The 72,089-nt window shown below is 39.2% G+C and overlaps 3 protein-coding genes across 4 annotated transcripts; 1 reads left to right on the top strand and 2 right to left on the bottom strand.

Annotated features, from left to right (window-relative positions):
* The first annotated feature begins 36,961 nt into the window (after window positions 1–36,961).
* RabGGTb (geranylgeranyl transferase type-2 subunit beta) lies at window positions 36,962–46,005 on the top strand. The gene is made up of 7 exons (XM_045738143.2): window positions 36,962–37,080; window positions 37,661–37,768; window positions 38,491–38,691; window positions 40,265–40,423; window positions 41,730–41,874; window positions 42,565–42,764; window positions 43,116–46,005. Exons 1-7 carry the CDS (start codon window positions 37,033–37,035, stop codon window positions 43,299–43,301), a joined length of 1,047 nt encoding a protein of 348 aa, XP_045594099.2. The 5' UTR covers window positions 36,962–37,032; the 3' UTR covers window positions 43,302–46,005.
* A 1,550-nt stretch (window positions 46,006–47,555) lies between these two features.
* On the bottom strand, window positions 47,556–50,585 carry mRpS16 (mitochondrial ribosomal protein S16). Its single transcript, XM_045738144.2, has 4 exons — window positions 50,431–50,585; window positions 49,392–49,514; window positions 47,962–48,121; window positions 47,556–47,717 (listed from the first exon to the last, which is right to left on the bottom strand). The coding sequence occupies exons 2-4, from the start codon at window positions 49,503–49,505 to the stop codon at window positions 47,623–47,625; spliced, it is 369 nt and encodes a 122-aa protein (XP_045594100.2). The 5' UTR covers window positions 49,506–49,514; window positions 50,431–50,585; the 3' UTR covers window positions 47,556–47,622.
* Window positions 50,586–56,209: 5,624 nt separating this feature from the next.
* LOC123755452 (carnosine N-methyltransferase) lies at window positions 56,210–71,421 on the bottom strand. Of its 2 annotated transcripts, none has more exons than XM_045738145.2 (9): window positions 71,264–71,421; window positions 68,902–68,972; window positions 67,907–68,102; window positions 66,771–66,940; window positions 64,532–64,672; window positions 62,475–62,637; window positions 60,512–60,620; window positions 58,058–58,182; window positions 56,210–56,790 (listed from the first exon to the last, which is right to left on the bottom strand). In XM_045738145.2, the coding sequence occupies exons 2-9, from the start codon at window positions 68,967–68,969 to the stop codon at window positions 56,689–56,691; spliced, it is 1,074 nt and encodes a 357-aa protein (XP_045594101.2). In that variant the 5' UTR covers window positions 68,970–68,972; window positions 71,264–71,421; the 3' UTR covers window positions 56,210–56,688. The 2 variants fall into 2 exon arrangements, with proteins under 2 accessions (XP_045594101.2, XP_045594102.2); XM_045738146.2 differs by lacking the exon at window positions 71,264–71,421 and adding an exon at window positions 71,085–71,231.
* Window positions 71,422–72,089: the final 668 nt, after the last annotated feature.

Here is a 72,089-nt window from a genome sequence, read left to right as displayed (position 1 = left end):
AATATCTCTGTGGCTCATTTGGGCACTCAGTTTCCACCTGTGTCCCCTTGTGCGTGTTCCCCTTGTGTTAAATAGACTGTCTTTATCTACCCTATCAATCCCCTTCAGAATCTTGAATGTGGTGATCATGTCCCCCCTAACTCTTCTGTCTTCCAGCGAAGTGAGGTTTAATTCCCGTAGTCTCTCCTCGTAGCTCATACCTCTCAGCTCGGGTACTAGTCTGGTGGCAAACCTTTGAACCTTTTCCAGTTTAGTCTTATCCTTGACTAGATATGGACTCCATGCTGGGGCTGCATACTCCAGGATTGGCCTGACATATGTGGTATACAAAGTTCTGAATGATTCTTTACACAAGTTTCTGAATGCCGTTCGTATGTTGGCCAGCCTGGCATATGCCGCTGATGTTATCCGCTTGATATGTGCTGCAGGAGACAGGTCTGGCGTGATATCAACCCCCAAGTCTTTTTCCTTCTCTGACTCCTGAAGAATTTCCTCTCCCAGATGATACCTTGTATCTGGCCTCCTGCTCCCTACAGGAGGCCAGATACAAGGTATCTGGTGTGTGTGTGTGTGTGTGTGTGTGTGTGTGTGTGTGTGTGTGTGTGTGTGTGTGTGTGTGTGTGTGTGTGTGTGTGTGTGTATGCGCGCATGCGAGTGAGAGAGGTATCTAATAATACATAGAAATGCCAAAAAGTCGTGTAGGTATTGTGGGTGGCATGTTGGGGGAGGGGAGGGGGGTGATGGTGAGGGGTAGAAAAGTTTTGTCACATATACTTGACAGCGGGTTTATGACCACCCCCTACCCTCCCCTCCACCCCTCCCCATGGTAGCGTGTGTGACGAGGACACTGTCTAGGATACTGTCTGGGACACTGTCTGGGACACTGTCTGAGGGCCCATAACACAATTATCGTTTGTTCAGTGTTCAAGCACAGCCAAGACACACATGGAATAATTATGCCGCTTTTCACTGATATTTGTTTTCTACCACAGACGTGGCCACACATTTACAATGCTAACCAGCATATTATATATATATATATATATATATATATATATATATATATATATATATATATATATATATATATATATATATATATATATATATACATTTTCTTCTGTCCTCCAAGGACAGGGTGAGAGATCTGTTAAATATATAGTTCAGTGATTTATTGAATAAGCAACCACAGAAGGTGATTGTAGTGCTTTTAAAATGCAAATCTAACCTACGAACATAAATACAAAAATTTACGTCTGTCCTACATAAACAGTGTTGGAGGTGTCTTTTACATAGTGTCATTAATGTGCGTTAACAAAGGTGAAAAAATTCTGACCAGCCTCCACATACCCCTATATACAAATACACACACATATACATATACATATACATATATATACACATACCCACACATATCCACATATACATACATACACCTATGTCTCTCCTACTTTGATAGGGTAAGATAGCTTCTATAGAAACTAGTGTGATATTAAACACTTAACCACTGAAGGTGATTAAGATGTTTTCACAAGCTAGCACAGAGTTGTTGGGTTGGGAGCCGTGCTAATCACGACACACAATGTTCAGTTGAGAGCTCTGGTCACAAGTGGACGTCTGAAGTCATTGCTTAGGCTCTATTAACAACAATGGCTGATTCAGTAACCCTTGAAAAACCCTGCCATGAGTCTAAGGCAGATTTAGAGTACGTACATAGCCAAATACAGCTTCTCAAGGAGCAGAATATCAAGAGCCAAGTACAGCTTCTCAAGGAGGTCGAGAATGTCAAGAGTCAAGTACAGCTTCTCAAAACACAACTATCAAAAGAGCCAGTCAACCATAGTTAATTGTAACATAGCAACCTGCCAGGCAAGACAGCCTAGCCTAAGGATTCAGGCGCAGACAGCTCTCAAAGCCTCGCCCAATAATATGGTTCAGAACGGAATAAATTAGCTCCAGATAATGGTATGTTACACTGAATTATTATTATTATTCGCAGTACTATTTTTGGTAAAAATTATGTTTTAATGGTATAATGTATAATGGAGCTTGTCAGATACAGCCGTGACCTTTCACTGAGTGACAAGGTCTGCAGGCTCTAATATATTTTATATCACACAATATATATGTAAGCCTGACTTGAATTCCATCAATTATTTCGCTTGATAAAGCCTAAAAAACATATATACATCATGTATATATACCTGAAGTCTATATATGTATACACTCTGTAACAGTACAAATATATATATATATATATATATATATATATATATATATATATATATATATATATATATATATTTTTTTTTTTCAGTGTCAAGAAACTGATGAAATGAAATGCTCTAAAGGGTTGAGAGGCGGGACCCAAGAGCAGTGGCTCATCTCCGCAGATACAAGTAGGTGAGTACTGTGATGTCTTAATCGAGTATTATCTTATTTATAAAATTAAAATCCGGTAGAGTTGAGCGTCGTGATAGGCTATTACAGATCTTCTAGATTCCCCAACCAAATGTCTTAAACCAAACACAATGCTTAACGAAACATTTAATGTAAGTAACTATTTGATGTTCGGTAATATGTTTATTGTTTGTGATGTGTCTATATGTATGTATTAACACGATGTACTGATCGGGGTGAGAATAGCTTGAGCTACCTCATCCCTTTCTGTACATTTTACCTCAATAAACTTATTTCAATTTCAATGTTGACACCTGGTGCAAATAGCAACCATCAAGTTATTAACACGTCAGTGTGTTGTATGGGCGTGAGAGCTGTGGCAGCTGCGACATGCTAACCTTGTAAAGATAAACATGCGACATGTCCACAGTCTGGTGGCTCCATAACCCTTACACTTGAAGATAAAATTGATAGCTAAATGATCTGTCATGAGTGAATCACCCAAGCCTATATACCACTATCTGCCCAACCGCTTGCACTGGTCGGTCAAGCAGCCTTAAACAGGATATCGGCGTCCGATCCCCGATTTTCAAAGTGGTTGTTTTCCTTCACTTCCTTCACTTCCTTCATTTTTTCTTCACTCTGTCATACTCCAACTACTTATCCTCAAATACCTTTCAAGTGCTTCATAGTCCCACTGGCTTAGCGCTCTCCGCTGATAACAACCTTAAACACTATCTCCTTTGCGCAATGAAATCATTAACGTCATATATCAATGAGAAAATCAGTACCGGATGTGCGGGTTCGAATCCTAGTCACGGCCTCTATTAATTGTCTCACTATCTCCTTTCTAAGTTATCCAAGAGAGTATGGGAGGATTGTATCAGACGCTGGGATGAGTACTGGGCTGTTAACTCGCCTAGAACCTTCAAGGTGGCCAATTGGACCTCTTAATTACCCCTCGACGGGTCTAAATACAAACGAGGATAATATAACAGAAATTCACGATGATGACTGCGAGCTCAAGAGACTCCTAGGAGCTAGGCACCGCCATAAACCAGACTGAAGGCACCTAGGAGCTAGGCACCGCCATAAACCAGACTGGAGGCACCTAGGAGCCAGACTGGTGGCACCTAGGAGCTAGGCACCACCATAAACCAGACTGGAGGCACCTAGGAGCTAGGCACCGCCATAAACCAGACTGGAGGCACCTAGGAGCCAGACTGGTGGCACCTAGGAGCTAGGCACCGCCATAAACCAGACTAGAGGCACCTAGGAGCCAGACTGGTGGCACCTAGGAGCTAGGCACCGCCATAAACCAGACTGGAGGCACCTAGGAGCTAGGCCATAAACCACTCATAATAACTGTAAGCACTGTGAGCGCTCTGTCATCAGCGCTAATAAACAGTCACCAGTCCGTGAAATTACTTATTTAACTCTGATGAAGAGCGGCTAGTTTATATAGAGTGTGTTGGGCAGCGCTGGGCTACCTTGGCCGGGCCACTCCAGGCTATCTCAATGACCTACTAGCCGCTATGCCTTCCTAGCCACTACGCCTTCCTAGCCGCTACGCCTTCCTAGCCACTACGCCTTCCTAGCCGCTACGCCTTCCTAGCCGCTATGCCTTCCTAGCCGCTATGCCTTCCTAGCCGCTACGCCGTCCTGACCGCTACGCCGTAAACTGACCAAAATATTCAGTATCCCGGCCTCACTTTCATTCACACGTAGCCTCAAAAACCGGTTCCCCATGCGCAAATATCCATGCAATATACTAAGAAACCCCAAAACTGGTCGGCCATTATTCGGTTACGATCAGGCTACCCACCACCGCTACCTGGTCACTACGAAACAAGGAGGAGGAGGAGGCACTTACCAGAGGAGCTACAGACAGTCAGCGGAGAGGTCATGCCCACTGCAACATTCACCTGATATCCTTTTGACTTCTGACGCAACATGCAACACAGCGGCCAATGTCACTGTTTTACCCATGACGCCGAGAGACAAACACTAACATGGTTCAGGACACAAGAGACGTCATCCTCTCACATCTTAGTTTTTTTGGCAAATAATAATATTATAATTGGTCACTTTCCCGCCCTCCAGTAACTCTAGGCCAGATGAGGCCATCTTGGACAGGCCAAGGGTCAGATTCACGAAAGCACTTACGCAAGCAGTTACGAACCTGTACATCTTTTCTCAATATTTGGCGGCTTTGTTTCCAATTATTAAACAGTTAAAGAGCTCCGAAGCACCAGGAGGCTGTTTATAACAATAACAACAGTTGAATGGGAAGTTTTCATGCTTGTAAACTGTTTAATAAATGTAAACAAAGCCGCCAAAGATTGAGGAAAGATGTACACGTTCGTAAGTGCTTGCGCAAGTGCTTGCGTAAGTGCTTTCGTGAATCTGGCCCCTGGACAGCCATCTTGGACAGCTGAGGCCAGCTTGGAGAGCCGTGGCCATAACACTGGTTGTAGCACTAAAGTGTCGAGTTTAGTAACTGGTTCGTCTTATAACTACAATATTCACAATACTGACTTCACATTTGATCGATATTATTGACCATACATTTCGTCTATTCATAAATAATTCATTTAATCTATAATTCAATATAGATTAAACACAGTTAAAATGAGACAGCCTCATCCTCCTCATAAGGTATTGCCTAGCTCTTAAATGTTTATTCACGCGTATATCTACAATATTATATATATATATATATATATATATATATATATATATATATATATATATATATATATATATATATATATATATACACTAATGGAGATATAGTGATGCTGTATAGCCCTTGTGTACACCATTACAAGTCTCTCTCAAAAGACTAAAATAAAATATAAATAACAATCCCCCTTTTAATCAAATTCGACGCAGGGACTAGCTGTTAGTCAATAACCAAACCAATTTTAATTGTAGTTTTTAAAGGATTTATCAAAGCTGAATATCAAGAGATGCCAGCCAGTTGTATAACTGGGAACACATTCTACTAATAGAAAATAGATGAAGAGCATCGCATGACTCTCGGGGAGCTCAATGTGTTATAAACAAGGAACAGCCTGTTTTATTTTGCATAGTAAGTAGGTCAAAGTGACTGGGTCTTGCCCGGGCTGGGATGGGGATTTTAATGACAATCTGAGGCAGACTCCATACACGAACTCACTGTAGAATCACACACCCCCAGAAACAGGTGGGCAAGTACACAGGTACAGGTGGGCAAGTACACAGGTACAGGTGGGCAAGTACACAGGTACAGGTGGGCAAGTACACAGGCACAGGTGGGCAAGTACACAGGTACAGGTGGGCAAGTACACAGGTACAGGTGGACAAGTACATAGGTACAGGTGGGCAAGTACACAGGTACAGGTGGGCAAGTACACAGGCACAGGTGGGGAAGTACACAGGTACAGGTAGGCAAGTACACAAGTACAGGTGGGCAAGTACATAGGTACAGGTAGGCAAGTACACAGGCACAGGTAGGCAAGTACACAGGTACAGGAAGGCAAGTACACAGGCACAGGTGGGCAAGTACACAGGTACAGGTAGGCAAGTACACAGGCACAGGTAGGCAAGTACACAGGCACAGGAAGGCAAGTACACAGGCACAGGTGGGCAAGTACACAGGTACAGGTAGGCAAGTACACAGGCACAGGTAGGCAAGTACACAGGCACAGGTGGGCAAGTACACAGGTACAGGTAGGCAAGTACACAGGTACAGGTAGGCAAGTACACAGGTACAGGTAGGCAAGTACACAGGCACAGGTAGGCAAGTACACAGGCACAGGTGGGCAAGTACACAGGTACAGGTAGGCAAGTACACAGGCACAGGTAGGCAAGTACACAGGCACAGATGGGCAAGTTCACAGGTACAGGTAGACAAGTACACAGGTACAGGTAGACAAGTACACAGGTACAGGTAGGCAAGTACACAGGTACAGGTAGGCAAGTACACAGGCACAGACGGCAGCAACACTCCAATGGGATGAATCTGAATTCCAATTACCTCTTGACATTTCCTTGCCGGTGTGTTGATAGAGAGCAGCGCTACCCCACAGGATTTACATCAGAGTTTCGTCTGCCCTGGAAAATTGATCTGGAGAGCCGGTATGAGGTCCCCCAGGAGCTTTACAATTACTTTATCCACTTTCCTGGTCTTGAGGCTATCCTCATAGCCTAGTTGGCTAGTATAGGCTACTATCCATGCGGCTCTCTACGACTACCCACAACCTGCCAGATGGCCACTTTCATCACAATGTTTGTGTTATATTAAACCTAAAGAAATATCATCACTTTTCAGTAAAGTAAGAATCATTTGTAACAAGAGAAGTGTTGTTTGTGGTGAACATAAATTTTACACGAGCGATGGAATGTCGTTTACACATTAATGAAGCCAACCTCTGTATTGTATTTTATTAAATAAAGGTAATTTTTTTTTTATAAATGCTTCACACACGTACTTCAAATACAAATAATCGCCAACAGATTCTAAACACCTAAACTAACCTAAGCTTTTTATACATATAATTTATAATGTATAATAATATTAATTTTTATATGAGAACAAATCAATTTTTAACACACAGTACAGCCTAGTGTGAGGACGGGTTGAAATGCTTCACTCTCGATCGTACTTCAAACACAAATAATCGACAAAAGAACCTAAACAGCTAACCTAACCTAATTTACGTTGAGCCATACACTGAGTTTTAACATAGTATTTAATAGAATCAAAATATCAATGAAAACAAACCTATATTTAATACACAACACGTTAAACTTGATGAATATATCTTATGGGACGGCCGCCGCTTGAACGAGCCTAGCTTGAAGGCGGGTTGAAATACAAATAATCGCCAATAGAACTAGGCCATGTGGAGGAGGCGACTGGCAGTGTCGGGTTGGATCATGTTACATATGACGCGAATATGTTTGGTTTACAAACGTGCATGCAAAGAGCGAAATTAACAGTTTAATGGGAGGGAAGGTATTGGCAGCTGCTGGTACTGGGCATAGCATGGGGGTTACTGTGGTCTCATCTGTTGTTAAATAGTGGGTAACTTTCTTGTAGGCTATCTATTTTATTAGGCTATCTAGGGTTTCCTTAAGAAAGTATGGTGGAGGACCACACACAATTGCGGTACAGAAAGTGATGCTGGGATAAGCCTCCTTGCCTCACTTTTTATATTTTTTATATAATACATATAAAATACCATTTTATATTATATAATATTTTATATGTTTTATATTATTTTATATAAAACATAAGAACATTGGAGTTGAACATTACCAAATTTTTGTAGAACTCAGGGCACAATGTGGATGGTTTTACCTGTAAAATGGTCTAATGACAATTACAGTTCAGTTGCTGGTCGAGAAATACATCTCCCTCCCACATATTTCCCTCCCAAAGCATCTCCCTCCCACATATTTCCTTCCCACGAATCTCCCTCTCACGCATTCCTCTCCCACTCCAACTCTCATCCTCAGAGCGTGGGAGTAAAGCCTCTCTTCCTTCATAATACACTTCAATGTGTATGTTTTTAACAATATTGTTTCTAAATATGTGACACAAAACCCACGACAGCAGTCCGTGTACAGGTAACCAGCGGAGGATCGTTCCTTCGTTACATCTGTATCTACCATAAGACACAAGTTAGGCCAATTTATACCAAATGATCTTTATTTGTGAAGAGTGTTTACGTCAGTCCAGAGAGCAAACACTGCCAGACGCACAATAATACTTGGAGTGTCTGCCACAGTTTTGGTCACGAGCTCTGGGCTCTGGTGTCCTCATTGCTGAAACCACAATATTGTATTTAACTTAGCCTAACTATTGTATTTAACTTGACCTAACTATTGTATTTAACCTATCTATTGTACTTTACCTATTGTATTTTACCTAACCAACCATTTGCCTTTAACCTAACCTAACAATTGTATTTAACCTAACAACCTATTCTATTTAACCTAACAATTGTATTTAACCAACTCGAAACTATTTTATTTTACCAAACATAACAATTGTATTTTACCTAAACTAACTTTTGAATTGAACCTAAATTAACTTTTGAATTTAACCTAACCTAGATTTTACCTAATGTTTGCATTTAACCTATCTATTGTATTTACGACCGAGTGTGTATTATATTTACACAAGTGTGTATGACCTGTGGTTGTGTATGGTCTACGGGTGTGAGTGTGTATGACAAAGGCGAGTGAATGCATGCTCTCTGAGAGTGTGCGTGTGTATGATCTAGGAGTGTGAGTGCAGTACTCAGAAGGAACAGATACACATTCACCGTTGTGCAGCCTCCACCCTGAACCCCACCGCCAGGAACACCTCCCACCTGCACCAGGAAGACTATAACCCCACCACTAGGAGCCTTACCATCTGGGGATGAGTCTCCAGAGTGGGGGATCTACCCCTGAGAACCTCGTACCTGCACCTGGCCGGATATCACCCCACAGCAGGAAGTGAGTGTGTGCTCTGAATCACAAACCTCCAAGCTTTACATCCCCTACAAAGAACGACGTGTCTTGTGTTGCATTGGAGAGGAAGAGGAAGCTGCCTCCATCAAGAATCCATCAGTGTGTGTGAATGACGGGCAGAGCGAGGCATCTGGCATACAGGGAAGCTGATGGCGTGAATTTCATCACAGGATTGGTCGTTCAAGTGGGGGGATGACGCCCTTTAGGTGCTGCCCCCTCCGAGTCATGAATGGTCAGTGGTTTGGGCGGGAAAGTGGCTGACATTATTGAACTTTACGGCATCCTTGAGACCTGGCTGAGTTTACAGGCGGAGCCTTGAGACCTAGGCTCCTTTATATGCACAGTGTAAATCCCAACTGTTTTGACACTGAAGTCTACTAGAAAGTTAATTAAGAGAGAAGCAAATCACAGGAAGCGCTTAGGCGAGCAGACTTTATGAGGTCAGGACCAGTAATGTAATCTAAGGCAGACACAGAGCGGGTATCTTATATATTCCGAGGCGGATGGTGTGGTAAGAGGCAGTGAATGAGTGTCAACACCGCTTATGGCTGCTGCAGCCTAGCCAAGCCTAATACCAGTGCTGGTGTCAACACTACTCATGGCTGCTGCAGCCTAGCCAAGGCTAACACCAGTGCTGGTGTCAACACTACTCATGGCTGCTGCAGCCTAGCCAAGCCTAACACCAGTGCTGGTGTCAACACTACTCATGGCTGCTGTAGCCTAGCCAAGCCTAACACCAGTGCTGGTGTCAACACTACTCATGGCTGCTGTAGCCTAGCCAAGACTAACACCAGTGCTGGTGTCAACACCGCTCATGGCTGCTGCAGCCTAGCCAAGGCTAACACCAGTGCTGGTGTCAACACCGCTCATGGCTGCTGCAGCCTAGCCAAGCCTAACACCAGTGCTGGTGTCATTATCAACCCTCGTCCACGCCACTCTCGTGTCATCATGGTCCAGCTGCACTACGGTGATGCCTTCATGGCCTCCACGCTCCGTCTTGATACTTTCATGGCCTCCACCCTGACGGGTCTTGGCCAAGATGGTTGTTGGGGCTGAAATATCTGGATAAACCTTTTCATCTGATGCCCCTGTTTACCTAACAGTAAAATTGTGCCCGGGAGTTAGGCAAAAATATTGTGGCTTTCACCCTATTGAAGGTCGAAAGCTTGACCTTAGGGGTAATTGAGATAAGTCAAAGCGCAGGTATTCTGTCCCCCTTATAACGAGAACTGTATCACCCTGTCCCAAGCTGGTGCTTGTTTAGAGGCGTTTACCTTTCCGTCAGGTGTGCTGAAGCACCTGATGTACACAGCGGGGCTGAAGCACCTGGTGTACACAGCCACGCCCGTGCTGACGAAGCTCTTCTGCTTCCCGCCTTCAGGAGCGAGGCGGGTCGCTTCATGTGCCCCCCCCCCCACACTCCCTTCCCTTTCCTGTCACCGCTATTATGACATACATTATTCATGAGCTCTCGAGAACACGGCGGGACGGAAGGGAAGGGAAGGGGAGAGAGAGAGAGAGAGAGAGAGAGAGAGAGAGAGAGAGAGAGAGAGAGAGAGAGAGAGAGAGAGAGAGAGAGAGAGAGAGAGAGAGAGAGAGAGAGATGGAGGGGGGGGGGGAGAAGCCAGGTACAGGGTAGCAATATCGCATCTAATGAGACGTCCGTCGTGATTACCTTGCTTTCTGGTTCACTAATTCTCAGGCACTTAAATCGTAACCTAATTTGGGGAGATGCAACACACACGCACGCGCGCGTGCGCACACACACATACACACACAGAGTGGGTGTGTGTGTGTTGCTTGAAAAGCTTAAAGCTTTAAAAAGCTTTTTGGAAGCTTGAAAAAGTTCAAAGATATGCCACTAGGCTAGTCCCCAGAACTAAGAGGTACGAATTACGAAGAAAGGCTGCGAGAAATGCACCTCACGACACTAGAAGACCCGACACGGCGAAGGTATAACAGGTACTGTATAGGTACTATTTACACAGGTATTGTATAGGGAGTACTTACTGGACGGTGGGCGGCAGTACTGGGCGGTGGGCGGCAGTACTGGGCGATGGGCGGGAGTACTGGGCGGTTAAGCATCAGTCTGCTCCGTAATTTGGACTACCTTGTGCTGTGTTGTGAGTACCTGTTCCTTACTGGGATACCACCCACATCTTTTATTCGTTACCTTTCCTAGTACAGTTAGAATAGGAAGTCATAATCTGATTATCAAATTCGTGCGAGTGAGCCACATTGTTTGATTTTTCAAGACTGGCCAGTTCACTAAAGTGAGTTGGCTAGTCCGTCAGTGCTATACCTTCCCCCCCGTTGCTTCACTCATTGATTTAAGTGTCAAATCTTCCACCCAGAGTCCACGGTGCAAGGATCATTTAGTTGGTAAATACATGCTTAGTGTCTCCAAGGACTAATAGAGTGGTGGAGTCCTAATATCCCTTTGGATGCCTGATAGTCAGAAACCTTTGCTACTTCCTGAGCCCATTATGAGACACTAACCTCTCTGCCGTAGCCCACATGATGGGTATGGAAGCCATAATAAACTAATTAAACTAAACTAAATGGTAAATGTAGTCACCGGAGACAGGGTGAGTTCATCTCCGCTATTGTGGGGTGCTGGATGACGCGCGGCTGGTCACACCCTGTATAAACACCAGCAGCAGCAGGAGTAGCAGTAGCAGCAGCGGAAGGAGCAGCAGCAATATAAATAGCAATTGCATGACCAGTAGCAGCAGCACAAAAAGAAACAGCAGGACCAGCAGTAGGACAAACAGCAACAATTAGCAGCAACAGCTGGACCAGCAGTTGCAGCAACAACTACAGCAGAGGCAGCAGCAACAGCTGGAGGAGCTACAACAGCAGCAGGACCGCCTGGCAGCAGCAGCAGCAGCAACAGGACCGCCTGGCAGCAGCAGCAGCAGCAGCAACAGGACCGCCTGGCAGCAGCAGCAGCAGGAGCAGTAACAACAACAGCAGCAGCAGCAACATGGAGGTGGTGGGGGTCACATTACCACTCTTGCAGGCTGGGTCCTATTTCAGGACCATGGTGGCCATGTAACAAGCAATTAGTCTCGCGTGATCACTGGCAGTCAGAGACAGGTAATTTCAGCCCACCACTGAACATATCACCTTTGTGTTCACAAAGACACACAATTTACCTAAACTGCTAAATTTGATAATCCTCCTATCTTACTTTAACAAAGTCAAACTTAGTTATTTCTGCTGACTACCAGTGCTATACATTAATCATTAACATTCTTCCTATTGGGGAGTGTTGTACATGCTGCTATGGCGGTGTGTCCACTCACAACATGAGTGGCGCTGCCCAATAAACTCGCCCCTCGGGGCAAAATTTAAAAAAAAATTAGAAACATTTCATTTTCTCACAGAAATCCTAACATGTGAAAGGAGAATTTTGATGGTGGGTACCAGACCCACGAGCGTAGACAATCCTGAAGTAGAACAGTAAGTCATGCAGTGAGAGGAGAAATCTTAATTCTAGGAGACTTCAACCCCCGAGAGGAAGATTGTAAACAGAGAGACCCCCCCAAGCCCCCCCTTCCCTCCCAGAAGGAAAAACGAATCTAATGGAAACTTGAGACAGAAACTTCCTTGGGGAGCCGGTCGGCCGAGCGGACAGCACACTGGACTTGTGATCCTGTGGTCCCGGGTTCAATCCCGGGCGCCGGCGAGAAACAATGGGCAGAATTTCTTTCACCCTATGCCCCTGTTACCTAGCAGTAAAATAGGTACTTGGGTGTTAGTCAGCTGTCACGGGCTGCTTCCTGGGGGTGGAGGCCTGGTCGAGGACCGGGCCGCGGGGACACTAAAGCCCCGAAATCATCTTAAGATAACCGCATGTTAGTGAATCAAACACCACCACCGACGCGAATACACCTGCGGCAAGTATATTGAAAATAAAGGACTTCCTGGAGGAAATATAATGTGGGGATGATCTGAGGAACAACATAGTGAAAGACAAGATTAATTTTGGAATCCTAAGATGCATAGAAACCAAGAGAATAGCAGGAGGAAAATCCCAAAAACCCAGAATGACAGGCAGTATGCAGGCGATGAGTCACAATAACGTGGCTAAAGTATGATGACCAGACCACACACTAGAAGGTGAAGGGACGACGACGTTTCGGTCCGTCCTGGACCATTCTCCATGGTCACCAATCGACTTGAGAATGGTCCAGGACGGACCGAAACGTCGTCGTCGTCCCTTCACCTTCTAGTGTGTGGTCTGGTCATTATGACAGGCCAGGTTCTTGTTTGGAACAAGAAACATCTGCAGGACGGATTAAGAAGTGGTAAGGTAAAATAATTATACCAGGAGAAAGCACCAAGCCATTACGACTAAATAACAATTGCATGACCTTTTCAAGAAATTTTCAAGAAATATGAGGATTTTCAGGAAATATGAGGATAACTTTTTTTCAAGAAATATGAGGATAACTTTTTTTTTTAGGATAACGATTTATAATAGGACGATGGAAATGAATGATGAATCCCAGTCGTTCAAAAGTGGAACTGAACGACTTTTGGTAGAACGAAGCGAGGCTGTCGTTCAAACCGTTCTTACAGAAAGAAAACAGCAGAAATGAATACATTAGAGTCAGAGGAGAAGCCGAGAGACAGCACAAAATTATGTCACATGGAGAGAGATATACATGATAATGACCAGGTTGTCGGCTCATTACAAATTGAAGTGCTCGTATTATATTGGACGGAATTAGGTTTAAGCCTGATTATAGAAATATCGGTATTTTACCTCATCAATTTAAAAAAAAAAATAATATTAGTTGTCCGAGGACTAAATATTTTATTCAACAGGTACTATTTTTGCACAGTAGCATAAATATGTATATAATTCATTTATATTATATGTTCTATATTATTCTATGACTATATTATTATGTTCCATGTTATTCTGATTATATTAGTATACAGTATTCTATAATATTAAATTACTACATTATTATATTCTGTATTACTCTATTCTTCTAAATTATTCTATAATCTAAGATCTTGATTGTGAAATTTGAACATATGCTTCTTCATAATAGGCTGTGCTCTGAGCACTCTACCCCCCCCCCCCCCCGCACACACACACACACCACTCTGAGGACAGTCTAGGCTGTGCTCTGAGCACTCCCTAGAGCCTTTACGTCATCATAATGTTGGTGTTTGTCACTCAATCCACTCTCCCCTCAACTGCCCCACCATCAATTTCCATCACAGCCTGCCACCCCACGACACACCAGCCTCGGGGGTGTGGAGGGCGATTGTCAAGACGACAGCTTCAGGTCGTTGCTGTCTTGACATTTATACGACAACAAGGTCGCCTGAGGGATCTCTCATTCTCTCTCTCTCTCTCTCTCTCTCTGCTTCCTGTCCCTCTACGTCTCTACCTCTGTTACTCTGTTCCTCTGCCTCTCTATCTCACACTTGTTATTTTAACTTATTTCGACACACTGTTATACTGACATATTTAATTTTTTTGTTGATGTTAATAAAGAAATTCTAAAAAGGAACACTGTCATGCATTATGTTTGAGATGATGTGATAAACTTTCTCCTGACTGTAGCAGTGAGGCAATGTTTTTGCTGTCAAGGAGATCCTCGCCCATTATTCAGGTAAACCGTAGTACTTGCCAGTCACCATCATCATTCTAGCTACACCTACACCCACTTAAACCCACAACAGACGCCCAACATCTACCCACGGCAACATCACCAGCCTCATCACATGTGAACCCACATCACGGTCACATCACATGATCACCACATACAAGATTCTCATATGAATTGATAGGGTAGATAAAAATAATTTAACACAAGGGGTATACGCACTAAGGGACACAGGTGGAAATAAATACCCAAATGAGCCATAGAGACATTAAAAAGAATTTGTTAGTGTCAGGGGTAGTTAACAAATGAAATTCATTAAGACGTGATGTGGTACTAACCCAAACTAGTAATTATTGGAGATATTAATCATCGGCAAAGTGACTGGGAATCAATGGACCCGAGGAGGGGGAGAAGAAACAGGAAGAGCAAAACTAGAAGAAGTTGAAAAATAAACTTCCTATAACTCATGGTAAGGAGGAAACACAGAAGAGTGGGAGACCCACTAGCTGAATAGCCTTCACACTAACCGAAATGAACATTGAGCTCACTGAGCATGAAACAGCAATGGCGGCAGGTGACCATTATGCATTGGTCTTTGACTGTGTAGATATTAAGAAGACTGTAACAAGAGAAAGAGAAGAATGGAAAGGAAGACTTATCTTTCCACAAAGGCGAGTGTCAAAAGATCAGAGAATTCTTAGACGGAACACCATTGTAAACAGAACCAAGAGAAAAACAACACAAGGTATGATGAACTTTCTGACTAACCAATGTAAAGTAGCTGACAGAAGATTTCTACCGTCCTTAAGGGATAAAGGAGCCACGAACAAAATTTGTCCCAAGTTAAGAGACATTGCTTCGAGGCAAAAAGTAGAAATATAAGAGCTTGGAAGAATGCAAGGAGCACAAAACAAGAGAGAACCACAACATGTATACGAGAGGAACGAATACACAGGAAGCAGCAGGGAAGCAATATCAGAACGATATAGCATACAAAGCCAAGGCTCAGCCTAAAGCACTATTATAGCAATATGAGAATGAAGATATCAGTAAACGAACAAGTGATCAGGCTACACCAAAGAGGAGGAGGCCACACAAAGAACAAGGTGTGTGATGAACTGAATAAAAGCTTCCAGGAAGTTTTAAAAAAGCTAGAGCTGCCTCAAAATCAACCACTTCTAAAGGAAAAGCAAAAAAATTGATAGAAATAGAAATGACACCAGAGGAAGAAAAGAAACAATTAGAGGAGCTGGATGTAATTAAAAGACACAGGCCCCTGACAAGATCACCCTGGATCCTAAAAGAGGCAGTTGCAGCATTGTGTGTTCCCCTTGCTGTAGTCTTCAACTCCTCGCTAGAAATGGTGGCACCTATATACTAGAAAGGAGGAAGCCAGGAGCCACTGAACTACAGACCGGTATGGTCAAGAAGTATTCCGTGTAAGATATTAGAGAGACATTAAAAGAAGGTTCGTAGAACATTTACACTGGGAAATTAATACCCAGTCCCTCTCCCTTCAGGAGGAGGGTAGAACCAGTCCCTCTCCCTTCAGGAGGAGGGTAGAACCCAGTCCCTCTCCCTTCAAGAGAAGGGTAGAACCCAGTCCCTTCCCTTTCAGGAGGATGTAAGACCCAGTTCCTCCCACTTTCAGGCGACAGACGGCAGCGCCCTCGGAACCCGGAGCTCTGAGGCTACCAGTGACATCACGCACAAACACACACACACACTCCGCTAATACCACTTGCGTTCCTATTGACATTAAGTGAAAATGCATATAATTCTTGTACCCCTTTCATACTCTGAATGAGTCTTGATAAGTCTGACAGCGTGACTGGGCGAGCAATTTGTGGCTAACAGCAAGGAACAGCTGGTGTTGATACACCACCACCACCACCACCACGCACTTGTTCCGAGGTGTCAAACACAAATTGTTAACCCTACTAGGAACGTTGAAATGTATATGTTTATCTCTCAGAATGTTCGGTAATACGTTTATTGCTTGTGATGTGTCTATGTATGTATTAACACGATGTACTGAAACAGGGTGAGAATAGCTTGAGCTACCTCATCCCTTTGTGTGTATTTTACCTCAATAAACTTATTTCAATTTCAATTACTAGGAACGCTCTACTAGGCCAAGTAATGCGTTCTGGCTATTAGGTACTACATATTATATAATATAAACTCCGTTTCCGTTTTTCAACATATCAAGGAATACAGACACAGAAAGCATGGGTTTGGGATTAAATGGAGATAAACTACTCCTTAATTCTTTGAATGTACGACACATACAATTATTCTTTACATATTTTTATACCTATCACAATTATAAAGCTCCCTAATTTTTATAATCCTGGATTTACATTAATATTTTTTAATTCAGTACTTTCTAAGCAATACAACAATTCTGCTACTTTCTGATTACATTAGTGGGATTGAGTGGTTATAAAAAGGAGCTGCCTCGTATGGGCCAATAGGTCTTCTGCAATTACCTTTGTTCTTATGTTCATTTTGTGTGTGGATATGCAGACAGGAGGGTTACTCAGTGCTTGTGGGGCAAGAGCAAGTATAACATTTGGGGTTTAAGGCTCATGCCCTGTGATATGAAACATTGGTTAACTGAGAATTATATAAACTATATGTAATGTACTATTTCCCTTGTAAATTGGTGTATATCTAATATATACATATATTATATATTATATATATATATATATATATATATATATATATATATATATATATGAGACCTTTATATATGCAGTCCTCAGTTTCCAGTTGATGAAACTAGTGGCATATATAGTCTTGGTTTCAATTTAAAATACCTCAAGTGTTTTATTGATAAAGCCAGCTAAAATGCTCGTAATACTTTCTTTAATTTGAAAAAGAAAGAATGCAATAATTCTTCCCTTTCATGATAATTTTAATGAACTTCCTAAATTACTACAACAATTTAACATCAATGAAACATTTAGGAAGCTTGATATCATAAAAAGTACTCATTAAAAATTCCCCAAGTACAGTAGTTGTAATGATTGTGTATATATAAAATTCCATGTAAAGATTGCAATAAGTTCTATGTTGGCCAAAGAGGTAAAACATCTTGACCAGATGTATTTGCCTTCCAAAAGAAGGCAAGTACAGTATAAGAATAGGTCAAGAAGCCATTGCGTTGTTTGTTCAGTCAAGATATTGATATTTTAATAATTCGAATGACTGGACTAATTCATGCAAAATTGAAGTGTAAGTCAGTGAAATATTATTGAATCTTCATTTATAAAAAGTAGTGAATAATATTAATGTAAGTCCGGCATTATATAAATTAGATAGCTTTATAATTCATATGATTTGTAATAGGTATTCAATTATGTAAAGAATATTTGTATGTGTAGAACATTCCAAGAATTAGGGAGTAGCCTATTCCCATTTAATCATGTCAATACTCAATATTTTGTTAATGGATCTTGATCTCCTCAGGTGTATTGAGGTATATAATCCCAAACCTGTGTCTTTAACTATATTCCTACACACACACACACACACATATATATAACTGAAAACTCACACCCCAGAAGTGACTCGAACCCATACTGCCAGGAGTTCCTCGGCTACCATCAGCTTTTGTCGGGTCGTGATGGTCGAGTGGATAAGTTGTCCTGTACACACTAGATGCATTGCTCCTGGCAGTATGGGTTCGAGTCACTTCTGGGGTGTGAGTTTTCAGTTACATATAGTCCTGGGGACCATTCAGGCTAGTTCGCATATTATATTATATATATATATATATATATATATATATATATATATGACAATGTCAGACCACGGAGGAAAATGAAACAGGAATTTCCTTAAGTACTTTCGTATATTAAATACATCTTCAGAAGGAATTCCTTCTGAAGATGTATTTAATATACGAAAGTACTTAAGGAAATTCCTGTTTCATTTTCCTCCGTGGTCTGACATTGTCACATTCTTAATCACGTGTTTATTTTCGTGATATACACACACACATATTATATATATATATATTATATATATATATATATATATATATATATATATATATATATATATATATATATATATATATATATATATATATATATTACTCATCCCAAGCACGAGTAATCTCTCCCCTGCACACACCCTCTTGATAAACATGCTAAACAGTCCACTTTAAACTGAAATGAATGGTATTGGCAGTAAATATACCAATGAAAGTACATGAGCGTTATCAGACAGTCGTTACCAAACATGGTGTTACCATTAAAGAGGTTTACCTTCGCATAAACTTAAATAAACGGTCTTCCCTTATCAGAGGGGAATATGGGAGCTCTCTTCTGATGCTCTGTGACCATTCCTACTGGATGGGGTATTCTTTTAGCTGTTCTGAGCCCCTGCAGCTGTTTTGAGCACTTTCAGGTGGATGAGGGAGGGGTCTTTCAGCTGGACCTTTTCACTCTTTGAGACATCCACCGTGACACTGGAAGAGGTCATCCACCAGCCAACGTGGCGACTGACACTGGAAAGGGTCACCCAAGTCACCCACCAGACGGCGTCCACGACAGTTCCAGACACACTGGGCACACGTCGGACGAAGCAGGTGACGCCGGGCCCCAATTCATTTGGAATTAGGACCAGCGTTCACATATATAACTCGTCTTGATAATGGCCCAGGATGGACCGAAACGTCGTGGTTTCTTCACTTTGTGATGTGTGGTTTAGTCATCAGCAATTGCCCTTCAGATTCTTGTACCAAGACTTTTTTCCTGTTGTCTCTTTGCTTCTTGTTGAGAGCGAATTAGTAATCTTCATTATAACTAGTCATTTTCATGTCATACCACATGATGCAAATTCTTAGTTGTAAGAATATTCTTCCTTATGTTTATTGCATGAGGTTGTATTTATTTATTTATATACAAGTACATTGGGTTGTGAGAGTACATAACATTGGTGTTCTTACATTCTTGCAAAGCCTAGTACACGCATAGATTTTCGCAAAGGTCCTTAACTACTGTTGTGGTTGTTTCAGATTTAGCTACTCAGAACGAAGTGTCCATGTAGCACGGGCTATGGTGAGCCCGTAGCCTTAACTACTGAGTACAAGTCCTTAACTACTCAGATTATGTGGGGATATGTGGTCCAGTATGTTATAGGTTATGTGTTCGTACGTACGTGTTGATGGTTACAGCTGGGTGAAGAAGTATTAGAGGCTAGTTGTGCTTACGGGGGGCTGAGCTTCGGCTCTTCGGCCAGAGGGAGCTGGCCATCTTTTCACCTCAGCCACTTGTAGACCCGCATATAGTTGCTCCAAGTGTACATTATTGCTTTTTGAGTTAAATCTGGTAAATTGTCTGACGGTGCCCGATAAACTTTCCCTTCGGGACAAAATTAAAACAAAAATAGACGTCAGTAACGGGCGCGGCTCTGTAGCATCATGATGCCGCCGCCTCGCTCAACGGCAAACACCATATCCTTTCAACATTATATGAACCTCCATCGCCAGTATTTACGTGGTAAATATCACCATGATGAACATTGGTAGCAGCACCTGACATCCAACGCGTCCAGCTATTTGCATATCCGGGCTCTTCACACAAGGCGCTACAATGGAAGTAGTTAGCATAAACCGATTGACTTAACAACCTCTTCAAATTAGTTGGGTTCTACCTTGAGACATTTTCATGCTGCTCCTAATTGAAAATGTCACATCGTACCCAAGACGGATCGGTAAAGGATTTTGATACCTACCCAACCTTGCCCAGTCTAACCAACCCCAAACAAACCTAACCAAACCTAGCCTAATCTAAGCTATATCCTAACTGAACGATACATACTGTTTTAAGAATCGGAAAATGATATATGTCGAACCGCCTTGTGTATGATTTAACCACACCCCTCCTGACCCCTATTTCGTTCAGTTTCCCCTATATATAATTATGTATATATGATTTATATTGTATTTTATTAAATAAAGATAAAAAAAATATGGAACAGGTGCTAATGGAAAAGAAATAAAGAGTAAATTATGGAAAAAAAAGTTTCCCCTATCTCTCTCTCAAAAAATCCATACGATATAAAACACAGAGAATGAAATGCTGATACACTGAAAACACTAAATACAAAGTATGATACCTAAGTACAATAGAAAAAGCACACTAGCGATTTGGTTTGAGTTCGAACCCTGGTCGGGGAGGATTGATTAGATGTCAATCCTTAAACTGTTCGCCCCTGTTTACCCAGCAGTAACTGGGTACCTGGTTGTTAACCGCTTAGCGGGTCGTGTTCCTGACAAAACTAGTAGGTAAGGCTCACCATGAGTTATTGTAAGGCAAAGCTCTCAGTCTGCTAACAGGTATCATTAGTCTATTCGTGTACTCACTTGTGTAAATTAAATAAGAAACAAATGTGATCAAAATATACAAATATGAAGCAAACAGATATTTTAAAAATCAGTACACTGAACTGCTGAAGATCGGGGCGGGGCTCAAGAGTGGAGGTTCGACCAAAGGAGTAGGTGAGCACAGGCGGGACCAAAGAGCCGAAGCTCAACCCCCTTCAAGCACCACTATATGAGCCCCCTGCCCCCCCCCCTCCCTGTACAAGGATAAGCCAGTGTACAAACATAACTGCATTAACGGATAAAAGCACGACTCGATTTTTCATTTAGCGCAAACATACAAATATAGAAATGAACAAAATATATATAACCGTTAAAATTGGCTTACAAAACTCTGTTTCACATTTTTGTAATATTGTGAATAATTATACGAACAGAAATACAGGATACTAGTAATAACCGAATAACGCTGCAAAATAATTCAAATATTACAGAGAAATATTTAAAATTATTATTATATATATATATATATATTATATATATATATATATATATATATATATATATATATACATATATATAATCTTGAATTAAACATACTTCTTTTAAACTAAAAAAAAATCTATGAATTAATATTTTCATAAAAGTTATATATTCTGAGAAGTCTATCAAAAATTTTTTATATTTGAATGTGAACATTTGAAGCATTATATAATTGTATATACATTCTGAGAGTATTCAAGTCATTAACAGTCAAAATATGGCACTCATTTTAGTGTATAGATATGATAAGTATATAAGTTATTAACATTCCAGACATCACTAATTAAAATTTATGACCACTCTAGGATAAAAGATGCAAAAGACGTCACTATATCAACGACCACTATTAGCAGTGTATTAAATGTCGTTAGCTAAGGCGTCCACTGTCGTTAGCTAAGGCGTCTAAGTCGTTGGTTACTATGTCCAATGTCGTTAGCTAAGGCGTCCAATGTCGTTAGCTAAGGCGTCCACTGTCGTTAGCTAAGGTGTCTAAGTCGTTGGTTACTATGTCCAATGTCGTTAGCTAAGGCGTCCAATGTCGTTAGCTAAGGCGTCCACTGTCGTTAGCTAAGGTGTCTAAGTCGTTGGTTACTATGTCCAATGTCGTTAGCTAAGGCGTCCAATGTCGTTAGCTAAGGCGTCCACAGTCGTTAGCTAAGGTGTCTTAAGTCGTTGGTTACTATGTCCAATGTCGTTAGCTAAAGCGTCCAAGTCGTTAGCTAAAACGTCCAATGTCGTTACGACATCACTGGACTTCACAATGCGTCCATTACTTCATACTTGTGTTAATCACTAGAGATCAAGGGCCTTGTTACAAATGTACTCCTCACGCCTCGCTTGGGTAAATTTCTATTTTTGACGACGCTTAATTGGCAGGACATTTACTATAGTCTGTAGTATACAGGACGCCGAAGTTGAATTCTTATTTGTATACATCAATTTATTCTGCAACTATAATATAACCGTCACTTTGTGTTTACACGATGAAATAGGATTTACATTTGTTACAAATAAAAGAACTTGGCCTTATCGATAACTCCATTTAACGTATAGGGGGGGGGGAGTTGTTGTTATTGTTTCAGCTACTCGGAACAAGTTCCAAGTAGCACGGGCTATGGTGAGCCCGTAACTTACCTGGCACAGGAGTGGTGCTGTGGGGTGGGGAGTGTTTGGCCCTGGTGCTGTGCAGAAATACAGCACGTGTGGTAGTCACTGTACTCCACGCCCCTCCTCACTTCCCTCATCTCTCCTCACAACAATTCGAGACACGCTCCAGCAGCAGCAGCAGCCTCTACTTACTGCTTAGATTATTAACCATTTTATCTTTTTTCCAGTGATGTAACTGACAATAATATATGTTAAGTACACATTGCAGGGGAGGGTTACATGTTAGTTCCTATCGCTGGTTTTTCTGTAATCTGAAATAGCAAAATTATATATAAATAAAATACACAAAGGATTTGGCCACAGCTTGAATCATTAACATGAACCCTGAATGCAGCAACATCGACCATGAAGTGGGTATATTATTTCCCCCAGTCAGGGGCCAGGGACAGTTCCCTGAGGCTACAGGCTATTTGGCTGTGCAAAATAAATACAGCTGTTCTGCTGTATTTCAATTCCGCACTGCGTGGAACACTGCTCCTCCTGCTTCCAATGCTGCTGGTGTCTACTTTATTTCTTGTTCGTCTTGTCCTCTCCATTACTTTGGTAAAACTAACACAAAAGAGGTGTTAAGTCTGCAGACACAAACGATACTCTCTCTTCTGATATGTTAGGGACTCTAATCATCCTATAGATTGGTCTTTTTCTAAAATAATCTTTCCTGCCTCTATTCTTCACAGACGCCGTCTTGTTGAATCGACTCTGATACACAACCTACCCAACATGATCCTGAGTCCTGGCTTTGTTGCTGTTGACTCTTCCCTTTCACGGTACATACTCATATGCTCCAACCTTCTTAACAAACGTGATCAGAATTAAGCCTACTACTCATTTTCTTGTTCTGACCTCATCCTATTCTTACCTATCATCTTATTCTTACATTTCATCTACCTCTTACCTGCTCCTCACCTCTCACATCACCCTCCTTCCGTATTCATATGCCTATACCTCCTAATCTTCCACCTCTCGCACTTACGGGATATTCATGCCCATACCACCTCTTGGGTGCCTTAATCTTTGCCAATCAATCCTCTTTGGATCTGGACGGAGCGAGACGTCACGCTTTCCCATTGTGTGATGTGTGATTTGGTCATCATATTTTAATTATTTATTACTGTACATACAAAAATAACAAAAAATTTATTTGATATTATATCTTGAACCTTAAATTACATTTATAGATGCTAAACTATACTCTCCTATGTTTAAGTTTGCCCTAACTGATCCGATTTCCAATAATGACAGCTAATTCCAAGTATAAACACTATTCAATATTTTATGCAAAGATATTAGTGACCAAACCAATTGCGAGTCCAACAGAAAATAAAATGAACGGTGATTTATGTTAATGCCTGTATAATTCTGAGGATTTAATATCAACCATCGTGAATAAAAGTTTGATTATTACAGCTTTGATGATGAGTTACAAAATTCAGCTATAAAAATAATGATGAAGAGATTAGAGATCACTACTGGAAGTTCTTTCGTATACTAGTCTCTAGGTTTTGAGATGCACTTGGAGGAGCGTTTTTCACCCATTTTCGCCAGCAGTTCTTGTGTGTTGGCAATCATTATATATTTCTTGACTTGGCCCATGAGCACCTCTCGCCGTCATGACGACATTCTGTGTGTAACGAGTCCACATTCGTCAAAATTAGATAAATCTACGAAAAAATCCTTCCCTCGACCCTACAATGTTGAAGTTGTGTAGCCTTGCGAGACCAGGAGGCACGGTAGAATGTTCACAGTAGCCTTGCGAGACCAGGAGGTATGGTAGAATGTTCATAGTATGTTCATTGTAGTCTTAGTAGACCAGGAAACATGGTAAAATGTTCACAGTAGCCTCACTGTAGTCTTACGATAGCCGCACAAATACAGATATACCTAAATGTATTAATAAAAAAAAATGGAAGTTGGTTTAAGAAGATACTTCAGCATCCTGCCCGAAACGCTTTGCGTAATAGTGGCTTTAGGCATTGTATGTACCAGCTCTATCTATAAACCTAGCAATTTTTTTTTAAATCTCTTGTATGTATATACCTTACCTGAATAAACATTTATTTTATTTATTTATTTATTTCATTACACCCAGCAGTTGGATCCTACTTTCTACCTGTGTTGTTGACAATGCTCACCATCTCATTACAGACCTTACCAACAGATACAAATTAACACAACCTGACACAGGTCTGAAGCCTATTCTTATGTCCTCTTAGGCTGGTCATCTTAAATGTTTTACCAGTACTGTAGTTCCTCCTTAGATAGAGAGGAGAAATTGAGAAAAATATCGAAAGTGGAGAGAGAGAAAGCAAGAGAAAAGATTGAATGAGAGAGAGAAGCAGGAAAGAGAAGATAAGAGCTGCAGGCAGCCAGAGGACAGGTAGGGAAGGGAGGTTCAGGGAACATGTGTACCCAAAGAGAGATTAATCTCAGCTTGACTCCAGGGATTTACTCGGGATTAAAATTTCTCACAGCAAGTTCTCAGTTTAGGTTCGAGATGGCTGACAGCTGGGGTGTGTAAACATGGCTAGTTTACTGTTCAGCCCCATTAGAGCAGCTAATTTATTCGACACTACAACCTCTCCCACCACGATTGCACTAGTTAATTTGTTTAACACTCCCCCACATAATTTAGTAAATACACCCCCACATGATTCATTACTCACCCACATATGATTAACTGGACATCCCCAAACAAAATTTATTAAACACATACAATACATTTATTGGACATTCCCCCACATGATTTATAGGACCCCCCTCTTCCCCAACATGATTCATTAGACACTTACACATGATTTATTACATCCCCCCCCACCACCGCCTCCCCCAAGCATAAACCCCCCTCAGCTCCCATTCCCACAAAGCCCTACTCACGTCAATCGACCACCCCTGTCCACTAATATAATGGAATCCTCTGCTTCAGGAGACAGGTGCACCAAGTACCTCAAGAGACGCGAGAGAGGCTTAGACAGTGCAGGAGGAACGCACAAGTGGCTTGGGGCAAGGCTTTCGGCTTGGGGGCGAAGCTTAGGGCGAGGCTTTCGGTTTGGGGCGAAGCTTGGGGCGAGGCTTTCGGTTTGGGGCGAAGCTTGCGGCTTGGGGCAAGGCTTGGGGCGAGGCTTGCGGTGAAGCTTGCGGTTTGGGGCGAGGCTTGCGGTTTGGGGCGGTGTCCTCCGCGCCCAATAAAAGCGTAAAACAGAAGTTGTAATAAAGTTGTTGGCTCTTGAAGAAGTTTTAATGCCAAGAGTATATGAGGCAGTATAACATTATCCGGACAAGAGGAACATAACCCAAGCCATTCAGTTTGGTTATCATAATGTATGTTATCTCCAAATACAGTTATGTTTATGCATACATCGTAGATAACCATGAACATACAGCGATAAAATACATTGCCGTCTTCGTACAGATAAAGCTGTCGTCTACTGTTTAGCCTTGAGCGTGTCAGACTTTCTAGCTAAGACTTTCTCACGCCCGGCTGGCTACCTTGAGGCTATCAATAGTGGTATGTATCCTATTGACGGGGACAGGAAGCCTGTACAATCTTAACGAGGTCCACATAGGCCAACGGCTGAACTTTCTAAAGATGCAACCCCACAACCGGATACCTATTTATTGCTATATGACCCTAGGCAGCCAACGTCTCGCTCTGCATGGGAATAGAACCCACATTAATTGCTTCTGAGTCGACTGTGCAAACCACTCTCCTTATTGTCTAATCAGGTGCAATTATTAATATTATTATTAAATTAGTATTATTATTTTTATTTTGATAGGAAAGTATTATGGCGGTAAAAAACGTTCAAATCAGTGTGACTGCTGACCTGAGTGAAGACTGACACTTCCACACTTGGCTTGGAGCGCTAAGAGATATGTAGCTAGCTAGCCAAGTGGGTGAAGACTCAGTGTGAGAGCTCTTGTGTTTGCATGCAAGAACTTACCTTTTAGTTACCCAGGTATCGACGCTCAGGGACTTGCGAACATATATGTGAGGCTTCAGCTGTTCAAGGCCACGCGCCCAGATATCAGATGTGAGGCTTCAGCTGTTCAAGATCTCGCGCCTAGATATCAGATGTGAGGCTTGCTCCCAGATATCAGGAGATGCAAGGCTTCAATTGGCTAACGTTTTGCGCCCAGATATCTGGAGATATGAGGCCTCAATATATGGTTACATTTTATCATAGTTAATATTATATTAAGACCATTTATTTTTAATAAATCTTAAGAACTGGGATTTCCCCACAACGTTCAACACAAACATGCTTAGGGAAGCTGTTTCTCCTCAGCCGTATGTGGAGAGATTTTGTCAGCATCTTCCAGGTGTTTGTAATCCTACATGAAAGACGATCAGTGTTAAGAGTCATCAGCAGTCGGAATATGTTTATCATCAATGATTTCTTCGTATACACATTATTTTAAATGTAAATATGATATCGTGGGAACCAAGTCATTGCAAGAATCTAAGAAGTGTGTACACACACACACAACAGATACGGGTGGTCAATAAGTGAACTTATTGAATAAGTTCAATAAGTGAACAATATTGAACTGAAAGAAGAAGTTGTAGAAGCCGTCTCCATTCACAATTTTAAGCCCAGATTTGACGAAGAATTCGAGCATCAGAACAGTCAAACTGTAACGCAACTGTTACAACAAGGCTAGTAGTAGTAGGCTGGGCATGAGGAGCTAGACCTCACTCCCCCGTACATGTTGACTGTTAGGTGAGTACAGCGCCGGGTTACTCAAGGTTAACAGACTGTCCCAGTTAGGTGGAGGTTGTATCTTGGTGCACTTATATGAGCGAGCAGCGAGAGCATGCTAATCCACACACACACTCCCAAGCACACCACCGTGGTAATCAAGGTTTACTCTCCAGCGTAAAACTGTGTCCATGAGGTACACGGTTATTAAGTTCCCTGGATCTCAACTGCTGGTGGAATGGAGATGACACCGGCATGTTATGGTGCATGCCATGTTGGATGCATGTGTTGGGTGGGTGCCATGTTGTGGTGGGCACCATGTTGTGGTGGGTGCCATGTTGTGGTGGGCACCATGTTGTGGTGAGCACCATGTTGTGGTGGGCACCATGTTGTGGTACTAACCAGACGTGTTGTACCCAATGCGTTAACATTTAATTACTCTAAAAGTTTGAATTCTGTGGACAGCCTCAGCGTCGCCGGGCTGCCCACCGTATACTAGTGATGGTCACAGTGCCGGTAACACAGTTAGTATGCACGGTTGGCTACTGTGGAGACCCAGGGGATGCACTACGATGATAAATGATGAAATTATCATCAGTAACCAGAGGCGAGGCTGCAGATGCGGATGGGTGGGAGATGTATATCTTTCTCTTGAGGTTCGTAGATGTTTATCTTTACAACCTATGGAAACGGTTATATGTCATGCTGATGATAGTTGTATTAGTAAAACCAGACTGCAAGAATTACTTGGTGCATTACCCAAGAAAATAGTACAATGTGGTCTCATCTCTGTTGATGAAACAAGGCTTCGTCTTCTCCACCATGATAATTATACTATTAACGGAGTGCCCGTGGAGACGCGTGAGTCTTATAAATATCTTGGAATCGAGGTCAGTGATACAAATCTCATTAGCAACCTTCGCGAAAATCTTGAGCGTCTTAAACCTGTGTATGAAGCAAATTAAATGATCCTGTTTAGTATGCAGACATTGAACGACTGGGCAGCACAACACAGACTGAGCTATTCGGTATTTATCTAGCCACTAAGTGCCTTAAACCCAGTGGTTGTGGAGTATTTTGTGACTCTAAAAGTGCTCTGCAGTCTTCAAATAACTCATCATAATTAATGTATGAAGTAGCTTGTAATATTAAACGGAAGATGATTTTTGCCAAAGATAATAACTATTGCATTAAATTTGTGTGGATTCCATCCCATGTCAGATCCCGTCTTCAGAGCAAATGCACTACCATGTGAAATCACCCCACGCCCTTCTAACCTGGATATCTGTGATGGTCTAAATTCTAAAAGAACATTACGGTTCCAGTAAAAGTTTACATGTAAATTGGCAAATAAACCTTTGTCGTAAACAAAGATTATTCTCAAGTTATAACTATTGTATTATAAATCGTTGGTTTAAAATATAAAAAGTGTATGCTGAAAACGTTTTGTTTCGTTGGCTGATTCTGCATCTGATTACATGTTTATTGTTTTACATCTGGGGTTTTGCTCACCCTCTTAACCCCCCCCCCCTTGTAGATACGGTCATTGAAACAATTGACAGTATTTCCCCAGTGAAACGACGGTGCAGACACAGGCTAAGCGCAGAACGCAAAAAAAAAGAGTCCATCCTCCTAAAATGAAAGTACATATAGTAATTATTTCGTGGAAAGTACCAATATGTAGAGATTCAACCCGTCTTCCTAATAACACGTCGCATTTTGACGTACGCTTTACCTAAGCAAAAACTGTTGTACAAGAAAATGGAAGTGACTCGCGAAATCGACATACTGTCCCGTTTTCTGTTTTGGGTCCTCTGGTGATGTAGTACCTACTACAGTAACTTGTAAGTTACTGCAGTAGGCACTACAACAAGTTACTGCAGTAGGCACTACAACAAGGCTCCTAATAACATGGATCGTCGGCTACTAGCGACGCTGTCAAAGATGTTATCCAAAATAGGGCGCGAGGCTACACCTGATACCAGCAGCAAAACCTCTACAATGAGCACAAGAACCGTAGCACCTCCCCCCCTCTAATTAGTTACAGCGACTCATTATCCCCCTATAATTATATGGCACCTAATGGGTGGGTGGGGGTGTAGTTTGGTATTTACGTTACGGTGAGGTAAAGTAGTGATGACTGGAATACATTCATCATGATCTTATCTTACCTCGTGACGAATAAATCAGCATACAACAGCTGTGAGGTCCCTTAATTGAGCAATTAGGCAAATGTGAATGTAGCTGAATGTGATTCTCATGTCGTTTTGTGTTCAATTAGAGTTTGCATACATTAGCCACAGACGCGGGAAGTCCGCACCGGGATCCTGTCGATACAATATTGAGGTGTGAAAAGTGGACGTGTTCCCTTCACGGGTGGATGCTCACAAACTTAATTATGCCCTCCAAGTATTGTTTTGTATGTCAAGTTCTATTAAGTGGATATAGATTAAATTTTGTTAATATTTTACCTAAGAATGTTTTAATATTCTTCAAGGCCTTATAATTTTTTTTAATATACGTTAACATTTGTCAAATGTTTTAGTATACCCGAAGGTCTCTTAAATGTTTTAATTATATAACAATTACAGCACAAAGACCCACAACCATTACAAAACACGCTCACACACCCCCGCCCCCCATGTGGGAACCGACCTGTGAGATTTATATTTATTTAATTTATATGAATTTATATTTACGTTAATTTATATACTTCGATAGCAATTTGTATAATGATAAGTGGACTGTATTTCTGCAATAATCTCATAATCTCACAAATCGATCCTCTACACATTAGGGGGGTTTATATTTATATATATGCAGCCAATCAAACTACAGTAACTACATACATTGAAAAGGTTCCTTATCTTATAGTACAGCAGGTTAGTCCACCAGGTATAACTAGGGTGTAGACACCAAATTATCCTCTTTGAGGTAGCTTCCATCACCCAGTAACTGGTGCACAAAATCTTGCATCCTCGTCTTGACCTGTCAAAAGTGCGCTAGCTGTGAAGCCAGATACCTATATATGACAAGCTATATCAGAGAAAACTGTACAGTACATGGAACAATAAAGACCTGGCTTAATTACCTTTAGTATGAGGCGATTTCGCGTTCTAACCGGCTAACCCTACCCAATGACATTAATGGCCACTAATGATAGATAATGGGTTTCGGAAAGAACACTTAACTTGATATGTAGACAGCGTGTTGAAAAATGGTACACCTTTGGTTTCCATAACACTACGTCCAAGTAAATTTAACAGGAGCCGAATTTGCTCCCGTGTGAGCCTCTGGTCTCAATATAAACAATCGCTGCCCTCCTTCCTCACTCGACGCCTGGCTTACATTGTCCACATGTCAGAAAGTGATAGAAGGGTCACATTTACTCTACTTTAATATTGATAATTAAGTTAATTTATATAAGATGTTTTATGATGGTAAAGTCCAAAGACTAATGTATTTAAGAATAATTCCCAGCAGAATAGCTGGTCAATTTATAATGGTATGTGGTGATGATATCCCGTTTTCTTTAGACGGTAATTCCACTACAAGTTACGTTTTCTATGGGTAACTTGTTTATACAATACAGCTATTATCTGTATGATTATTAAATGGTGTCGGATTTTCCGACACCCCACCACCACCACCACAGGCAGCAATACACAAAAATACACCCAACAAAACACAGGACACAGGATTTGCGACACATGAACAATACAGGTACACACGCCACTCCTGCCTTACGCCACATCATGACGCTCTCTCACTTAATACTCCAGTGATTGAAAGCTGAAACAATTTACCGACGAGAATGTTTTAATTAAATGTCTAGAAAAAAGAGGATGTCTGTTGAAGGTTAGACCTTGCAGTATGACTGTTGGGTGTATGAGGACGACTCTAGGGGGGTTGTCAGCCCCCGTAACCCCCCCCCCCACACTCGTGGTACTAGCTACTAGTTTCGCTAAATACAAGACTCTGTGTTCATTAGGAAACATTCAGTTTATTATTTTCTTCGTGATTCAGTGTTGGGAGCCCTTGGAGTTATAAGACTTGCTTAAGCCTACTCCTTAATGCGTATCAGTATGAGCCCGAAATATTCTGCCCGAAACGCTGCGCGTACTAGTGGCTTTACAAAAATGTAATTACTATGCTATGTATCCTCACAATCCCAATGTACCTTCTTGCATATATGTAAATAAAATAAAAATAAATAAATAAATGAGCCACCTCAACAGCGGGGCCAGGGCCACCATAACACACCATGGCGTCTCCCATATATAACCTGAGGTTAGAAATAGACTGAGTTATTCAGGACGGAAGGCGCCCGGTGTCACCATAGCCTACTGCACGCAGTGATTGATAGCCTAATATCATGGGGGTCCTGTAGTACACTAGTCTACAGTCTCGACTTGCAATCGAGGGACTCGAGTTCAATTCCCGGCAGGTCAGAAGTAGTTGGGCAACTTTCCTTTCACTTGATGCCTCGGTTCACCCAGCAGTAAATAGGGAGTTAGGCAACTGTTGTTGGGTGCATCCTGGGGAAGGTCAGTTGTTGAATTGGGGGAACCTCGGTAACTATATAATAGGTTTCATGGTCCCCGGCAACCACAATTATATGCAACTGGTTCACTGAGAACGTCAAATGTTTAGCTTAAGGATCATTTTGCTACACTTCTTAAACCCATTAGTGACACAGAAACCCACAGAATGCGTATATAAGGTTTACTATACCACTAACAGGTTGGGTAAGAGGCCTCTTGTGGAATCCGTGAGTTGGTATCGTGAGTAGCGTATCTGTGTGTTATGACTGACTAACATTTGGCCAGTAATTTGAGAGATAAATTATGTCTGCAGACGAGGATTATTTAGGGATTACGACCGAAGACGCCGCCGGCAGGAGGTCCTGGGATAGACCCCAGGGGTGTTGGGAAGCCTGTAATTCTGAATATACCTGAAATATATCTGTAAATATACGAAACTATATTCACCATATATGTAGGTCCTGGGATAGACCCCAGGGGTGTTGGGAAGCCTGTAATTCTGAATATACCTGAAATATATCTGTAAATATACGAAACTATATTCACCATATATGTACAAATGTATTTCCGGTACACATATACAGTTATTAGAGATTGCGGGTGTGCAGGTGCCTGCCAGACTACCGCCCATGAGAGGAGTGTGTGTAGCACTCTACTGCCCCTAACGTGCTACCAAAGGCTATGGGTGCACCTTAAGAGTAACAAAGCAAGTCGATTACGGAAACTTTCAAATGAAAACATTTGCAATTATTTTTCTACAGGGATGGCTTTAATACTTTTGGATGGCAGAAATAAATTTAGATTACATATGAAGTGGGATTTTACACTAGGCTTCTTCCAGCTTGTGTTCATAAAATACTTTCCTACAGCTTCCCAACCCCCCCAACCCCTCCCTCCTCCGTTTCCCATAACTTTGCATTTGCTAGAGTTAAATTCTTGAAGAGATTTGTGTGACCATCTTGCTGCTTGTTTGAATCATCGTTCAGCACCTTAGTGTCCACCGTTGTTCTTTTCATCCACGAGCATTGACATGCACGAATTTACTCTCTCAGGCACCTTATTTACCTGGATTAGGAAATGTTCCAAAATTGCTCCCTGCGAGGCTTCACCTGCTGGTGAACCAGAGAGTGGAGTCACGCTAATCTTGTACCAAAAGTGTACATAAATAGGATGACAGACAACATCTTACAGCGTTAAAAGTAGCAGTAGGTATGAGAGGTTCAAGGAAATTGAAAGTCGTGTACACAAAATATAGACCAATAATACCCTCCATCACTCTGACTCGATTTATTTCTCTCTCGCCCATAATTCTTTCCTCTCAGCTCCCCATCTTCACATTTTGTGGCAGCTATCCCTTCCCAACTCACAGTCAACCCGACCCCCTCCCGCTAACCATAACTCCTGGCTTAACCCATCTTGCTAGCCCCCTGCCACCTCCCTCTCTTCCCTTCACACCTTAAGACCCGTCTCCGCAGCACTCAGCATCACCGTCGCCTCATGCATGCTCCAGCCACACGACACATCCAGTGGCTATAAAGAAGTGTTTGCGTTTTGGCCCAATCAAGGGCCAAAACGCAAACACAAAATATAGCAAGTTATTATTCCGTGTACACCAAACCACAATCAAGGAGAAAGCAAGTGTATAGGGCACTGGTGGCTGAGTGGACAGTACGCTGGATACGTAGTCATGTGGTCCGGGGTTCGATTCCCAGCGCCGGCGAAAACAAAATTGGCCAGTTTCTTTCACCCTGATGCTCCTGTTACCTAGCAGTAAATAGGTACCTGGGAGTTAGGCAGCTGTTACGGGACTAAACTAAAACGAAGGCAGGAGGTCGTACACACGTAGGGAACAAGTCGTGTCTCAAGATAACATCAGTGAAGACAAAAAGAGAATGCTAAAGACTAAATACTGTCTCAAAGAATTGAATGAAAAAAATAAAAACACTGAAAAGACGCTCCAGGTGATTCTGTGCCAACTTATAGGAAATGTTTTAGAAAAAAAGTTTCACGGTGATCACGGTAGATGGTGGAACCTCACCACTACTGTGTTGTGTCTCAAACCATCAGCAATAATAGTGTAGGAAGTGACAGTCTCAGACCACGGAGGAAGAATTGAAACAGGCATTTCCTTAAGTTTAAGTACTTTCGTATATTAATACATCTTCAGAAGGAATGAAGTGTGTTTGTACGAACGAATAGTGTAGTGTAGGACAAATAGAACGAACAGTGTAGGAAGTGTGTTTGTCCCTCATGCACCCGGCTGGGTGTTGCACTCAACTCAGTGTGCAACAACTTATTGAAACTCTAAATCAAGCTCTCCACTAGGCTTCTGCCTCAAACTTTAGTTTCACGAAATCAATTCTATAAATGATTCATTGCCACAGAAATGATCCAAAAAATTATTTCCAAGTACCACCTAAGCACATACGTAGACATAAATATAATATATATTCCTACCTGTTCCTTTGAGGAGCCTCATTACCCGGGGGCGAGGGAGAGACATTGACCTGCCTGGTGTTAACACTGAGGCTCCGGCCGGCGTCGCTGACCCCGGCCACCGCTGTTTACACTTTCGCATTGCAAGGAATTCCTCTTGACCACTTCGTCTGCTGATTTGATTGGATGATCCATAGATGTGTGGCACCTCTTGCACGATAGCATGATGATAGATGGAATTACTGGTGTCTATTTCACTTTGCCTCAGATCTACTATTACTCTCAAGACTGCTTATTGATAATTTCAGCCATATCATGGACACCTGACTAGTTATAGATGACTTCAGTGCTCACCACTCGTAAATTTCAGCCATATCACGGACACCTGACTAGTTATAGATGACTTCACTGGTCACCACTCGTAAATTTCAGCCATATCACGGACAGCTGACTAGTCATAGCTAGCTTCAGTGGTCACCACTCGTGGAGGCGACCTACACTTCTTGGTTCCAACCTCAACACTGCTGGTTGGTCCCTGTCCCACTTTCTCATTGACTTCCCTGTTTGCTCGTGTTCGCTGCTATTCTCGTCGTCTTAAATAATAAAATTACCAAAAACGAGGCAATAGAAGTTTATAAAGTTAAGAATATGAATAAATGAATGGCACATTATCATATAATTAGCGCATGTCTTCATATAATATGCGAGTTCCCGTGGTGAAGGGGTTAAGCCGCTCGCCTGGCGTTTCGCAAGCGGGTTCGGATTTACTGGGCGTCAATCCTTAACTGTTGCCTCTGTTTACCCACCTGCTCGTTCTTACCCAACCGGTCATCTGGTTGTTAAACGATTTGGCGGGTCGTATTCCGGGGAACATAGGATTAATGACTTGTCTGAAACCCTACGCGTACTAGTGGCTGTACAAAAATTTTATAAAAATAAATAAAACAGGTTCTTTTAATTATCTCTACAATTTAATGGATAAAAAGTTTTCCTGCCTTAATATGTTTATATTATGATAATCACATTACAACATATCTGCACTGCAGATATAAACATATCTGCATTAAAATCAGTGTGCAATTCCAGTTTTGGCCTCCACTACCCCCTCACTTGTTCCCACCATCCACCACTCTGCATGAGTGGACTTTAATGTTTTTTCCGGCAGCTTTATTTCCTTAGTTTCCGAACAGTTTATTTTAGCTTGTATGTTGTAATAAATTATTCCAACATTTACAGTTGTTTCTCATTGTAAAGATTATTAAAAAATGTGGTTTTAAGGGCGCGGGACGCCAACAGCCTCGGACCGGCGCACCATAGCCTAGTCTCATAGTTCCACCTTGGAGGGGCTGGGTATAAGTCTAACATGTACACTGGCTGCCTGTCCCGCCATAGCCTAGTCTCATAGTTCCACCTTGGAGGGGCTGGGTATAAGTCTAACATGTACACTGGCTGCCTGTCCCGCCATAGCCTAGTCTCATAGTTCCACCTTGGAGGGGCTGGGTATAAGTCTAACATGTACACTGGCTGCCTGTCCCCCTACACAATTATTTATTATTAACTATTATTTTTAATAATTAACTATTTATTTAAATATTAAATACAATAATTTATTAAAATATTAAATAAAATAATTTATTTAAATATTAAATAAAGTATTTTTTTAAATATTAAATAAAATAATTTGTTTATAATTAAATTAAAACTTATTGAATAATTATAGTAAGTACTTAACAATTTAATAATAAGTAGTAAATACTTAAAAATTATTAACAAGTACAGTTCCTAGATTGGAATTCACAACCAAATTTTAATATATCCAAGTATTTTTAGTGTGAAATGCTGTTATTATATGCATAATTTGTTGTTTTAATAATATTACACCCAACCACTTGGGCTGGACGGTAGAGCGACGGTCTCACTTCGTGCAGGTCGGAGTTCAATCCCCGACCGTCCAAGTAGTTGGGCACCCTTCCTTCCCTCCCCCCCCCCCCGTCCCATCCCAAATCCTTATCCTGGCCCCTTCCAAGTGCAATATAGTCTAATGGCTTGGCGCTTTTCCCTGATATTTCCTCCCCTTACTAATATTACGGACTGATGCTTAATTTATTTTTGGAAATACATCACATTTCAACAAAGAGCAGTACATCCTAACCAGATGATAACGATAATATCCTCAACAGTAGATAACAAAAAGTAATTGCAGAAGTCAATTTACCTAATACCAGCATGGAATAAAACCTTATCATAAGTTTCGGGATTTGTAAATCAGTGTTTAAGGGAATTCGGAAGTAATAATAATACAGCTGATGCCATCTCCTTATTAGTCTCCGTGGTGCAGTAGTAAGACACTCGCCTGGCGTTCCGCGAGCGCTATGCAATGATTGTAACTAAATGAATTATGGGGTTCAGTCCCTGAGCCCATTATGTGCCTCTGTAACCCTTTCCACTACCGCCCACAAGATGGGTATGGGGTGCATAATAAATGAACTAAACTAACTAACTTCGACAAAACGAATTTAAGACTTTTTCAAAGTACTAAATAATGGTAATTTTTGCCGAAACGCTGTGCGTATTAGTGACTTTAGGTATTGTATGTACTAGCTCAATGTATAAATCCAACATTATGTTTGTAACTCCTCTTCAATGTATGTACTTTTACCTGAATAAAATTTGAATTTGAATAATAATGAACCGAAGACCGATCCGGAGCAGTCGTGGAGGCGGATCTGAGGCTCAGGAACGCTGGCCGCCTCAGCTGATTCATGGTAAACAACACGCGTCTCGGGCGTCTTGTCGCAGTGTTTATAATGGTAATTATTATTTCGTTTAATTGTTACCTTGTAGCTTGGCAACAAAGACCTAAGATGATGCAGCACTGACAGTTGGAGTAAGATCTGTGTGTAGCTTGGTATTGAACACCCGCCGCCCCTTTTTCAACTTCATACAATTTTGTTTTTTGACTCATAATTCCTCTGTAATAGAGCATACCACAGAGCATTATAGTTCTAGGATACGAACTGTCTAATAAACTAAAAAATCAAATCCATGAGCAGTGTCTCCACCCACAGTTATTGTGTTCTCTTGTACACTGCTAAATCCTTATCTGTAGATTGTATATTTTGTATTTATAAATTATATATTTTGTATTTGAAAGTGTTTTTTTGCACACCTTCAGTACATAATATACTTTCCAAATACCTATAAATCTCATGAACTAGTGCAGCAGGGAAGCTTGCAGCTAGCAAGCTTCCCTGCAGCTGGCCTTACTGCTTGGGTTCTTGAGCATTTAAGGAAAATTGCTTATAGTAAAAAATACACGGGAAGGTTTGTGTGTTATATTTAGTGCATTATAAAAGGCACAACAGAGTATCAACTCTCCTTTATTTTCAGGCGGGTCACCCTAAAGATGTGGTGATAACTGATGAGCACCCCAAGACACTCCTGCTCCAGAAACACGCCGATTATATTGTTGGATACAGCAAAAAAAAGGAGGATTATGTAGGTTTTAAAATGTATCTGTTGCAATTTTTATGATATTTTGCCCGAGATATCACACACAAACACACAGGTTTGTGCTTGGCGGCCGCAGCTGTTGGGAGTCCCTCCACCAGGACTGTAGTTGTGTTAGGGAGGGGGATGGAGAGCGAACACGGCTTCCAAGTGTGACCATTGACACCAAAAATATAATACATGCTTTGAACTTTTGAAAGGAATTTTCAGAGGAAAAAAAATTGGATGCTGCTAGTTGTCCTTTCCTTATCTGTGCCTTTCAGAGATATTTTGGGTCAGGGTGTATGTGAGTATCCTGGGCCGGAAGAATTTCATCAGGAAAGTCACAGACATGGTCAAATTGTTTGAAGAACAGTACATTACATGAGTACTGTACCTTGAAATGTTTTCTTGCAGATCTGTACATAATAAACACGTGAACATTCGAGGGTGTTTTTACACTAAATTAATGAAGGTGATGAACAAATAAGTAATGATATTTGATCATTACAATTTAGTCAAATATAATAATGAAGTAACCAGAACTTTTAAAGAAAATTGTCAAATCTCTAATGAGGTGCAAAGTATATTTATTTCCTTGAATATGAGAATTTTTAAAAATTTATATATGTTTTTTTAAATACTGTACTGTATGCATTATTATCAGTGTAAAAATAATTATCGTAATTATCATAATTATTTTTACAATTCATGACTTTTTCTGTGCCCAGGAATTTACGATGACTGAGCACTTCCGGATGTCTGGCATGTACTGGGGCATCACGGCAGTGGATCTGTTGTCACAATTAGAGAGGATGGATCGTTCTGCAATAATTGAATTTGTCCGTCAGTGTCAAGATGAGACGACTGGTGGATTTTCCCCAAGTCTTGGCCATGATGCTCATTTACTGTATACACTCAGTGCTGTCCAGGTAAATGGCACATTTTTTTGTTTTTTTAATGTTGAAATTGTTGAAGTAATGTATTAATTTACTTAATTTTATGGTTTACTAAAGACAATATTTTCTTGTTAAATACTATTTTCATGTTTACTAAATGAGGGAAAGGCTAGTAGATAAGAATGTGGGAATACTAATAGTATTGGTTTAATTTAGAGTAAGAGAAATACTGTAATAAGGGAGAATAGGTTGGCTCAGAGAAAGAAAGGTTGTACAAATCAGAATTTTACCATGAAAATGGTTGTTTAAAATTTTCTAGCAAAAGAAATTTGTAATCTGCCTTTATGGATTCATTGTGAAGTATCATTGGAGGTTTAAAGATCTATGGGGTTTCAGGGGTTTATTTAACAGAAGCAAAATCCTCACATGTGAGAGAAGAGGTCAACATAGAAAATGACTATGTTGAGGGATCCTTGAGGGCAAAGATCATCAATTTAAAAATGTTAATGTTTGTATGCAGATGCAGTATTTTTTGCAGAGAGTGAGAGGGGATTGAAAATGATTGGAGTTAAGAAGTAATTATCAAAGAAAGGTACCAAGGCCTGGAGACTATCTAGCACCATATATATATATATCTCCTGTGACCTCTATATATCTCCTGTGACATATGTATAATGTGTGTGTGTTGCAGAATAATCAAAAGGTCCTAATATCATTCAGGATGTGCGAGTTAAGAAAGCCCTTACATAGGAAAACTGTTACTTGTATATGGAAAGGGCAGATATGTGGCAAACAGTAATTACCTAAGTGTAATTACCTAAGTGTAGTTACAGGATGAGAGCTACGCTCGTGGTGTCCCGTCTTCCCAGCACTCTTTGTCATATAACGCTTTGAAACTACTGACGGTCTTGGCCTCCACCACCTTCTCACTTAACTTGTTCCAACCGTCTACCACTCTATTTATTTATTTATTTATCAGTCCAAGGGTTACAGTGAATCTGGGCTAAGTAAAATAATGGTGATTGAGAAAGAAACTCATTGTTTGAAATGAGAGGTAGGGCTGTAGAAATAGACAACCCAAGATGTTTGTATGGTGGTAGAGAGTAGATGGGATAAGAAATGAAAGTGTCACTGAAAGATTTGAAGTCACTTGTAGGAGATTTAATGTGTCCAATAATATTAAAAATAATGTGTGGGCAGTTTAAGAGTTAAAGTGGCAGGGTGGCACTGTAGATGTATCATGAAAGATAGTGTATGGATGGGGGTGTCTATTTTTGTATACAGTACCTTTGTTAACGTGTTCGCCTATTTTTCGGGGCTGATGCCAACCCACTTCATGAAAGTGGGAAACAAGGTGGTGATGAATATGGATATGCAATGCTGTATTATCATTTGTGAGGTTGAAAATATGAATACAGTATAGTATATGGATATAATATACTGTACTGTATATGTACTGAATATCAAGTAAAATATTTTTATTTATGTGAGGTCACAGGAGATTGTTTTTGTATACAAATTAAATAAATTTTGCCTTATTTTTTGAGGTTTTACTGGCAATTCATTCTAGGTAAGCATCATGGAGTATTCCTTTTTCTACTCTCAGATACTTGTAATATTAGATGGTATGGATGACGTGGACGTTGATGGTGTAGTAAGGTTCATCGTGGGTCTGCAGAACGAAGATGGGTCGTTCTCTGGTGACCAGTGGGGGGAAGAAGACACCAGATTTTCCTTTTGTGCCGTTGCATGTCTGGCTTTACTTGTAAGTAATTGTTTACCAGTTCTTGTTTATGATTGACTGCACTCATTACTGACAACATATTAATAGTAATAATAAATACCTGAATATTAGTCGCTGTGCAGGTATTTTTATAATGCAAGCCTGTTTGCTGTGATCAGTATTTTGAAAATGTAAGTCTATTTCCTATATAACATTTATATAATGTCAGCCTACTATTCTGAGGGAGGCCCCCTTGTGGTTCCCTGAAGCTACTGTCTCTGATAGTGTGCCATACTACTAGGTCCCATCAAGTCATGAAGTTCAATGCATTAAATATGTTTAATGCATGTATAGTACTTACAACTTGGTAGAAGATTTGCTGTGCTAGGCTGACCCGAGTCATGGTTATGCAATTGTCACACTCGCCACGCCTGCTTTTAGCTGTTCCAAATGGTGCTTGAAATGTAGATTGTTATACAGTATATATATAACATGTATACAGCATAATAATAGAAAAAGTATGTTTTATTGTTCAAAGAATATAAGTACATATCAGTGACCCAAATGTTTTTGAGCATAGATGTTTTGTACAATTTATTATAGATACTTCTCAAATTACACAATATTACATAATATAACTGCAAAAAAAAAAAAACAGTAAAAAAAAGTCACCGACACTGAAATAAATCGGTATAAATACTTTTGCGGCAACTCCCGCTGCTCACCTGGCTTGGGCGACCCTTGCACAGCATCTCGTCCATCAGCGATCACGAATCGGTGACGTTATCGTAATTTTTCCTCTCTCCACCACAGCCAAGGTAAGCTACATAAACCTTCTTATTTTTAGTTTCCTGTCATGAGGGAACACATGATTAGTGGGCACCTTTCCCCAGGGTTCCGTTCCATGTGTCTTTGGACTCGTCATGATTATCCTTCCAAAAGTTTCTATCTTCTTGGGGCCTTCCTGTTTTTTTTTTGTGGTGGTTGCCACCACCAGGCAACCAGGGCCAAGTTGTCTGGTAGTGGCAGTTGGCAGTAATTGGTTTCAAACTAGAGTGAATCCCTTGTCGTGTGTGAATCATTTGCGGAGTCGTTTGTCAATTTCAAGGCTTCTGTGATTCCTGCAGCTGTCTATAAAGCTTCACCGATTTTCTGGAGGCTTTTTCCGGTGGGGTGGCAGATCGTTACCCATTCCCTGTGCGGGAACCAGGTTCTGGCTCTGGTACCCGGTAGGTTAAACAGAACTCCTGCGACTGATGGGACCCTTTAGTATGAGTCTCAGCAAGATAGCTACTGGGACTTATCCAGAATGAGACATTTTATTATATGCAATGATGGATTTTTACAGAAAAGGCTGGATGCAATTAATACAGACAAAGCAGTTGAGTTTGTAATGAAATGCCAGAATGTGGATGGTGGGTTTGGAACAAGACCAGGGTCTGAGAGCCATGCTGGACAAATATACTGCTGTGTAGGTCTCCTCTCAATCACAGGTAGGTTTTTATTCATCTGCCACTTTTCTATTTTTAGTCAACATAGAAAACTACTGTATTTTTTAAACCAATAATTTGAAGTACTTTACAGTTTTGCTGTGAGGACTATTCTGATACTTAAAAACCGATTTCAATGATTTAAAAGGTCTTTATTCAAATTTTTCTAATTAATCATAACAAAACGTGAAGGATTTTTAAATGCTATAATGGCAGCCCTCATGTTGAGGTTGTATTTCTGGAAAAAATTCCTGGGGTGTTTAATGCAATTAGGTGTTAAAGTGTTTCCTATCAACTGTAAGGGCAAAATATTTGGGCACATTTCCTTAAATCTAATGCCTCTGATTGTCTAGCACCTACACATAGGTAGCTGAGAGTTATGGTGCTGCTGGGGGGGTTGCATAGTAGGGCAGGTCAGTTTAGGCCTAGAACCTCCATAACTCTGTCCGCAATAACTGGAAACCTGATAAGACTTAACGTATATCCTCTATTATTAGGATTGAGGAAAGTCTCATCAGAGCAAAATATTATCTACTAATAAGTACCTCTTGATATGGTGTTCAATTCACAACAAAGATATGATTTGTATTTAGAGTCAATTACTGTATGTTGAAACTAAATTTATAACCATTTTGCTAAAAATGTATATTTATATCAAGCTTGCATATCACTTATATTTTATTGTTCTTGAAGGTCAGTTACACAGAGTGAACGGAGACCTCCTTGGTTGGTGGCTGTGTGAGCGGCAATTACCGTCAGGCGGGCTGAATGGCCGACCAGAGAAGTTGCCAGATGTATGCTATTCATGGTGGGTGTTAGCTTCCCTTAAAATGCTTGACAGACTTCATTGGATTAATGCCGACAAAATGCGCCTTTTCATAATGGCAACGCAGGTATGATAATTATATTCTAGTTATGTAATTATCTGTTTTTGTATCACGCATGCCATATCTGTCACTGACAGGAAAAATGACAGCCTAGAGATAAAAGTTAGCAATATAGTAATAAGTCATAAATATTAAATAAATTGCACATCCCCATTCATTATATCATTCACACTACTGTATATATATACTGTAATATACTGGATAAACAAGGACCACCACACTCCAACAGTCATCCACAGCAGCACCCACTACTTCATAAGACCAGTACATGCATCTTATGAGTTGACATACTTTATTATTAAAATTTGAAAAGCTTGCCTAAGTAGTACTGTAATTGCATTTACCGTGTCTCTGCAGGATCCTGAGACGGGAGGCTTTACTGATCGACCAGGGGATATGGTGGACCTATATCATACTCTCTTTGGACTTGCTGGCCTCTCATTACTTGGAGAAACTGGACTTAAAGAAATTAATCCCGTGTTTTGCATGCCCCAGTATGTGCTGGATCGTATCTCTGTGTCTGTTCAGATGATGTCCACATGATTATATAGATATAAAAAAAAATTATATTTACATGATTTAAAATATGTAGAAATTTTATATTGAACAATTCTTTATTGGATTTACTAAAGGTATCAAATACTGTACTGCATTAACAAATAACATTGATTGTTGTACATTCCATTTGTTTTGCTGATATTATAGCATGTTTTGAATACAGTGGCACCTCGACTTACGATAATTTCGAGTTGCGATATAAATTTTATCGGAAAATGCAACTCGACTTAGTTGACGACACTATCATAATGATATTTGTTGATACACGTTCGGGTCAGCTGAGTGCATGGTTCCCGGTTGCGCGGGCCGACCCGTCTCAGTTTACTAGAGCTGCCCACTTAGTGACGATCACGCTTATAAGAAATTCTATTTTTTTTTTTTTTTTTATTTTTTGTTTTTTGAACATAAAACTGATTATTATATATCATGCCATGGGTCCCAAGAAAGTCAGTGGTAAGGTTCAACATATGAAAAAACATGTGAGGATGTCCATAGAGGCAGTACAGAATATCCCTGCCTTAAAAATTAAGAAAATGTGTGCAGCATGGGAAGAACTGTAAACTTTTGCTGGAATAACTCGCCCAAATCAAGCTGCAGTAAGTCGTTGCCTTAACCTTTTCAATGACACTGTGATGCATCTCTACAGACAAATGTTAAAATGAAGGGAAAACGAGTGTCACTAGACAAATTTTTAGTGAGACAAACTAGCAGTGAACCACAACCAGGTCCTAGTGGTATGAAGGCAAAACGTACCAGTGTGTGTACCCCAGTGAAATCATTACTGCCTGATGTTATAATGAAAGGGGACTCCCCTTCCAAACAGTAACACCTCTCCTCCTCCCTGTCTTCCATACGCCAACAAGGGTCATCAGTAAAGGTAAGCAATAACTTGTACATACTTTTGTAATGAAGATTTGAGTGAATTAGGTATAAAATTAACTTTGAAGTTAATTTTTGGGGGGAGTCGGGAACGGATTAATTCATTTCCCTTTATTTCTTATGGGAAAAATCGTTTTGACTTACAATACATCTCTGGAAACAGATTACTATCGTAAATCGAGGCCCCACTGTATTGGAAATGACTGACTTTGCTGTAAGGACATTTCAGAGATTCACCGCATACAAATTTCTACGTGCTCTTGCAAAATGAAACCAGAAGAGAAAATAAATTAACAGTCCCAAAGTACATAGGTCTAACATAGCACACATAATAATGAAAGATGTGCATACATTATATTCATTCTACACATGTTAATTATCTACATGACAACCACTATGTTAAGTGGTCTTTTTTTTTTTTTTTTTTTTTTTTTTTTTTAATTCACACTATATTTGTATTGGCAAACCATGCACCTGTGATAATCAAACTGGAATTGGTGTACTGGAGCTTGGACTACAAACATTAGAAATCATAATTTCCATATATCCAGATGTATATTTTTGTAGCACGTACCACACACTAGACATGGCTCTCGGAATAGTCCAGCAGCTTTATTTGTGGTACCTTATAATAATTAACGGATTCTTAGTCATTACCGACAAATAAGCCAACCTAAATGTTAGTTAAAATTAATTTAGCCCACCTTTTATGGTTAGCACGGTGTTAAGAAAACTGTGTGTAGAGTGGCACCTCCAAAATCCAACTCATATTGTTCTGGTTTTCAGAAATTTGCCATTTTCTTTTTGCCAATCAAATTTAATGGATTTTTCTTATAGGAAGCAATACATATTTACATATAAGTAATACAGTATAATGATTGTGTGAGTATAAGTAAATTCTGTGAGAATAAGTAATAAATATTGCATGCCCCCAAAACCATGAAACATTAATTTATTTACTTACCTTTCTTTAACACTGGCTGATGTTGATACCCCAGAGGCAGCAAAATGCAGTTACAGTACTATGTCATGATGTCTGTTAAACTAGTCTTGAAGTCCGCAGTGCAGATGGTTACTGCCACTCTCTCGGCTACAGACTGTAACTGTGCACCACCAACAGCCAGCCCCAGGCTACAGTGCTACTTAAATCACTGATAAACAGCCCATCATCTAAATCCTCATTCTTAGGAGTTTTCAATGTTGTTATTTTGTCACTTCTCTTTCCACACTGGTCTCCATTTTAATCACAAACTACAGTATATAATCTTTCCTATTATGTCGGAAACAGCAAATAAGTACAGTACAACTACAGTGTTGCCTCATGCCTTTGAAAAGCCAGTGAAAAATGGTCCAATAATAAGAAATTAGCCTACACTCACCCGAGGAAAACTTTGTCAGTACGTACACGTCCCCTAACAGTAGGAAATTATTAAATTTTTATGAGGGAAATTCCGGAGTTGATTCACTCTTTAAAGGGATTTGTTATTGGAAGATCTGGATTTGGGAAGGGGCACTGTATATATAGGGTACAGTATCTCACTCCAAGAAACAAAGTACTGTACCGTAATTGTTAAGAAAGCACCAAGTCAGTGTGGCTATACAGTATATCACTTACATTGTGAACCAGCAACTACATTGGTCTAATCTGCAATGGAACTCTGGCAGCTTTCATTTAAGTATTTGTTTTGGCCACCATGTTATCACCAAAACTTTTAATTTTATCAGTAATTAACACACATATTTTATTGTATTTTATTCTTTCAATTTTATGATTGTATATAACTTTGAATAAAATTACCAAAGATAAAAATGCATTGAATCACCTTTCTCTATATTACAATTTTTTTTTAATTTAAAGTATATTTTAGTTGCATACTAAACTAGTAAATTTCTTAAGAAACATCATATCACTGATGTGGCAGAATATTATGACGAGACAGTTTGGCACATTTGTGAATACATCGGCCAGTTTAATCCAAGGACCCAAATTTGATTCCCACTCTTGAGACAGTGTTGTTTAGAATTCAGTTTATGCTAAATTTCCAGAATAATAATAATAATAATAATTTTTATTTAGGTAAGGTACATACATAAAGAGATTTTACAAAGTTTGTTGGCTTTATAGATAGAGCTAGTACATACAATGCCTAAAGCCACTATTACGCAAAGCGTTTCGGGCAGGAAATACAGTACAGTACTGTGCTAGTCTACCACCAGCACAGTGGTAGTAATTATGGTAGCATAATTACCAACCAGTTGTAAATGACCGAAATGATTTGCAAATATACAATCGTATGAAGATGTATTTTCCTGTTTCAGTCTGTGTAGGAAAACTAAACACATGAATGGGATTATTCATAATTAGGACTCTCCTGAATATCTTAGTTTTCACATGGCAATGTGTTGGCGGCAGAGGAAGACAGTTTTCTGGACTACATTTGATGTGGGAGATGATGGGTTGGTGACAAACACCTTTGGGTCATCTTTAGCATCACCAGCTGCTGGAGAAGTTGATGGTTTTGGATCAGACTTTTTCTTAAAGATTGTTAGTAATTCATAGCAACTTTTTGGGAGGGAATTGCTGAGCTGGAGACTGTCAGGAAATATTTTCTCAACGTACTTTACATACCTATCTTCATTTCCAGGTAAATTTGCTTGTAGAGTGCAAGGTTAAATATCATTTTTGAGATATTTTGATATCTCGGCATCACTGTCTTGCTCTTCCAAAATTGCCAAAGAATCATCTACCAGCTTAAATGCCTCTGCTAGCTTCATCTCATAAGATAATGGGTTGCATTTTCCTTGGTACTGGTGCATCAACACACTTCCTCTTCCAGTCAGCCATTGTTAATAGTATTTTCTTTGGTAGTCCGAAGAAAGCACAGCGTGTCTAGTCTGGGCACGAGGAAATGTTGACTGAGGCAGCGTCAGTCTCCACAGATACCCGTCACATCATACACTTGATGGTTCGCCAACGTGTTTTAAAACCTACCTAATCTAATCCAACCAAACTTTATCATATGCAAACAAACTTAATCTAACCCAAATGAGCATAACACAGTATAATTTAAACCAACACATCCTAACCAAATGATACACACAGTTTTGACGGTTGGAAAATACACTGTTGAAAAGTCTTGTGTACGATTTGACAATCCAATACCGTAACCCCATCTTTCCTAGAGGGCCATTTGGACATTTGTACAATACTCCATCCCGTGGCTGCCACATAATACTTGGGACACTTTTGCAAGTTTTTGCATGGTCATTTTATGCATGAAGAGAGGACGGGCACTTGAGAGAATGTTCGCATCGACAAATGTTCGTATAACGGGGATAGCCTGTACAGTAAATCCAATATTACTTAACATGACTTTATTCATTATACAGTTAATTTTATATACATCTTGCATTGCTTGGTCATAACTCAGGATTCCTTTTGGGATTTTTGTGCTTCTGCTCTTCGATTGCGCCAGGCTTCAATAAATCCCCTGGGGTGGATGGGCAGTAATCCAGATAGACCTGTGAATCAATATACAGTACTGTGCTTCGTATTCAACCTCAGATAAAATAAGCATAATATGGATTAGATTAAATATTATTTAATTCCTAAATGTACAGTACTGTACAAACATTTTAAATTTACAATTGTTATATGTAACAGGGCATAAAATACAAAAATCTGGTATTTTATGCATAAAAAGCCTTACAGTATTGTACGTCATTTCATATGGCTTAACTACATTAATTAACATTAATCCCATACCTAGCAGCATTGCACAGCTATCGGCTACATGAGCACCTTGACCAATCCAATGACATGTTCGCTCTAAGTTGATAGAGCATAACTTCTCACCACGTTCATTGACAAGAGGGTCAAAAGTTCCAAGTTGCTCAATTACGTGACCCTGTCTTTCTACTTTTTTCTGAGGAGAAAAATTATATACTTGTATATGACATATAACTTAAAAGATTATACAAAATAATTCTACCTGGAAAGGATAAAAATACATTACTCTATTAAATAACCTGAATTATTTTAAACCCTGACTGTTATACAGTGGAGTCAATCTTCAATAGTAATTTGAGGCTAGACCACATCCAATGGATTGATTTGTTTTTTCAACAAAATTTGCAATTTTTTTTTTATTTTGGAAATAAATTTTTTTTCAACAAATTTTGCCAGATACATTTTAACAGGGGTCTGGGAGCCGAGTGGACAGCGCGCGGGACTCGTAATCCTGTGGCCAGGGTTCGATTCCTGGACTAGTCAAAGACAAATAGGCACTTTCTTTCATCCTAATGCACCTGTTACCTAGCAGTAAATAGGAAGTTAGACAGCTGTTGTGTGCTGCTTACTGGGGGAGGGGGGTGAAAAAAAAAAGTAGTTAGTGGTTAGTAACAGTTGATTGATTGACAGTTGAGAGGCGGGCCGAAAGAGCAAAGCTCAACCCCCGCAAAAAACTTGGTGAATACAAGTTGGCCAATTTTTTATCGACAATAGTGCCACCCAACTTTACCCAGTATCTTTCATACTCTGTAGCATCACATGAAAATGTACCTGCATACTCTAACAACATAAAAATTAGATTATTTTGGTTATTTCATAAATAAAGAATAAATAACTCCCTATGAACCATCAAAGTCTTGCACATTCTTTGTAATATATAGCTCCCTTGTACTGCTTTCATGATGAAACTTTACTAAAAGATAATACAGTATTACGAAAAGAGTCAGTATAAATGGGGCAAAATCAGAGTAGGGAACAGGCCCAGTGAGCTTTATTGTTCACCATATATAGCATATGGCTTTCTAGGAGTGAAAAGCAATTTGATGACTATAATATGGCAAGTAATAAAATTACACACACACAAATATTGTGGGAGGCCCTATGCAAATTTTCAAAATTAACTAAATTATCAGATGCAGCTCAATGCTAACAAACACACAATCCTTAAAGGGCAGCTATCTTCAAAGATGACACTGTCTGTTCAAATGTTTATCCCTATGAATAAAATTCATCCCACTATGAGTAATACAGCACAGCTTTACAAACAGTATTTGTAAAAACCTTTAAACTTTAGTTTAATATTTGGTGTTAAGGAAAAAGTATCTCCCATCCCAACCAATCATGAAATCTTCCTCACAACTATGAATGCAAGAATATAATTGTTAAAACTAAATCCAGGTTCTTACATCCATAACAACAATGTGGAAAAAGGGCCGGTTTGCGCACCCATGCCTGGCGAATCTTATAACCTTCGCGGTTTGATAAGTGGCCCGGGCCCCCCCTGCTGCAGGAAACAACATGGCTCACTGCTGGTAAGAAAGACAATTTAATTTAAGACAAGTAATGCTGTAAGAAAGGGCCTATTATCAGATTTTTCATCAAGAACCAACCAATATGACTACAGTCCAATGGATCCTTGATTTAATGGACATTTGATTTTGCAGAAACACTCAAACTTGTATTTTATGGAACAGGGAGCCCAGAAATCAAGACCAGGTAAATCAGGGTGCCCGCCTTAATTTACCTGATCGACTTGGATTATACCCCACACTTCTCACTTCTTATATATAACATTAATAATTTTGTAACTAGCGTCAAAATTTTTTACTTGCTTAGCTAAACGAACTAGAGGGTTCAATTCCTGAACCGATTATGTGCCTCTGTAATCCTTTACACCACCGCCCATGGGATGGGTATGGGGTGCATAATAAAGAAATTGAAATCACTTCAAAATATTTACTACCAGTATTCACCTTATACCCTCAGTAGCTAATATTATATGCTTTTTCTGGGCTTTTTCCTCAGTAGTGCCCAATATACTAAGCTCTGGTTGAATTTATCTGACTATTCCAAATTTAAATGTTTATTCAGGTAAAGTACATACATAAAAGGTGTGATACAAATATTAATGAATTTATAGATAAGAGCTAGTACATACAATGCCTAAAGCCACTATTACGCAAAGCTTTTCGGGCAGGAAAAACACTTAAAGACTAAAGTTTAATACTAATTGAGATTAAAGTATAAAATGTGTTGAGAAAATATAAAAATAAAAAAGGGGGGAACATGACAGAAAAACAGCAAAAAATACAATTTGGTCTTTGTGTTTCAATTGCCAATTCCAACTTGGTCAATTCCAAGTTGTGTTTCATTGCCTACTGGGGATACTGGCACCTTGCTTCCTCTATGATGATAACACATAAGAATCGCAACACTGACATTCACCTGGAGACCAAGCAACACCGGTACAACCACCAGTAGAGCCACAGGCAACACAGGCAGCAACACAAGCAGGCCTACAAGCAACACTCTCAGGCCTCAGAGCGTGTTTACGTCGGCAGCGTTCACAAGCGCTGCATACAAATAAGAGTAAATTAAATTATTGCTCATAATTAATTCTTTAGGTGTCATCTCAACGCAAATATTATAATTCACTTGTATTAACTATAAATAATCTTGTTCACAAGATTAACTTTATATCGCTAGTTATTTATTTAGCTACAAATGGCAACACTTCCATAGAATTACCCAAAGCCTGATAGTACTCACCTAGTTGTGCTCAGCTGTGGCCCGGCCCGTCTAATTACCACAAGCTACACAAGCTTCACAAAGCTTCCTGGCAATACGTTAGTAATGAATAAATATGATATATTTACTCATTATAATGTTGGTGCTGAATGTACAACACGAAAAAACATAATTTTAATCTGAAAAAGTATCTTTTTATAAAGAAATTAGACGAAAATAAAGAGCTGGTGACGCCAAATCAAGTCGACGATCCAAGCGTCGGTTAGGTTAGGTTAGGTCAACCTAACCTATCATATTTAGCCATTACTAACGTATTGCCAGGAAGCTTTGTGAAGCTTGTGTAGCTTGTGATAGCTTGCGGTAATTAGACAGACCCGTCGCACCTCTCTGTTCAAATTGTTGCATATTTAATTGACGATATTGAATAGTAAATGCGTATTTATAATATTATCTAGTATAAATAGCCACAAAACGTTAACGTCTGAGGGTATTTAAAAAAAAAAAACATGTCTGGAATTTAAATCAACTCCAAAGGACTATAGTATGCTATAGTTGTTCGTTGGTATGCGTTCGCTACTTGAACTACCCATGTCTTGTTCCCTCATAGATCACTGAACCCTACACGCTCTCTGTTATATTGCTTAATTAAGAGAGATTCACAAGTAAAGCTTATATTTGTATATGTTATCAGAAAGGCAGAAATAAAATAGTTTTTGTAAATCCATCACAGAGATTATACCTTATTAGAGAGAAAATATATTCATATTTTAAAAGAGGAAGCCGGTCGGACAGCACACTGGACTTGTGATCCTTGTGGACTTGTGACGCGAAAAGAGGTCCCGGGCCCTGGCGAGAAACAATGGGCAGAATTTCTTTCACCCTATGCCCCTGTTACCTAGCAGTAAAATAGGTACCTGGGTGTTAGTCAGCTGTCACGGGCTGCTTCCTGGGGGCGGAGACCTGGTCGAGGACCGGGCCGCAGGGACACTAAAGCCCCGAAATCATCTCAAGATAACCTCAAGATAGGGTTTCTTGGCCGACGCTCTCCCTAGTGATGAGAACTACCTTCCGAAGATCAATGTTAATTTTATTTAGATACTGTAATAAACAAAGTTTTTTATGCCATCAAAAACACAGAAATATTAGCTACAATTGAAATACTTGGCATAAATATACCTGAAGTGAAAGCGAAGATATATGCATTTTTATAGTTACTTTAAGGCTAGCTCTAGTAGTGTGAAGCCCTTCACACCTGCCAATCAATTGTTATTAATCCAGTCCATTCTCTTGTTTTGGTAGTACTTATAGTAACGATGACGACCATAGTACATTACATATTCTGACGTACAACGAAATTAGAACATAGAAATCTCAACTACTGTATTGAGTTGGACAAACCGGAAAACTATTTTTTATTTGTGTTATTTTGACATACTAACTGAACCTAACATAATATAGTACATGTGTGTGCTATACTAGGCCTAGGAATATTTAAGTTTGTGTTTAAGCTTCATTTACAGTCAGTATACTACTATCTAAAAGAGCTAAGAATGTACGAATTCTGACAATTGACGATCGTCACAACAGATTCTATCTAAACAGGAGGATTTAGATAACACCTATTGTGACGATTGTCAATAGTCACGAATTCGTACGTGCAGTATTTAGCTTTTAGATAGTAGTATACTGACTAGCAAGTTATTCTTTACAAAAATTTGTTAATTTTATGTTGTGTATACGGTAGTTGTAAATGTGTTTTACAATCCTAGTACTTCTGCAGTCATCACACGAGTTACCTAGACACCACTTTATTTAGGTAAAATAAGTTATGGATCATAACCATCACCTGTAGAGCAAATAATTATCCAAAAAAAAAAACCTCTTAAGCAGGAGTGGGATGGAACAAAACTAAGAATTAGTTTCAGGTGACCAAGATACGATTAAACAAGTTATTTTCATATTGCTCAGTGTATAGTAGGTTCATTTAACAATTTAGTCAACCGTATACTGTACGTACCTCCAAGTTGTACATTACTCAAAACTTTATTATATACAATATTTACTAACACTTTATTAGTTTAAAGCTATTGTGTCTGGTATAACATGATCACAATAATAAAGGTTAAAGATAGTAATCAGAAAGGTAAATTTTTAATTACTGATGTATTCCCTTAGCACTTGTAATACAAATATAAAAAACTTAAGTTTCAAAAACATCTGTCATGTCACATGACTATTAACTAAATAAACACATTTACCAGCAAGTTACATACTATTATTTACAAATTATTTTGTAAGTTTTGCAGGCAGTACAGTGAGGTGAATTTACCTTTTCTTCAGTAGTAAAATAAATAATTTGTAACATTATATTTTCACTTTTGATTTTTTAAACAACATATATCCTGAGATATAAACCGGGTGTCTTCGCTTAATAACGTGTGCACACAGGTTTGATGCTGCTAATATTAACAATTGTCAAAAGAGCTCTTGGAAATCATTCAAGTTTTAATCTTAATGCATTTTTGTTGAATAACAAAATGTAAATGTTCTAAATCAAACAAAATAAGAATTGAATTTATAATAAAAGCATTATAGGAGTGCAAAGTATGTTTATTAATGAATAATTAACCAGATAATGTCATGTTGTAATGTTTAAAACTATACTTGTGCATGCCACAACACACTAAGACAAAACTGAAGAAATCAAATAGTAAATCAAATTTGATACACATTATTTCAGTCTACTCCAGATTTCTCCCTAAAACACACATACTGTACTGAGAAATCTGACCCACACCAGCACTACTGCAGAGGCCGAGTGGCAGCCTTTCTCCAAATTATGTTAAGTTGCTTTGGCTATAGTCGCATGTGCTACTACTTGACTTCAATATATCTTTAATCTGACACTGTCCTTCCAGGGACTTTCTTTGCCATCTTTCTCATTTTCTTTATCATCTTCGATCATGCTACATTTTCACAGTTTTCCATAAATCATAAACTATGGTGGCACAGCTCAACCCTTTTCACAAACACCAGTGTTATACAGTGCACAATAACTAAACCACCTTATAGATCTCCTCTTCAATCTTTTAACAATTAATTAAATTAATTTCCTAAATATTTACAAGTGGTTAACAAATTTCAGGAAAACACTACACAAGCCCATTATCTTGAAGATTAAGACTTGGCAGAGGGGACTTAGTCCCCTGTGCCAAAAATGTGTATAAATATATTAAAATGATTTAAGATTGAATTTAGGCTTGTAGCTTATCTTTGTAACTTACGGGTTATTCAGTGCTTCATAAATGTATGTAGTCCCAACTTGCAGGCTTTCTCAATAAGCACTTATCCTCCAAACAAATAAAATCACACAAGTATATCCAAATCTGTGTATTTATTAATAAATGCCACAGCACATTTCATGCCATTGTAGAATATTAACTCCCAATAGTGGTCCAGGTGTAATTCCAACACGCAAAAGGACTACAAGCAAGTAGCATGTTTTTGTTTTCCTTTATGTAAAAACAGATACTCTTAGAACTGCACATTCAGCACAGTTCATGAATTTGCTGATAACCTGAACAGGTATGTTAATTTACGTTTGCTCTTAATTTTCAAGCATTTTTGCTATGAATATAGGTTGAATATGCAAGATCAGTTGCCAAATGATAATGTTAATGGAGTCTTTTATAAATATGTTGTACAATATGACCTATTTAATTAGTAACATCTATACCTACACTTAATGGAACTATGCACTGAGTAGAAAGTTAAACATCAGACAAACACTAATCCAACCTCAAATTACTTGTGAAGATAAACACCATATACGAACAAGTCTCCACCACAGATGAAGCTGCACTAGACAAGGAGCTAGACACTTTCTACATGTCCAGAGATAAGTCACCTACAATAATAATGGCTTGTCTTTATACTGTGTTTTCCTTCACACATGTCGGGTGCCAATGGCCGGCATCCTCACCTTACTTGGCAACGCAACTATGGTACATTTTATACATTTTTACAAAATGTTGAAATATGTTTTCTTGAAAATCAGTTTAATACATCACCTCAAAGTTTATACACTTTCCATTTTAAATGGCCTTCTAGCAGATTAATTCTGTTCTTCTGCAACAGAAGAACTACATTAGATCCATTAAATGTTCTTTTTATATTAACGACTATACTGAATAACTAAGGGCCTTGTTGGTCTTGAACCTCATAAAAGAAAATGGTAAAGAACATGGCAGTGGATTAAGGAAGGAAAATTCATCATTTAAATATGGTTAAGGGAAATATTTAAAATGGGAAGACACTATACGCATATTTAAGTGGAACACATTAATTTTTATATTTGTTTTATTTATCTATTTCATACAAAATCCAGAGAAAATCAGTTACTGTAACTGCATAGAAAGCAAAATTAATACTGTATACATTTTTTAACATTATGGCCAAGGTTTATGATATTACACACAAACATGAACAAAATGCACAAAATGGCAAGAGTTTGTGGAACGGCATTAAAGGCAATTAGATTAATTCTGAGATATTAGAAGTAGGTTTCTTACACCCCACTAGTCATCCCAAAGCGAGGATAATTTCCAAAATTACAGTAATAGCACCATAAAATTCTAACTGCATTCTCAATAAAAAAAAGAGAGAAAAATTAATACAAATTGATTGTATAAATCTATGTGAAATTGGTCCCAAAACTGGTATATACTGTACTGTACAGTATTATGAAATTACTGTACTGGCTTGGTGAATTCCTGAAGTTGTACCATGTTAATGAGACTTATTGAGTCATGTAAGGCATTTCACAGCCTGTTTGTTAAGAGGTCACACAATGGGCTAATTCCTTAGAAAGTATTTTTCATTCGTCTTCTGGATATGACAATGTTTTTGAAATCTATTAGGAATGCAAAAGATACTTTAAATACATATTAATAGTGTATTCATAAATTTTGCACAATAGTACTAATGTAGTACAATACATGAATAAGATATCAAGTTCTAAGTGAAACCATCTTAAATTAAAATTTAAAACAGCATATGGAATAAAATATATCATCAAAATTCCTTCTACTTTACCATAACTGCAGGAATAATATAATTTTGGACTGGTAACTTATTCCAAATGCAGAACTGTTACTTAATGAAGTGTACTTACTGCAAAGGTAGCAATATACTGCAATAGTGTTCAAAACCACACAGGAAATAATGCTATTATATGATTCATAAATTACTTATCAGAAGACAGGCAAAGTCGCAAAATTTGTGACTTTGTCGCAAAATTCGACAAAACGAATAAGTCACAAAACAATAAAATGAATTTTTTTTTAAATACAAAAAATTGTCTGATCAATTTATTATATATATATATGTGTGATATATATATATATATGTGTGATATATATATATATATATATATATATATATATATATATATATATATATATATATATATATATATATATATATATATATCACACACATGTGCCTAGTAGCCAGAATGCAATACTTGGCCTACTATGCAAGTCCCAATTTGCCTAATTAGCCAAGTTTTCCTGAATTTTATATATTTTTCTAATTTTTTTCTTATGAAATTATAAAGTTATCTATTTCACTATGTATGAGTTAATTCTTTTTAATTCAAGTTCAAACTAATGTAGATGTATGACCGAACCTAACCAACCCTACCTAACCTAACCTATCGTAGCCTAACCTAAACTAACATAATTAAATAAATAATTTATGTTTTAATAATGTTTAATAATAAATAATGTTTTTAATATAATATAATAATAATACTGTACTTCAAATAAACCAATTGGAAACATTTTTACTGAAAATAAAGAAAATCACTCGGCCTATTAGGCAAATCGGGCCTACCATAGTAGGCCGAGAAGTGCGTTCTGGCTACTAGGTATGACACATATCAAACAAAAAATATCAAAATGGTTTGTGAGCTACGAAGAAGATGCTCTGATATTCATAGTTGAGCATGGAGCGTGGGTTGTGTGTGTAAGCCGTGCTAATCCCCTTTTCCTCAACCTGCAAATCAAATACAAAATTATTGTAATAACACAGGAAATGATACAAGGAAAATTTAGTTTGTGGACAGTGACTAAAACAATGTTGTGAGTTCTAGTAAAAGAAATTCTTCAGATTTGTTAATGATTACTAGTTAATTTCGGTGATCATGTCTACAGAGAACTATTTAGAGAGTTTTTACCATCACACCACCATTTTAATAGAGTGGAACCTAGGTTTACAAATGCCCCACTTTATTAATTTTTTAGTTTACGAGCTCAATTTGTTTGAAAAATTTGACTTTGTTTACAAGCTTTGCCTCGCTTGGGGAGTTTGTTGATATACGTATGGGTTGACCGAGTGAGTGGTTCCTGGTGGCAAGGGCGAGACGCGCTTCAGTTTACTAGTGTTTCCCGACTAGTGACGATTGCACTTGAATTCTTTGTCAAGAAATTCATTGTTTTTGTTTTTTTGGTTTCTGAACATAAAAGCGATTATTATATATCATGCCATGGGTCCTAAGAAAGTCAGTGGTAAGGTTCAACCTAAGAAAACAAATGTGAGGATGACGATAGAGGAAAAACAAGATCATTCACAGCGAGACAATATGATTTCTCACTACAGATAAGTATTAAACCATAGGGAAAAACAAGTGTCTATAGACATTCTTAGTAAGACAAGCAAGCGATGAGCCACAACCAGGTCCTAGTGGTATGCCTGCAAAACGTAAGAGAGAGAAAGAGTACCCCAGAAATGTCATCACTGCCTGATGTTATAATGGAAGGGAACTCACCTTCCAAACACTAACACCTCTCCTCCCCCTCCTCACCGTTTTCCATACGCCAACAAGTCATCAATAAAGGTAAGATGTAACATGTACATAGTGTAGTACAAAATATTTGTAGTACTGTATTATGTATGAAATGTATTTTTAAGTTAATATTTTTGGGAGTGTGGAATGGAGTAATTCAATTTACATTATTTCATATGGAAAAATTTGCTCTGGTTTACGAACTGTCTCTGGGAATGGATTAAATTCGTAAATGGGGTACCACTGTATTTCCCACCATAAGAGTGGAAAGTATTAAATACTTCATGTATAAACCTGCCATATTCTAACCCTCAAAGCTGCTAATTTTAGATAATTTTTCACTTTAATAACGTGGGCTATGTTATTAGCTCCTAGAACATTATTAAAACTTATATGTAATGACAAAGAACACCTGGCAAATTTGTGTAGAACTCTGTACAAACATTGTATAGTTTATGTTTACGAGCGCTGACTTACCGTAATTTTAAAGCCAATGCCCAAGATAATACTTTTCACTTCCTCATAGCTGGGTTCAATAGAAAGTTCCCCAGGCTGGTCTGCGAAGTGGTACAGAAGTGGCCCCAAGTTCACCCAGTATCCACCTGGAAAATAATCATTGAATGGCACATCAGACTGCAAAGTAGATACAGAACTTGAAATAAAATTGAGATGAGACTAAGCTGGGAACACATCTTCTCTTTCTTCTTCCCACAGAGTCACTCCCGACTCGATGAAAGTCTAAATTGTGGCGGTGTAAAAAACAATTTTAAAAAATAAATGAGTTAATTTTGTTTGAAATGAAACTAAATGAAGCTCCATAACAACATTAGACTACACAGGAATAGGTTTGATGGTTAGTGAAGATGATTTCTTGCCACAGACTGGTCTTACAAGCAGCTGTGGCCAAAACACATGACAGCATCACGTTCACACAATGTTTACAATACAGCAGTGTACTGGATCATAGGGCACTGCAGTTGCAAGTTTTGGATGCTACATATGCTTGATGTAAAATAATGGAATGGTATAAAGTCAATCAAAATATTCAGTCTTCGGACCATACATGAGGACGTGATACAATGAGACAGTACTTTCAGGGTGCCAGATTCCTAATTCTGTATACATTACTAATAAAATCTTTCTAACCTAGTGGGTTCACCTCGAAACAAAGTGAAAAGAACATTTTAGACGTACAAAGCTTGTGGATCTATGATCATCAATTAGTTAATATTGATTATAACCTTCTATTAAAATATGGGTCCCAGTAGTACAGCTCAGTTCATTCTCAACTTGCAATTAAGAATTCTGGGTTCGAATCCCAGATGGGACAGAAATGGCTGGGTGCATTTCTTATCACTTAATGTGCCTGTTCACCTAGCAGTAAGTATATACCCAGGAGTCAGTCAGCTTGTTGTGAGGTAGCATCCTGGGAAAGTGGTCAGTAATTCGACTTATGATGTTCATGATTCACCCATGATGTTTGGAAAATGTTACTCTCTGGACTGTGTTCGTTTGTGTGTCTTGGGCTGATATTCCCACCCTCCTTCAAAGCAAGTGGGGAGGGTGGGGGAAACGAGTTGGCACTTGTTTGCCATTACCGTTTGGTACTTTGGTACCGGTACTTTGGTACCGTTTTGGTACTTACTAGAAAATTTAAAAAATTGTTTGTTTACATTGTTAACAATGTAAACAGTGTAAGGAGAGTTTTTTGGCGATTCTTATGGATGCCGTTTAAATTAAAGCCAGAGGTTGTGTGATTTTTTTGCCGACTTTCCACGGTAGTGGCATAAATATAATTGTTACTGCTCCCTACATTTCTGTGAGGGTGAAGGGTTGGGCCAGGTTATGGCTTGTGGTCCCTGGTATATCAATAGCATTCAGCAGCTGATGTGACCTAGTAGATGGTACACTATCAATGATAGTAGCTTCAGGGAGCCACTGAGCCTCATCAGAGATTGGCATTTCATTACATTCAATGCTGGTTTTATTATATTATTCCAAAATTTTTAAGTCATCATTCATGTACTAAAATACTAAGTAATAGTCAAACTGTAAAAAAAAAAAAATTAGTTGATTATTATTTACCGATATGAATTTATGCTTGAAATTAATGAACTGGTAATGCTGTGATGCTGCCGGCTCCTCCCCTACTACTATTGTTGTTCCCTTTTCCAGAAACATGTAAATGAGGTTCAGATTAATCTAATATATTGTGGAAAGCATTCTGATGCTAGAATGTTCCCTCAATAATATTTATTATTATCAGCGAGTATAATTAATTTTGCCAGAGATCTGGACAAACATAAGCAATGTCTTCTCCTGGGTCCTTCCCTACTACTGAAATCCAGTCCTTGTCTGCCTTTTGACATGAGGCTGTCTACAAGAATTTGAGCCATCCTGGGTCAGAAACTCAAGGTGTAAACAGTGTTGCTCCTTGGTGGTAGTAGGCATAAGTAATCAAACTAAGCAACTGATGGTTGATCACTTTCTTGGCAGTTACCTGTGATACCAAGAATGGTTTGGAAAGGCTTTGAACTTTTTAATGAGTGGTCTTCTGTTATTTATCCAGAGTTGGACCGAGTATCTCACCGATGACTACCTAGCATGTTGTAAATGGCTCTGCATGAATAGATTGAACAGATCGCTGTTCAATCGCTTAGGTGCTGGTGCTATTATGTTGTCCTGTCTCGCAACACATCACCTACCTTAGCCTTCACACAAATGAGAAATATTTAGATTGATTTTCTAAGTTTAGCAATTGAGAAATATTTATCTAATTTTGACAGGTATTCAGGAACCAAGAAAAAATATAATTTTGTACTGAACTTGTATCTCAATGTCTTTTTTAGCGAGAATGAAACACTAAAGAACTATAATTATCTGTTTATTCTACTTCAGATTTGATTTCTCGCAGCTCTTTGAAATACTTACCAGGTTTTAAAATTTTGTATATTGTTTCAATAAAAGCCACAATATTATTCGCACAGTCCACAAAGAAGCATGTAGCAACACAGTCCCAAACACCCACTTCAGTATAAATCTGGAATATATAAAACGACTTTAAATAATTGCTTATATATTAAAATAATAAGTACTGAGAACCACTTTGGCATGCATAGTTACTAAATTTCCCGCACTCTATGGAGTGGAACGCCCAGAGAAAATGGTGAATAATAATAATTCCTTCCTGTCAAAGACAGGAAGCCTGCACTTAGGCTTACTGAGGTCCCCTTAAGCCCACTACTGACCTTTCCCAGGATTCAACCCAAAACAGTTGCCTAACTTCTAGGTACCTATTTTACTGAACAGAGGAATTTGGTGAAAGTAAACTGTTTCTGTCCTACATGGGGACTCAAGCTGAGTGCCTTGATTGCGAACCAATGACGTAGAACTCTGTGCTACAGGAGACGTATAGTTAAAGAAGCCGATAAATACTGTATTAATTTTTATGTTTAATTTGCCCATATTATTATATCATTTACAATATATACCATCAGGTATAACCATGCATTACTACACCCCAGTGTCATGTACAACAACCATCCCACCACATCATGAGACCAGGTGTATACATTCCCTACTTTTATGCAAACACCTTCCACTGATTCTTGTCCCTTACCATATCTTGAGTGTTGTTCATGCTTCCTACCTGCTTCTTCATGAACTCACTTCCGACATCCTCATAACTTATTTCCAGCTACCTCTCACACTTCTTCCCCTCACTTCCTCACATTCACTTCCCAATGCCTCACACACACAATTCCTCGTTGACTTACAAACTCGTTACCCACTTCTCCACACACTCACCCCACACATTCACCCCTCACTTCCCCACACACCCTCCCTGTCAGAGTCATACATATTTGAAAATAAACAATCATTTTTTTTTTTTTTTTTTTTTGAGATATATACAAAAGTTGTTACATTCTTGTACAGCCACTAGTACGCGTAGCGTTTCGGGCAGGTCCCTGGAATACGATCCCCTGCCGCGAAGAATCGTTTTTTCATCCAAGTACACGTTTTACTGTTGCGTTAAACAGAGGCTACAGTTAAGGAATTGCGCCCAGTAAATCCTCCTCGGCCAGGATACGAACCCATGACATGGCGCTCGCGGAACACCAGGCGAGTGTCTTACCACTACACCACGGAGACTGTAATCTTTTAATCATCTTTTTATACTTGATTCTTCAAAAATTCTCTGGATCATCCATTCACATGTATCCTTTTACAGTAATCACAACAAAATTTCAAGCCCTTACATACATCATTCCATGATATTCACATTAATTCATTTTGTTGGGGACAAGCCGCCTATGTCCAGCTAATATCGAGGGTACCCCCTCAGTCAAACTACTGGCCCTTCCCAGGATGCAATCTCACAAGAGTTGACTAATTCCCTGGTACCTATTTACTGCTAAGTGAACAGAGGAATTGGGTGAAACATGCCCAACCACTTCTGTCCTGCCCGGGATTCCCGATTGTGAGTCAAGAACAAACCAAACTTTCACTATGCAATAGATATTTCAGTTATCTTCAAAGAATAAATACAGATCTACCTTTTCTGAATCCTTCAACTACATTTATACACCACAAGCACAAACTCTCTCATTTCTAATTATAGTTTAACCGATCCATACTCGTCTTACTATGCTCTGTGGAGTAATGATTTTATATTGCAATCTCTACATTATTTTTTACAACTCTCTGCCCATGTAGAAAGGTATTATTTCTTATTCAACCCAATCATTTGGCTGCTAATATTCTCCAAGCTTAAACTGAATGCATCTAATGCATGACAGAGTGACTTTATAGTATCTCTGATGCCACTTTGTTCAGTCCTGGGGCTTCCTTTGTTTTCCAGAAAAAATTAATAAAAACTGGCGGGCGCCTTTACCTCTAAAAAGTCTCCAGCTGCCATTGTAAACTGTGATTGTGGTGGAAGATCAGAAGGATCCACATCGGGAAATGTAGCAGCACGCAGCTGGTCTATGTTGCACAGTGTATTGCTTCCCGTGTGAACCCAAGGGTACACGCGCAAACTATTCAGCCCACGACATCTACAGTAGAGAAGAATAAATAATATTACTTTAAAAAATTATAAGGTCAAAATTTAAAAATTATAACTACACCAAGATCTTTATACCACCAACCCTCGATCAGCCTCAGGTTGGATATCATGCAACTTCAGAAATATGTGAATTTGAATTGAACACCAAAGATCAAAGTCCACAGTCACACATTTACAAGTGTGTGATTTAGGAATAATCCCAGAAAGTAAACTGTCAGTGAAGGATCACAAGTATTAGACAGGTCTATGCTACTCTGGCCAATTTCAGAATTGCCTTTAAGTACACAGAATTAAAAAAAAAAAAAAAAAAATCACAACCTAAGTAAGACTTAAATTATAATGTGCAGTAGCTGATGTCAAGGTCTCAAAATATATACTGCATAGGTAAAATAAGAAAAGTGCAAAAAAAAAAAAAAAAGCAACTAAATGGCTCCCAAAAGTAAAAAAAAAATCTATCTGTGGCTAGTTTTGTTGGACCAGAGCCAAGACCTGGCCTCCTCACCGAGGTGCAGAGAGCAGGAGACTATCTACCACCTCACCAGAAAAAGTGTCCATGAGGGAAGACGTGCGATGTCTGGTTATGCGACGAGATGATGATTGCTTATTTGTCTGTTGTATTGGCATGAGTGAGCCACCACCATCTAGATTGGTGTTGGAGGCAAGAGGTGGTTGGTAGGCCTGTGATCAGGTCATCTTGACCTCACTTAGCCAGTTTAGGAAGGCCACTGTGTCCATACTCCCAATGACCTTTGGTTGGACCAATTAGATGATGAGCTAAGGTAGAAGCTACATTTTGACTGGTGTTCCTATAGAGAAGTTCAGTGAAACAAACTACTAAGGTGTGGGGCTGTGGTTAGGGCAAGCAGGATTCTTTGCTGGGACATGGTACTGAGTGTCACACACATATGGTGACACCAACATCAGAAACAGAACGAACTTGGGGAGCCAACTGGGAGCTGGGGTCAGACTGCCTGGTGGTGGTAATCGGTGCTAACAAGATTCAAGGTTGTTTGAGTGAATTCCTCATTCTGTGTGACTTGTTTGCTGTAGGTGTTTGCCAAGGTACCTCACCAAGGAAAAATTGCCAAGGTACCTCACCTTGGCAATTTTTCAAGGTTTCATTTTCTGTAAACCCTTTGGTTGTTTGTAAAGCTGTGCTGACTTTCTCAAAGTTTTTTCTGGCGAGGTAATGGATTGTCACCTACTCGCTGCACCTCTGAGGAAGATGTGGCGCTGGTTCCCTAGAAGGCCAAAACAGAACTAGGCCACAACTGATGTAACGTTTTAGTATGAACCAGTCTCAAGAAGATAGCGTCAGGTGGCCACAGGGGGCTCCCTTCAGTAAATACTTGGTGCTGTACTTTATTTGCATTATTCATTCTTTTCAATACAGTACATGGTAATATTTTTATGTCTGAAACCTATCTCCATTTTTCCCATAACTATCAGCATTTGTGGTTTCACTAGTCATGGGCATCTAGCAAACATATTCGTCAAGAAATAGCAAGGATCTCCTCTACTGCGCTATCAGATTTAGTTTAATGAGCTGCAATTTACAAATGGTAATCACTTAAAAACATGAAAACTGTAGAATTTCTGGGAGAAATAATTTGTGTAAATAAGTTTTAACATATAAGCCCAGTTAAATTGTTTTTACTATAAGGAAAGTTGAAAATATATTTCATTAATTCTCCATTAAACTTAATATTAAATGAGCCTTTTAATGTCTTTGATAGCCATTTTCTAATTGTACATAGCGTACAGCTCAAGCATTCAGTAGCAGTGTCGGCACAACGTATAATTCAAGAAATTAATTTGAAAAAATATAGCAATTTTTTGCCATGCTTAAGCACACTTTCCACAAGAATACATAAATTACTTACTTGTTAAGGACAAAGTTTGATGCAAAGAGCATAAATAGACTGAATTCATTTCCTTGGCAAGCATAACCTCGTCTTGCCAGTTCATAAGCCAAACGGCCAAGTCCAGCGCCAGGAACCAGTATGCTGATATCTTGGGCACACCTGGGAATACAAATAAATTTATAGATTCACATACATGGGTTAAGTCTGCATCAATTTTCCCCTCTTTACAGTATTATAGACATATTTAGTAAATCAAAAACATAACAGAACGTAAAGAATTTCCTTTTATTACTCAAATCCAAGCATTACACACATCCACAATGAAATCATAATGAACCAATATATCTGAAAATAATGAAGCTGTATAATGGGATTGAACCCACACATCTGAACTCCTCAAGCACATGCACTACCAACTGGACCATGATGGGCTTACAAGTATAGTATCTCAAGCAGAAATACTACTACTACTAATAATAATAATAATCACACACATTCAAGAGCTAAATACAGTGGAACCTCGAGTGACGAGTGACTCCAGTTACGAGTATTTCGCGTTTAACGAGCGAGCCACTCGCAGAAAATTTGTCTCAATTGACGCGTTTTTGCTTGATTAACGAGCAAACCACATGGTGCTTCTTAGAGTTCCCGCTGGTTCTCGGACGCCTCCGACGACAGTGTTGTTATTTCGCAAGATGAGCGTTTCACATGACGCGCTCGTTGCCGGAACGGATTAAATTTGTTAATCGAGGTGCCACTGTATTTAATAGGCAAGTCTTGTTAGATTTACTGCAGTTGCTAACATTACATCTGACCACAGGAAAAATATCTGCCAATTCAGTGCATAAATCAAATTATTAAAGTAGAGGAACAATTCAGTAAGATGGTTAGGAAAGTTCTAAAGCGACACAATACACCATATGAAGTAAGATCCAGCCGTGGATACATTAGATTGCAAAACCTGCCTCATATTTTTCTTAACCATTTTACAGTCTACAGGGCATGGTCAGCCTGATCATCAAATACACACACACACATCTGTATGGAGCTGCTATACACCACAAATGATATGGTGAAAGTGCTGATAATCAAACTAGAAATATTGAATGTGATGATTGTCTTCATATTTAAATCCTCAGTAGTTTAAAAACCAACTTATGAAAATAAAATACTGCTTAGAAAACCTCACAAACCCTGCCCCAAACATCATCTTGTCAGTGATTGAAACTTACAGTATCTAAAATGGAAAAAATGTGGTAAATACAGTTATACCAGAGAATCCCAGGAAGCAGTCTAAATGAATAGTCACCCACAAATGGCCTCTTGCAGATGTGTGACAGATTTACCTTAAACCAGTAAATAGTAGAACCAACTAATAGTATGTGCCTCTGTAACCCTCTCTACTACTGCCCCCATGATGAGTATGGGGTGCATAATAAATGAACTAAACAATACTAACTCTCCTATGCAAAATCTAGAATAAAATCCAGCATTGGGCCCCTTACACAAGGGTGATGAAACTTTCACAGATGACAGCAAAGATATGAGTGAAATACTTAGGCTACAGTATGATTCTGCTTCCAGTGAACTCTTGAACTCCTTTTAGATCAATGATCCAAATGAATTCTTTATGAATGTGACACATCGAACTATGTATCAGATTTCATCCTAACCCCATTGGACATTGGTAGTGGTAACTGGTATTAATGAGTTTTTATTTCATTTGAGTGACTCCCTTGTTCTGTGTGACTTGTTTGCAAAGCTGTTTGGCAATTTTTGAGGCTTCATTTTCTGTGAACCCGTCCAGGTGTCTGTAAACCCGCACTGGGGGATTTTTCTGGTGATGTGGTGGATTGTTACCTGCTCCCTGTGCCTCTTATGTAAGGGCCCAGATTCTTGGACCCTGGTGGTCCAGTAAGACCTATCCGAAATCAATGTAACCTCTTAGTATGAAGAAATCTCAAGAAGATAGCTTTACGGAGCCACACGGGGGCCCCCCCTGTTCATACTAAATTATGAACATTTATATGCTCATATAAATGTTCATAATTTAGTACAGTGCACAGAAGGCAGAATAACCAAATACTGTAAAGACTTTCCTTCAATATTTCTGTTGCTCTCTCAAAACCTACAGAAGCTCAACAATATAAATACTTAAACACAACTGAAATGCTGAAGTAATGAACTTGAATTTTACATAATACTATATACAATACTCTACTGAAATAATATATACAAATGAATTTAAGATACAAACACTTTATTCTCGGGAAAAAGATGTTCAACCTGTCGTATGATTGGGCCATAACACTGATTTCTTTCATGTTCTCCTGAAGTTGACCAATCCCGAACAATTTGCCTTATGGTTGATTGAACTTTCTCAATATCAGGGGCCAACAATTTATTCCCATGGTCATCCTCTATGTTCTGCAAATATTAACACAAATTTCAATAGTACAATATAATATACTGTTGCATTTAATTATTTAATTCTAAGCATCAAGTGCAAAATATGAACTTTATATTCTTAAACCTATACTATTTGCTGATGATACTACCTTCATCTATTCTGACCCCAACTCCCACACACTAAATAATATTGTCAATAATGAATTAAAAAAAACAGTTCAATCATGAATGTTAACCAACAAACTCACACTTAACATGGAAAAGACTTACTACATTTTATTTGGTAGTAAATCATCAAATCAAATTCAACTTCAGATAGACAATGTTAACATTAACAATAAAAATGAGGGAAAGTTCCATGGCCTATACATAGACAAGAGACTGAACTTCAGCACCCACATACAACAAATAGCCAAAAGTCTCAGAAAATGGTCAGCATACTCTCTAAAATCAGATATTATGTTCCCCACTCTGCTCTCCTCTCATTATACTACATGCTAATCTATCCCTTTCTTACATACGGGGTTTTGCATGGGGTTCAATCACTACAAATTACCTCAAGCCCATCATCACTCGGCAAAAATCTGCTATCAGAACTATAACAAACTCTGTCTTCAGACAACACACAGCCCCTCTGTTGACATCCCTTAACATGCTAAACACACACACACACACTCCACACATTCTCTTGTGCTACTTACATGTACAAAACCTTGTTCCTAAATGCTAATCTTGATCTGAAACTTTTCCCTTGATAGGTGTAATAGAACCCATGAGCACCACACAGAAAAAATATTTCTTTGATATCCTCAGTCAAACTAAATCTGGGCAAACACTCCATGCAAATAAAAGGATCCAGTCTTTGGAACTCGCTCCCTGACGAATTAAAAATTCGTCACTACTATTTATACTATATGTCGATATAAAAACCTACGCGCAGGTAAACTAATGCTATAGTATAAACAAATATTATCAATATCCTACCAGAGGATCGTGCTGCACATTCTCAAACATATTTTCTACATCCTTAATTATTAGTTTTATTATCTCGGCATTATGCTCTATGCAAGTCCTTTGTTGCCCCAGGTGACTTTTGTACGATTCCAGAAGCGACTGGTGGTGCGGGGGCAGAGTTTTTAAATAACCTTCTTTCTCCGTCACTTTCTTTAAGGTTTGGGACCTAAGGGTCAAACAAAAGATCAAATTAATAATGTGGAAGCATTAAGCCTTCAAATACCCCATTAAACCTATAAATAATTTAACCAAATTATTTTAAATTATGCCCAAAATGCTTTGTATACTCGTAGCTTTTTGAATATGCATTATATATAACAACTAGTTAACCACTGTATCGTGCTCTAATGTATACAGTATTTTAAATAAATTCTTATCATTATTATTACAGTATTATTACTTGTTTCTCCAAGGCTATAGCTATACAGTACTCCTTTACTAAATAATGAGGCAAAAGACAAGGTCTTGTAGGATAATTGGCTTTGTTCTCAATCACAATCAGGGATCCCAGATTTTATTCACAGGTTGGAGAAAAATGGTTGCCTATGTTTCCTACCTACCCACATTGACCAGACCACCAACCAATTAGGGTCTGGTTGACAAGACCCACCATGAGACCCGTGGCCAGAGACCGGGCAACAGGAACATTGATCCCCAGAACCAACAACAAGTAGGTAGTAAGCAGTCATCAATTGCTGTCCCACCAGGGAATAAAACCTGGGATCCGAGATTGAGAGTCGACCACGTTGGGCACGTTTTCTGTCACCTAATGCCTCTGTTCACTTAGCAGTAAATAGGTACTTGGTTGTTAGGAAACTGTTGTGGGTTGCATCCTGGGGAAGGTCAGTACTTCAACCTGGAGGGTGAGGACCCTCGACACAAACTTATGTATGTATATGCACACGCTTCCTGTCCCCGACAATGGGAATTATTAAATATATGAACGTAAAACCCATAATCCTTACCTGTAAGATTTGAATGCATGGACAATCCGCTGAAAATGTTCTTTCTCCTGGGCTTCAGAATCATCCATGATCTGCCAAACAAAAATATAAGCATCGAGTGCAATCTCAATCATTGAATCTATTTTCCTCCACATTTATTTTATAGTACAGTACACTGAACACATAAATTTACAAGTAATTATCAAAAGTAGGTGCCAAGCTGGATAGACCACATTGTCTGTGTAACTGGTGCCAAGCTGGATAGACCACATTGTCTGTGTAACTGGTGCCAAGCTGGATAGACCACATTGTCTGTGTAACTGGTGCCAAGCTGGATAGACCACATTGTCTGTGTAACTGGTGCCAAGCTGGATAGACCACATTGTCTGTGTAACTGGTGCCAAGCTGGATAGACCACATTGTCTGTGTAACTGGTGCCAAGCTGGATAGACCACATTGTCTGTGTAACTGGTGCCAAGCTGGATAGACCACATTGTCTGTGTAACTGGATATTCAAAACAAGCAACATACCAAAACAAGAATAAAAGGACATATGGCAAGCAATATAATAATAATACAGTAATAATAATAATAATAATAATAATAATAATAATAATAATAATTTATTTAGGAACAGTATATACATAGTTACAGCATTACAGTACAAACATTGTTAGATTTAAAGATGGAGGTAGTACATACAATACCTAAAGCCACTAGTACGCATAGCGTTTCGGGCAAATAAAAGGAATCGGATTAATCAAGGACATCATGGGAGGCATAGTGAGGACCAGAACAGAGCGGCTTCTAATAAGGTACTGTATCATGAAAAAGAAGAAAGAAGTGAACCCAAGAGTTAGTCAGTTTATTTTGAGGTTGCATCCTGGGGAGGGTCAGTAATTTGACCCTGGAGGAATTCCTCAATAAAAGCCTAGCATGTACTGTATATATATAAACTAGCTGCCTATCCCCCAACACAATGAATTATTATTATTATTTATTTGAGTTAAAAGGATGTCTACTAGCAAGAGTATTCTGGATACACCAGGAAGGAGAAGAGGTAGAAGAGGAAGTAAAGGCTAGTAGAGAAATGTGAGCAAGCCTTGGGAATGCTAAGTGAGGAAGCCTGGGAGTACCAAGTGAGGAAGCCTGGGAGTACCAAGTGAGGAAGCCTGGGAGTACCAGGAGAGAACTGTCATGATAGTTCAAAGTGAAAAATTATCAAGAAATCAAAGCATGAGGAGCTAGATAATGCTGCTTATAAATGATTTATGAGGCAACGTATAGTGGAAGTTTTGTTGTGTGCTCTGTATCAACACGTCTGTTGTAGATTAACGAGGATTATTCAGATCGTCACAAAATTAAAAAAAAAAAAAAAAAGTCCTTGAATTTTCTTAGACTGTTTTCTTTCAAGTATAGTACAGTATATTGAGAAATATATTATTTATACAGTATATGTTCTACTCTATATGTGCACAGAGATGTGTTTTATTCTTTGCGGAGAGAAAAATGCTAAACATTTTGCAATATACTGTACAGTGAAATGGCGAGTGAAACAATCATTGATAAAACAGAACAGTTCCAGCCCAAGTTGTTAAGAGCTTGAACTTGCTGTCCTCGTCGAGGCCAGTAGAGAGAATGACCTCAAGGTAGGTCTACATAATTTTTGTTCTGCATACGAAAAGTGCAATACACCGAGCACTCCTCGGGTCTGTTAACAATGTCTCCACAATCTTTAGCTTGAGTAAGGAGTCCTTTTGTGCGTATAATTATCGACATTGACATATTTGAAAGCACTGCGCTTTCTTTTTGACGAGATGTGATCATCCCCAAAATGCACCATGGAAATGAATTTTCATATACCGTCAAAATACAGTGTTGTATATCGAACATATTCAAAATTAATTAATTTTCTTTATGAGCTCAATCAAAAAAAAAAATAAAAAATAAACAATTAGGGCTGAAATATTTACCAATACCTGTACTGTAGTCAATTATTCATGTAATTTAAAAACAAAATATCCAAAGGAACTAAAATGTGAATAAATTTGTGTGAAGTAGTTCACTTTGAGCCTTAACAACCAGGACGAGTTATGAATTAGGAATACTTATAACCAAACAATATGCAGGCGCCCCAAACTTGGGTTCCAAAGACAAACTTGTTTGACATTTACAGAGCCAACAATAGAGACATATTTACTGACAGTGTGGCCCCCGAGGCCTTAAATTAAAGGTAGATGAGCTGCGGGGGTACACAATGCTATGCATTAAAGGTGATCAACCCGGCATAGGCAACACTGAGCCCAACGTGTAGGGCTGGCCAGCCCACCAGCGGCTGTGTGAGGCCTGGCAGTGTGAGGTGAGGCAGTGTGAGGAAGCCTACCTCAAGAGGTGTAGTGTGGCCAGCGTGAGACTGAGACAGCTACAGCAGCAGCAGCAGCAGCAGGAGGAGCAGCAGCACGCGTCACCCCACCGCCAGCACCAGCTGATCCCTACACCTCTCTCTACCCTCTCCTCTCTCTCTCTACCTTCTCACTATTCTCCCTCCCCGTCCACCTTATATTTACTGCCTCATGCCGAAGGTCCAGTTAACTGGTATGAGCATCATACATCATGCTCTTTATTATTATACATCCCCCCCCCTCATGCTGCAGTTGACTGGCGGCCAAGGTTATTTTTTTGTATTTTATTTATATATACAAGAGTTCTTACATGCTTGTAAGAACTTGCATTCTTTATTTGGCCAATAAATAACCCAACTCAAGGTTGGGTTGATTGTTGAAGTCCTATATTGTGGCTTGCCGAGCTTGAAACCGTTGCTTCGTGTGTGTGTGTTAAATTTGGACCTTTTGAAGAAATTCTCCTAATCAACATCCACCAAATTGTTCACAATTTTAAAAGTTTCAGTGAGATCTGCCCTGTCATGCCTGGTTTGTAATGTTGTTAGCCCTGTGGCCCTCAACCGTTCCTGATAAAAGAGATGACTTAGCTCTTGAATGATTTTTGTTGCCCGGTGTTGCACCTTCTCCAGAGCAGCTATATATGACCTGCAAATGAGGTCTTCATGCTTGAATACAGTTAAATCACCAGTGATTTATACAATTGAATCATTACCTTCCTTTCCTTAAAGTCAAAGGTACGCTTGATTATTCCAAGGGTTTGGTTAGCTTTCATGAGTGCTGCACCTACCTCTTGTGCAACTTTCAGTG

This window comes from Procambarus clarkii, chromosome 20 (genome assembly GCF_040958095.1).
Source record: "Procambarus clarkii isolate CNS0578487 chromosome 20, FALCON_Pclarkii_2.0, whole genome shotgun sequence".
NCBI classification, from domain to species: domain Eukaryota; kingdom Metazoa; phylum Arthropoda; class Malacostraca; order Decapoda; family Cambaridae; genus Procambarus; species Procambarus clarkii.
Note: the sequence above shows the minus strand (reverse complement) of the source record. Positions and strands in the feature narration are given on the sequence as shown.

Excerpts from the sequence above, each read along its gene's own strand:
- RabGGTb (XM_045738143.2), top strand. The coding sequence starts at position 37,033 with ATGGTAAACAACACGCGTCTCGGGCGTCTTGTCGCAGTGTTTATAATG. Across the intron at positions 40,424-41,729 it reads TTGCATGTCTGGCTTTACTT|AAAAGGCTGGATGCAATTAA; the intron begins GTAAGTAATTGT and ends GGATTTTTACAG. Across the intron at positions 41,875-42,564 it reads AGGTCTCCTCTCAATCACAG|GTCAGTTACACAGAGTGAAC; the intron begins GTAGGTTTTTAT and ends TTGTTCTTGAAG.
- mRpS16 (XM_045738144.2), bottom strand. The coding sequence starts at position 49,505 with ATGTTGTTTCCTGCAGCAGGGGGGGCCCGGGCCACTTATCAAACCGCG. Across the intron at positions 48,122-49,391 it reads TCCACATTGTTGTTATGGAT|AAAAAAGTAGAAAGACAGGG; the intron begins GTAAGAACCTGG and ends TTTTCTCCTCAG. Across the intron at positions 47,718-47,961 it reads TAGCTGTGCAATGCTGCTAG|GTCTATCTGGATTACTGCCC; the intron begins GTATGGGATTAA and ends ATTGATTCACAG.
- LOC123755452 (XM_045738145.2), bottom strand. The coding sequence starts at position 68,969 with ATGGATGATTCTGAAGCCCAGGAGAAAGAACATTTTCAGCGGATTGTC. Across the intron at positions 62,638-64,531 it reads TCAAACTTTGTCCTTAACAA|ATGTCGTGGGCTGAATAGTT; the intron begins GTAAGTAATTTA and ends TCTCTACTGTAG. Across the intron at positions 58,183-60,511 it reads ATACAAAATTTTAAAACCTG|GTGGATACTGGGTGAACTTG; the intron begins GTAAGTATTTCA and ends ATTATTTTCCAG.